Source organism: Bufo gargarizans, chromosome 2 (assembly GCF_014858855.1).
Source record: "Bufo gargarizans isolate SCDJY-AF-19 chromosome 2, ASM1485885v1, whole genome shotgun sequence".
In the NCBI taxonomy this organism is placed as follows: domain Eukaryota; kingdom Metazoa; phylum Chordata; class Amphibia; order Anura; family Bufonidae; genus Bufo; species Bufo gargarizans.
The window spans coordinates 696279093-696351181 of record NC_058081.1 but is presented as its reverse complement, the minus strand read 5'-3'; the positions used below and the strand labels follow the sequence as shown (position 1 = coordinate 696351181).

The 72089-nt window shown below is 44.8% G+C and overlaps 1 protein-coding gene across 1 annotated transcript; it reads left to right on the top strand.

Moving 5' to 3' along the window:
- The first annotated feature begins 40815 nt into the window (after nt 1-40815).
- Nucleotides 40816-57796, top strand: LOC122929006 (serine protease inhibitor swm-1-like). The gene is made up of 4 exons (XM_044282410.1): nt 40816-40877; nt 40962-41037; nt 54697-54732; nt 57154-57796. The coding sequence occupies exons 2-4, from the start codon at nt 40998-41000 to the stop codon at nt 57546-57548; spliced, it is 471 nt and encodes a 156-aa protein (XP_044138345.1). The 5' UTR covers nt 40816-40877; nt 40962-40997; the 3' UTR covers nt 57549-57796.
- The last annotated feature ends 14293 nt before the right edge of the window (nt 57797-72089 follow it).

Below are 72089 nucleotides of genomic sequence, written 5' to 3'. Positions count from 1 at the left end.
AAACCATCTCGATCGGGTTCAGGTCCGGTGACTGTGGAGGCCAGGTCATCTGGCGCAGCACCCCATCACTCTCCTTCATGGTCAAATAGCCCTTACACAGCCTGGAGGTGTGTTTGGGGTCATTGTCCTGCTGGTCCAACTAAACGCAAACCAGATGGAATAGCATGCCGCTGCAAGATGCTGTGGTAGCCATGCTGGTTCAGCATGCCTTCAATTTTGAATAAATCCCCAACAGTGTCACCAGCAAAGCACCCCCACACCATCACACCTCCTCCTCCATGCTTCACGGTGGGAACCAGGCATGTAGAGTCCATCCGTTTACCTTTTCTGCGTCGCACAAAGACACAGTGGTTGGAACCAAAGATCTCAAATTTGGACTCATCAGACCAAAGCACAGATTTCCACTGGTCTAATGTCCATTCCTTGTGTTCTTTAGCCCAAACAAGTCTCGTCTGCTCGTTGCCTGTCCTTAGCAGTGGTTTCCTAGCAGATATTCTACCATGAAGGCCTGATTCACACAGTCTCCTCTTAACAGTTGTTCTAGAGATGTGTCTGCTGCTAGAACTCTGTGTGGCATTGACCTGGTCTCTAATCTGAGCTGCTGTTAACCTGCGATTTCTGAGGCTAGTGACTCGGATGAACTTATCCTCCGCAGCAGAGGTGACTCTTGGTCTTCCTTTCCTGGGGCGGTCTGCATGTGACCCAGTTTCTTTGTAGCGCTTGATGGTTTTTGTGACTGCACTTGGGGACACTTTCAAAGTTTTCCCAATTTTTCGGACTGACTGACATTCATTTCTTAAAGTAATGATGGCCACTCGTTTTTCTTTACTTAGCTGCTTTTTTCTTGCCATAATACAAATTCTAACAGTCTATTCAGTAGGACTATCAGCTGTGTATCCTCCTGACTTCTCCACAACGCAACTGATGGTCCCAACCCCATTTATAAGGCAAGAAATCCCACTTATTAAACCCGACAGGGCACACTCGTAAAGTGAAAACCATTTCAGGTGACTACCTCTTGAAGCTCATCAAGAGAATGCCAAGAGTGTGCAAAGCAGTAATCAAAGCAAAAGGTGGCTACTTTGAAGAACCTAGAATATGACATATTTTCAGTTGTTTCACACTTTTTTATGTATATAATTCCACATGTGTTAATTTTGATGCCTTCAGTGTGAGTCTACAATTTTCATAGTCATGAAAATAAAGAAACTCTTTGAATGAGAAGGTGTGTCCAAACTTTTGGTCTGTACTGTATGTTATACCATGTATTTATCATTTAGAAGGTATTGTAGAAGGTACAGAAACATTGAAATACGTTTATGTTAATTGAATTTCTGAGAAGAGTAAATGTTATTTCCAAACAATAGTTATTCATGGATGTAGATAAGTGAAATGTACAAGTTCTGATGCCAAGCATCAAAGCCGTTATATAAAATTTTCATCAAGTCAACCTATATTTCAAAAAGATAGGAGAAGACAGCCAACTCCAACAAGTCCAGGATATAGGTAATTAAAAGTGTCGGGAAAAGACCTTCCTCAATGATTTATATTAGGAAGGTCAAGCAGGTCATGAGAACGTATTATTAGATATTTAATTTTAATGTTTAAAAGTTGTGATATTCATCTGCAGTACCGCAGTGCCATCTGGAGGCAGATGGACAATATTATATTATTTCATTATTTGTTCTAGACCATATTAGGAGTTGATGTGACATCATGGTGTTATTAGCATGCAAATACCTGATTGGGAATCCCTAATCTAAAGGGGATGATTCTTAGATAAGGGGGGGAATAATTACTAGTGTGCGGAGTAGCAAGAGAGCCATAGAGATCCAGAAAATCCATATAGATCCATATAGATCCATATTGATCCATATTAAGCCATAGATCCATCCATCCATTCATTCAATCAAAAAGAAAAAAAACTTTACCAGAAGAAACTTGGATTATTTTTTTGGGGTTTACTAGGAAAGTTCTTCAGAACTGGTCCCATCTAAACTCTGTCTACCTTTTACCCGTTGACGTATATTTTGTTTACTACTCATGATATTAATAAGATATTTCTCTCGGTATATAGCCAAGAGTTCCCATACCGTGGGAATATATAGTGTTAGGTGCCTTCATAATGCTGATTATTCTCTTAGCAAAGATGCATATTGTTAAAGGAAGATCTGACATTATTTGAAAAGAGGACTAAAACCCTTGGAAAGTTATTTTCCATAGTCTGATTGCCGAGCTGAATATTTTATCATATTAATATCATATATTTTTGATTGGTTATAGAAAAAAAGAATCAAGGGATAACAGTTATTTTCCTGTATATCCGTGTTTTCTTGTTATAGCCTGTTTGATAAACAGAAGATCCTAAGTTTCTCTTGGTATATGAGCCTGTTTGTTAAAAGTATAACACTGGTTGTCATAAATCACTAAATCATACTGTGCTGATCAGATAGGGGTGTGTTAACACCAACGTGTGGTACATTTTGGGTGTTATTTTGTAACTTCATCATTTGTTTTGCAATTGTATTGCATGGTTGAAAGATACCTGACATATATTGATGTGTTGCAAGATAAAAACAAAAAGGACCAACACCTTTTATGCACATTGCCACCTGTTTTGTATGCATTAATGGCGGTCAGTACTCTTTCACAAAAGAGATGTAAATCTGTGCAGGGAGTGGAGATCTATATAGCCCAGCTAGAAGCAGATCTCAGAGTCGCACAAGCCGAGATTAAGGACTTAAAATACAACCTTGATCACAGCCATGATGCATATCAAAGGGCAAAAAGTGACTTAGAGGAGTTACATCTCCGGCATTTCAAAATTCCGCAGACAGGCAAATTAAGCCATACTATAATGGATATTGATCAAGATCCGTCTGATACATAGGGATTTACAGACCCCCCAAATCTTACGCCCCAACATCTAGACATGTCGTCACATGCTCTTTAAGCAGACTCCATTCCAGACCACAAGCCACCAAGAAATGATGGCATGATTACACAGGAGGCATTAACTCAATTAAGTCGGGCATTCCAAACTGTAACCACCTTACTAGGTGCCAGCAACACAGATGCCCCTAGAAGTGTCTCTCCACACATTCCCCTGGAGAGAGATGCAAGGGTTAAATCCCCTGCACATATGTGTATCATGGAAGTGATCAAAGTGCATGTGATTCTGACAGTGATGCGGGAAAATGTGTGTCTTATTCTCTACCACGCAGGCATGAGTTTGCCCATGAGAAAGTTCAGGGTCCCAGGCGCCCAACATATGCTGAAGTGGTTTCTAGGAGGAAAAATCCTCAATATTCAGAAAAGGATCAGAGTTCCTCAAGCATCATTAAGTTTCTGAATGCCACTGTGCCAAAGTTCTCTAAGAAAGGTTCTCCTCAAATAGCAAACCACTTAGAACTGTATGAGTCCACTATGGATTCTTTAAAGTTGTACTCTGATGTTGACAGGATCAGATTCCTACCATGGGCATTTGATGATAGGTAGCGTCATTATTTTACTTCCTATAGGGATAGAGGAATTCAAAATTGGCAAGATGTTTTGCATGAAATTAAACTATAAAGAATTCGGACCTTACCGAACCATTACTGCTGCAAAACGTGAGATATATAAGCTTACATGTAGGCCCAATCAGAGTCCCCGTGAATTCCTCTCTGTCCTTAAAAATCCCTATGGGTTAGCATATAGGTCCCCAAATTGGGACTCTGAGGAGTTTAAACAGCTGTTCTATGATGCAATGCCAACCCAAATCAAACTTAGCCTAGTTAGAGATCTTGATATTGAAGCTCCCTTGGATAGATTGGTGACGGCTGCCACCACACTGTATAATATCAGTAAGTGCCATGCTACAGGTGAGAGGAGGTTCAAAAAGTCCCCAGAGCAAAATGTAGCTGAAGCTAAGGTAAACCCTTGCTTGGGATTTGAAACGCAGCCACGTAAATGCCCTCAATCTACAGGACCTGTCCAACAAACCCAGCGACAACAGGTAGGACCCAAACAGATAAAACCCCAAAACCTCAATGGGTCAGAGGGAGATAATTCTGGGGCTGAGAGGTCTAACTACCGTCCCAATTACAATATGGGTCCCCAGGTATATAGGTCCTTTAACAATAGGGGTTCCCAGGGATACAGGAGCTGGAATAACAGGCCCAGACAACAAAGGGAAGATAGGCAAGAACCCTTAAATTCACCTAGGAGTAGGTCACCCACCAATAACCAGGCCGCCCCACAAAATCAAAATGTACGCAAACCAAACAGGTTTGATCAACTGGCTGAACAAATGACCCAGCTGTATGACATTGTAAGTAAGTTGTCCCAGGGGTCCCAAGGAAAACAGCCTGAACCTTTTTTAGAGCAACTCCAGGTCCCAGCTCAGCCCCATAAAACAAATAGGGCAGGGTCAGAGCCCAGGCCAACGCAAGGTTATCAAGGTGGTTGAGAAAGAATCTAAATTGACTTCTAATCCTATTTTGCCTTGCAGTGCTCCTGACCCTAAAGTTGGGGCCAGGGAGGAGGTGTCTAATATGTTATCTATTTTACAGATTAATCTTGTTGATCCCTACAATCCTGTGTCTGCTCCAACAAGTGATCCTATCGTATCAGCGTCAGGCTGTGAACCGTCTATAAACTGTGACTTAGTCCAGCTTTCCCCTAAGGTGGGGGCTATTACTCCTGTTCCCTGCAGCAGGAATGTGAAGGATTCACCAGAGGTCGCGACACTGCAGAAAGGTCACGCTCTCAGAAAACAGGAAAAGAACACTCACCCTAATTTCCTATGTGATTTATTTCAGGTCAAAGGCCGATACTTCGTGGACTCTTATCTTCAAGATGAGCATATTGGGCCGATCGGGGGTTTAATTGATACAGGATCACAGGCAACTATCTTATCACATAGTTATTTCCAACAGGTTCTGGATTTAACAGCAAAGAGACCGAGATTGAAATTGTTCGATGGCTCTCTGATAAGTATAGGTGGAGACGCTTTGCAGGTAAAAGGTACATCATGGTTGACATTCAAAATTGGCAAGAAGACAATTAAACACCCCAGACTGATTGTGGACCTTCTATATGATCAGCTGATCATAGGAATTGACCTTCTGAAAAGGTTGAGTTCCATAATAGACATCATTAATGAAGCAATTTGGGTTCAGGTAAAGGCACACATTGCCTATGATTATTCTTGCAATGCACAAACCCAACGTAGTTGTCATGTGATTGAAGAGAGGCCTAACTCTGTTGAAGTTCATTTTAGGAACAGTCAAATGCCGGATGTCACGATCCTGAAAAATGGTAAGCCCGAGGAAGCTGTCAACGATGCCGCTCATATCATTACCATCCAGAAGGACAGAATCGAGAAGATAACCCTGGATGAGGATGTATTGACTATTTCCCTTGAAGAGGGAAGTCACGAAGTCGCGGACCTGGCCAAGTATACTCAATCCATGGTACAGATTGAAAAGGTCAATGACAATTTATTGATTCCCATACAGGTGAACAATATAGCCCGGGTGAAATATGCCAAGTTGGATCTGAAATCCGAAGCCAGCTACATAAGCTTAGGACTCTTAAAACAGGTCACCAATCCTAAAATGATAAAAAATTCCTCTCCACAGGAACAATGGGTTCATGATCTGGATGGAGATTCCCAGAGTCATAATGTGGTTGCAAAATGTCTTTTGTCTATCTCCATAGGAAGTAAGACTACAGAACACGTTTTCATCGTGTTGAATGAACCACGGCATCAGATGTATATGGGTAATGACCTTCTGCACCGATTTGCCGTGCAGATTGATCTGGTAAATAATACCCTCTGGTCCAGATTACCGGGAGAACCCAGAGGGATTCCAGGATGTGAAGCAAGCCTTGAGATGGGGACAACAGATGCCCTATGCCGTGAATATCATGGTTGCCGAGGAGGTTAAAATCCCTGAAGGATGTAAACCATTTCTTCTTCCAATTTAAGTGAAGAAGGGACAAACTCTGAAGAACGCAGACGCTTTGATCTGTTTGTCCAACCGGATGCAGCAACTCGGCCTACAGGTAAAACCTACTTCTATAATTAACATCCATCAGGATCCCTTGCATATGAGCATCCATAACATTGCTTCCCATAGCATATCCCTGCAGAAGAACACAGTAATTGGTCTAGCCATGGATTTGGAATACTATACTTTTGGATTCCAGAATGATGTAATTGGACTTATTCCTGATGAATACCTAACAGCAGAACAGGTAGTGGAACAATGTTTTTCCTCGACACCTGAGGGATTATTCAATATCCACTCTGTTTATCCTTTCAGTTCTGAAGAAGGTACATGCCACATCGAAGAGTCATCATTGGTTTTCAACCAGGAGATCGATCAAAAGGAGTACGAGTCATGCCAACAAGGAAAGGATAAGGTATGCTACACCCAAAATGATTTAACTAGTGAGCTTGAAGAAACTTACGAGTTAAGTCAGCCTGAAATCTTTCCAGAATTTCAGGAACGGGTAGAAGAGCAAATATCTATAGCTAACGCGTGCTCCAATGAGTCAGAGCGTCAACAGCTAAAGGAGCTCTTCACAGAATTCCAGGACATGTTTGCCAAGGATTCTTATGATTGTGGGGAAACAGACCTGCATGTCGCAAGAATACAGACAGATTCTGATGCACCCCCAGTCTTTGTCAAACAATACCGACTTCTGCTGGCGGCTTACGAGTCCCTATCGGAAATCGTCAAAAACCTGAAGAGGAGGGGCATCATCCGTCCGATACATAGCTCATTCAACCATCCTATACTTGGAGTCCTCAAACACAACGGTCAATTTCGTCTCTGCTCGGACCTAAGACAATTAAACAAACGTATTTACATGTCCGGATGGCCCGTGCCATACATTGACCAGTGTTTGGCGCAAATTCAAGGATCCAAAATTTGCACCGCCCTTGACTGTGCACAAGGATATTAGACGATTAAAGTGGACGAAAGGGATCAGTACAAACTGGCCTTTAAATTTGGAAAGACACAATATGCATGGACCCGACTGCCCTTCAGGTACATAAATGCGGGCCATGAATTTGCTGTGTTCATGCATAAGGCAATGCCTGATGCCACTGAATGAGGTACCTTATCCTATGTGGATGACATTCTAATCAAAAGCACAACTTTTGAGGAACACATTGTAGAACTGAGATATGTAATAACCCAACTGAGAAAAGCTGGTGTGAAAATCTCTTTGCAGAAGGCTCAATGGTGTCATGCCAAGGTTAATTTCTTAGGTCATGAAATCACTGCTGATGGAATCAAACCTCAGAAGAAGAAGGTGGAACCAGTGATCAACACCAAGTCACCTACAAATCTCAAGGAGTTGAGATCTTTCTTGGGCATGATAAACTATTCCCGTAAGTTTATAGATAATTATTACAAAACCTCTTTTGCAGTTGCTGAAGAAAGGAGTGAAATGGGAATGGAGTGAGCGTCATGAGCAAGCTGTGGATGAACTCAAGGCCAAGCTTATCCAGGCCCCATGCCTTGCATATCCAGAGGGTGCAAAACCTTTCTTCGTGGAAACAGGTTTCACTGACAAAAGCATGAGTGCAGTCCTTTTCCAGAAAAAGGAAAACCTGAACAAGATCATCGGCTATGCCAGCAAATCCTAATCACCGGTTGAGGTAAAATTCAACAGTTGTGAGAAAGCATTACTGTCAACAGTGTGGGCTTTACAATATTTCAGGAGCTTTATTCAAGGGGAAAATATCATTGTGGAAACTGCACATCAACCTCTGCAATATTGGCAAAGTGACAGGATCAAGGATGGAAATCTGTCAAACAGCAGGATAACCGCCTGGACGATGTCCTTAATGGGATGGCCATTGGAGATCAGGTATAAACAAAATAATAAGAACCCAGTTGCTCAAGGATTAGCTGAACTCCCTTACAGGGAGGTAAGTCACCAGAAAATGATTTCTTGGAGGAACAATTATCCCCATATAAATCTTATGAAGAGGAGTATTGCAAATGATTACCATATGTATATGTGGATGGCTGTTCTTTCCATACGGATGTAGGAATTGAGCGTACACTGGTTGCAGGTGTCGGAATTGCATGGAATAATATATTCCCGGACATATCCGTCGGATACAAAATTGGCCCCAAAAGTAGCAAAGTCGCAGAACTCACCGCTGTGTACAAAGCGTACAAATGGCTATCGAATATGATATTAAAGAGTTTTCCATAATCACAAATTCTGATTATATTCGTAATAGCTTTGTGGAGTATTTCCCCGGATGGAAAAGATCCAACATGATGAGAAGCAATAACAAGCCAGTCAAGCATGGTAAGATGTTTTGTAAAATCAATGAAATGGTTATTACCCACAGTCTTACAATTTACTGGAAAAAGGTAAAGGGTCATTCAAAGTATCCAGGTATGGACAAGGAAGGAAATGATCTAGCAGACTCCCTCACTAAACAAGCAGGCATCAATGGAGATGTTTTAGATGTGGATGATCTCATGGGAACTATCCAAGTGGATGCAACAACAAGAAGTCATGCCCAAAAGGGAACTGAAGCCAATGTGTTGCAATGGAGCCAAGATTCCCCTAGTGAGGATCTCATCGTGAGCCAAAAGGGGGATCCAATTATTGGTATTTTTTATAAACACATTGAAGATCCACAGAATTGTCCCCAAAAAAATATGGAAGATTGCTATGGCAAAGAGGAGTTATGGATTTTGATGAAGGGTAAGTCCCAATTCTCATTACAGGATCGATTGTTGATTAGGACCTCGAAGAATGGTATCACGCAATGGGTAGTGCCCGCAACATACCGAGGTTTAATACTACAACACTCCCATGATGCCCCAACAGCTTGTCACCGAGGTAATTAATTGACGTACTAATTGTTACGGGACTACGCTTATTGGCCACATATGTTGCAAGATGTTCGCACGTATTGTCAAGGATGTCTAATCTGTCCTCAATTTCAGCCACAGACACCCACTCATCAAGCACTGCTGATGAAAAGGGGGATGTCCATGCCATGGTCAGACATCCAAATTGACTTCATCGGACCAGTAACAACCTCATAAAAAGGCAACAGATACATGTTAACTGTGACTTGCTTGTTCACAAAATGCGTGGAATGTTTGCCTTGTAAAACATGCAGTTCAAGCGTATGTGCATCTCTTCTCATTAACCACATATTTTCCAGGTTTGGTCTTCCCCAACGCATCGAATCCGATCGCGGAAATAATTTCACTAGTGAGGTGATGACAAAGATGTGGGAAATACTGGGGGTAAAGAGGAAGCTACATATAGCTTATCGGCCAGCCTCTAGTGGTGGAGTGGAACGCTGCAACCAATCCATTGTGAACATTCTAAAAAAGTTTGTCAATGAATCCGGTAAGGAATGGGATGTCAAATTGCCTTTGGTTCTCAGAGCCACCCCAAGCGCAGCAACCAAACTTCCTCCCTTCGAAATGATCACAGGCAGGAGGATGGTGTTACCCCAACATTTGCTATACCGGACGACAGACCACAATTTAATAAATGCTACAACATCTCATCAATATGTGGAAAATCTACGCAAGCACCTTCAGCATGCTTTTGCATTCGCCCAGAAGAATATAGAGAAAGCTGCATTAAGTGCTAAGACATACTACGATCTGAAGACCACACAGAAAGAATTTCAAATTTCCAATCAGGTTTATCTCTATAGCTTCGCTCGGGATCAAGTGAAGGAGAGACAGTTCCTACCTTCCTGGAAAGGACCTTATGTCATCACTGACAAGTTGTCACCTGTGGTCTACAAGATAAAAATCCCTAAGGGGGATGAATTTGTAGAAAAATGGGTGCACATTAACCAGTTACGTGTTTGTCATTCTAGCTCACGACTTCGCGAGATAGAAGCAGTTGGATGAAGAGAGGTGAAGAGATTTTACGGTTCCAGCTAAAGACAGAAACCAGGATTGGTATTGTATTAACAAACATGTGTACTAACCATCCTCATGTGTGTTTCCTCCGTAACTAAACGTCTCTTAACTTACCTCTAAAACTGAGAACTTGCTCTGTTCAAGAAAAGAACCTATGCCAATCAAAGATACATGATAGTATTAACTCTTTTCATGCAGGATAAAAAGTGAAAGATGTATGTACTCATATGTGTCATGCAATTTTATAGGTACAAGATGATCACCATCGTTTATATCATCCTAATCTTGGGGAAGGAGTTCCACGCCGAGCCGATTGCTGTGCCAGGTCCTTCATCTGGGATCATACTGCAGGACACCACAGGATTCATACTGACGAACAAGAGGATTCTATCCAAAAGATCTACATCAGCCTGGATCAACGCGTTTTCGTTAAAAGACAATTCAACGTGTCCGAGATCCTGTTACCGGAAATCCAAGCCTGGTACCAGACGCACATCGGATATTCCCAAGAAAGGATTACGCAAATCCTGGAGCAAGCGGGAAAGACATTGACCAGAGAACAGTGTTCTACAAACCAAAGACTAAAGCGATTCATTTCTGCAATCGTAGCCGCTATAGTTTTGGTACATTTTGGGTGTTATTTTGTGACTTCTTATTTTTTATAATAAACGATTATATATTTTTGCATATACAATTGTCCCTTTGTTTCACTGCTTACACAAATCAAATTAAGATACTTGATAAAAAAGAACTTAGAGGCGTGTTTATGTACGCCTGAAGGATAATATAACTTTAATGTTTTTTTTTTTTAATCCTATCTTTTATATGAAGATTCTTTTTTATAGAAGATATATGACACCGTGTTTGCTAGACCATGTGTCTGTGGTCAGATGTATCTTGGCACCGACACTGTGTGCCAGAGATACATTCACTTGCCGCTGAACGTGGCCATATAGCTCTGGGATGCTCTTCTGGGAGAAATATTTCCTTCCGGGGACATTCCATTGTGGTGTGCCTATGGCCACAAATTCCAAAGGCCTCCGAGTCCACCAGTTGATATGGCAGTAGTTGGCGGGCTAGCAGTTCTGACAAGCCAGCGGTCAGCCATTGGGCAAGAGGGTTATCCGGCGTCATCAACTTTTTACGTTAGAATATTTGGGCCACGGAAGCCTACCTTTTGGCAGATAACCGCGATGATGGCATGGTGGAAGGTGGAGTGGAGGACAAATGGGAGGAGAGAGGAGAAGAGGCAGGATGTGGAGCAACGGGAAAGTGGCTTTGTGGGTTCTGACGGTGTTGCTCCCACTGGGCTCGGTGATGGGAGGCCAGGAGCCTTCTTAAGGCGGTCATCCCTAAGTGAGTGTTGGGTTTACCGCGACTTATGCGTTGACAGCACAGGCTACAAATGGCAACACTATTGTCAGCAGCGGACATGTTAAAAAAAAAGCACAATCTGCCGTGTGTTGGCGTCCTGGGAGTGCCAGATGTGACCGTGCATGGTGGATTGTTCACTTCAGATACATTTGCAGTCTCGAGTGGAGGGGCTATGGTGGTGGTGGTGTCTTTGGGGGTGCACACAGCAGAGAGTGAGGAGGGTGCAGATACAGAGGATAAGAAAGGTGCAAAAGCGGAAAGCTGAGTGAGCCACTCAACCAACTCTGGTGCGTCCTTTGACGTAATCGCACGCACCTTCTCCAACTTCCCACTTAGGCTCCGACTTGGTGCACCTGCCCAACCCCTACCACCTCTGCGGAATGGCCTACATCTTACTCTGCATTTTTAAAATGACCCTGCAACAAAGTTCCTATAGAAGAGCAGTATTTATGGAAGCGGGTATATCAAAGCCCTTAATCAATATTTTATGGAAGCTGTTGTATCACAGACCTAAATCTATATTTGTGGAAGCAGGTATATAAATCCCCTCTATCAGTATTTTGTGGAAACAGGTATACAGAATCCCTTAATGAGTATTTGCTGGAAGCTGGGGGATCACACCTCTCAATCAGTATTTTATGGAAGCAAGTATATCAAACTCCTTAATCAGTATTTTGTGGAAGCAGGTATATCGCACACCTTAATCAGTTTTTTTGGGGGCAACAGATATATCACACCAGTTGCATTTAGTTATTCCAATAGCGTTTGTCCCTCTATCTAGCTGCAGTATCTCATCAGAATCGCACTCAACTGTTGCACAATACAAATGCACTATAATATTATTTCTATGTTAGAAAGTATATTATAAGTATATCACACCCCTCAGTATGTCACACCTATTGATAGCTCACCTATACCAGTCCTTAAAAGGACTTTTGTGGCCCCATTAGCTAGCGTTTGGTGTCCGTAAAAGCCTGTCCCTGCTCCACACAGCAACATCTCCCTACACTGGCAAAACATAGAATGTAAAATAGCTGCCAGATCGGGTTTATTTATAGGCTAGTAGGGAGTGTGTCCATGTGCTGAAATGTCTCAATTGGCTGCCCTGTCCCACCTGATGGATGTGTCATGGGTCAAAGTTCGGCGCAATGCAAAAGAATATGGCGCGCGTGAATATCGCCATATCGTGAATATCGCAATATCGTGAATATTCGCGTGAAACGACTGCCGGGCGAACCGCAAGGCCATCTCTAAATGACAGGCCATGCAATTGCTTACTGTGGGGCCTCAAGTAATTGACAAACTCCTTCAAAGATTTTTCGAGCAGCTACAACTAACGGGAGCTCAGTGAAGGTTTTTTACGGCTTAAATTCAGTTTAATGTTAACTATTTAAATTCCTGTTAACTAAGCTGCCCCAGAGGTGGCAGAAGGCAGCCACTTTTGTGAGAGGGCACAAAGGATTTAAAACACTATTGGGCAGATTTATCAACATATTGCCGGTTATTTAGTGCAAATACACTGAAACATATGGTGTTTGTTACATTGGCAGCTTGTGTCCACTATTTAAAGCAGACACAGCTCAACTCTCTAAATTTTGGAATATCGCAACGGTTAAACCCTCCCTTGGGTCTATGTGCTGCTGCTAGGGTCTTTCCAATTTGCTAATAAAGCTCCTTTATATACTGTGCTGTTTGTCTCATACTATGCCTGAGCAATAGGTTCACTAGTCCTTAACTAGCTCATGATAAGGTGTGCTGTTTCTGATTGTCTCTATTGTACAGACTGCTGCCCAATTCCTGGATTCTGACCCTCCATTTTCTGACCCTACCTGTGCCTTAGAGTTGTGACCCTCCACTGCCCTCCCTGACTTCCGCCTGTTCGCCGCGTTGACCCTCAGCCGCCTGTCCGGACCTTCAGACTATTTCCCTGATTCACCACAAAAAAAAGATCAATGGGACTAATCATAAAATATATAGAAATCTTTATTAATCGAAAATCATAATATTGATCAGCCATTGGAAAGATGGACGACACGATGGCAATTTGATACAGAAAAATACATGGAGCACATTACCAGACAATGTCCATCAGAATCATTATTGTAACATCAATGTGGCTCTAAGAATACACTGTGCTATGAGGGAATATCTCTCAATAAAGTCCTACTATGATATTAATGGGCAGTGCAACAGAACAACAATATGAAAGGCTGTCAAGATTATACATAGATAATAAGCAGGTGTGCCTTGAAAGAGCAAAAATACGCCCAATTAAATAAGTATGTAGCACCGATATATACAGTGGATATAAAAAGTCTACACACCCCTGTTAAAATGTCTGGTTTCTGTGCTGTAAAAAATGTTGCCCCACGTACTGACACCTAGACACGTGTATCTGTCTTATTGTCTAGGTTGTTTCTTGTTTTTGGAATGGATGGGGCGGATGATCTATAACGGTAAAAAGTATGAAGAAGACTATGAGATCCAAAGAAGTAAAAGAACATTAGCGGAAATGTGAAATAGAGAGAATCTTATATTATGGATTGATTTTTATCTGTATCTTGATTATGGGATAATCAACATTGACATCCACAGTGCCCCCATAACAGTGACATCCACAGTGACCCCATAACAGTTAAATCCACAGTGCCCCCATAACAGTGACGTCCACAGTGCCCCCATAACAGTGACATCCACAGTGCCCCCATAACAGTGACATCCACAGTGCCCCCATAACAGTGACCTCCACAGTGCCCCCATAACAGTGTCATCCACATTCCCCATATAACACTGAATGAAAATGCTAGGTTGATATGGAAACCTGTATCAAACCTAATTTATTTAAAATTCTTGTCCAATTGGTAAACAAGTTTATATAACTTTACTATGTATATTGCAGGTACATGACAAATCCATAATATCTAGCAACTATAAAAACAAAGGATTCTGTATACAGAGAACTCCCTGATGCCACAACCACATTAGTCATATAAATACCGAGATGATACCAGTTACAACACATCACATCCACAATAGAACAGATGTCATAACCAGTCCAATGTATTGGCCAATAGTAAATTATTGAGTCTGACAATGATTCCTAGAAGGAGTGAAGACCCATCAATATCAATAGTAATACCTACCCTATAGGAATACGACAGTCACTCATGGTGCAATAATCACAAAAATATGCATCCTTATGCCTCTTGCACATGAATGTATTTTCTTTCCATGTCTGTTCCGTTTTTTTTGCAGACCATATGCGGAACCATTCACTTCTAAGGGTCTGCAAATTAAAATGGAAGTTACTCCGTGTGCATTCCGTTTCCGTGCATCCGTATTTCCCTTCCGCAATAAAATAGAACATGTCCTATTATTGTCCGCATTACGGACAAGGATAGGAATGTTCTATTAGGGACCAGCTGTTCCGTTCCGCAAAATATGGAATGCACATGGATGTCATCTGTATTTTTTGTGGATATGTTTTTTGCAGATCGCAAAATACATACAGTCATGTGCAAGAGGACTTACACATACCCTTAGACATGGTGCAAAATAACAGCGTGGTCAGGAAGCAGCTACCCCAACACGCATTTCACCAACTGGCTTCGTCATGAGCTTTGTTAGGTTTGGTGTTGTTTATGGAAAGGGTTGTTGGGGCATAAGTGGGTTATATTGTAAAACGGTGTGTATGTCAGTGTGGAGAACATTAAAGGGGTTTTCCCATAATAGACAATGAGGGCTTATCGCTAGGATATGCCTCCATTGTCTGATAGGGGCGGATTCTACCTCTGGGACCCACACCAAGAACGGAGAAGGGAAGGTGGAGGAGGGTGCACTGTGCATGCGCAACCGCGCTCCATTCATTTCTATGGGGCCATCAAAAATAGCTGAGCACTGAAATGAATGGGAGCAGTGGCCCCACAAGCAGTGGTGCGTTCCCATTCATTTTTTTGGGGAAAGTGTTTGAAGCGCTGCTGCTATGAACAGTGTTTGGCGCATGAGGCAGAGGCTCGGGGACGCAGGCAGGGTGTGTACGCAGGCGCGATCTAACCACGGCGGGGCGCAGGCGCAGAAGATTACACACGAACGATGCCAGGAGGATTCGATTGCCCATGCGCAGGATCGAGACCTGGAGAGTTGTAGCCGCCGCCCAGCCACGTGAATATTGATGAGCTGGGCGGGGCTTCAGAACGGCAGTTGGGAGCGGCTGGCTGGGCGCATTTTCAGATGAAACGCCGCCCCTTGGGCAGATTGGAGACCGGACAAGCAGGTTATAAAACTTTATATTTCCGTATTTATAAGGTGGGCAGGGGGGATACTTACATGATTCTAATACACTTTATATGACCTGTACTGTGATATATATAACTCAATATGCTAATTGGGCCTGTCAGTGTCCCTTTAAGGACTTCTGTTGGCTAATACGGGTCATGTGATGGGGCCATATTATAATTTTTTATGAATATCTCAAAAACTGTGGGTCCAAGTGACCTGATTTCAGGTCTGAAACATTTCTAAGCAACTGATGTACCTATGTGCTACATTTGGTGCAGATTGGTCCAGTTGTTTGTCTGTCTGTTCCTCATGCACGACCAGACAGACAGAGATCAGAACATTTGCTGCATTATTTAACTGTATAGCCTTTCTGAGGACAGCAACACAATTGTGCGGAGAGCATTACTTTCAGGGCCCTGGGCAAATCATCTAGAGACCCAAGCCCCAGAGGTTTTGGCCTAGTCAGAGGCAGCACACTTGCCAGATTATCAGTCCCACCCCAGCATCCAGTACCCCAGCATCTCAGCCAGGCTATACCCATATCAAAGACTGGGTAGATTATTTCACAAACTGCCCAGTTTATTATAAATGCAGCAGATGGCTGGGATGACATCTATGTCCCGAGGCAGGCTGGTCAGTATCCTCTTCCCACAGAGACCTGCCTTTTCAAAGTTGGACCAACATAATCAATCATCTTGATTCTTGAGCGTCTTGCTGCCTGTAGCTGTACAGTGGGCCACCAGAATGAATTTTACTGGTGGGCTCAAGACACCCAGTCTGATACTACAGAGATCCCATCAACTGCAGTGGATATTTTTACTGTTTGCAATGTTTCTGCTGTGCCACATGTTTGCTGCCACCCTGAAGTAAACAAGGAAGCCTTCAGGCCGTGTGTCTGTACCTCCACCTCTATAAAAGATGATGGCGATCTATTCTTAGCTTGCACCAACGCATGAATGGGTTTCACCCATCCTATTATTATCTGCTGTATTTCTATTCTAGGTCACATGTAGGGCAGCACAAGATCAGGCTTTGCATTTGGATTACCGTACATATTGGTTTATGCAGTGTTATAACTTTTTTTTTCCACAACAAACATGTTGTTTCAATTGGGGGGTACTATGTCTCCTTGGGGTGAGAGCGTCTTAGTCGGCATTAGGAGTCTTGTAGGCCATACATGCTCCTCTGGAATTCTGTGAAAAAAGGGATTCAAATGAGCTCTTAACAAGCTCTGCCCCTGATGCGACCAAATGTAAGGCAGCTTTCCTAAGAGTCAATGTACGACCCTATAAATAGGCGTTGAAACATGACTCAGATATTAAAAAAGCCAGCACCTCATAAGAAGACAGCTGTTTTGTGGTGATTTCCCCTCATCAGTGTAGATCAGGGACATAATGTAACACCGGATTGTGTTTTTAACAGAGATCCCCCAAAAATATAGTTCTGTTATAGGTTTCAGATGTTGCCAATACTGCTACCATCAATGAGAACCGTGGGGGTTATGGACAGCGGCGTAGATAAAGGCTCATGGGCCCTGGTGCGAAAGTTCAGCTTGGGCCCGCCTTCCCTCAGTGGCCAGGGGCATGGAAGCACATACACTTCGTGCTGCCTGAGGCAAAAAATGAAACAGCACCCCCCATGCCAATTTCTTGATCTAACCACTTCCCTCCAGCCAGAGGTGTAGCTTGACCTCCATCCACTTTCTATAATACCAGTGTCTTATGCACCACAAGGCCCCCTCAGGCTCCTAGGCCCGGTAGTGACTGCACCTCTGCATCCCCTATAGTTGCACCCCTGGTTATGGGAACTCACTCAGTATGAAACCTCCATAATAATTTATTGTAGTTGTAAAGCACTAGGAACATGTACAGAGGGTTAATCACTTTAAAGGAGGCCCAACCTGATCCAAAAATATATTAAGATGGGGTGGATTTTTAACCTGACCTTTATGACCTTAAAACTTCAGGTCATATTTTCAGCCACCAAATACTTACTAGACGTGCACTAATATTCCCACAACATGGACAGTGACATACCGGAGGGGGATCAATGCCATTTTTATGCGTCTTAAAAGGAAATTCTCAAAAATTTGCCCTGTTGGAGTCTAGAATTTTTATTTATTTTAGACCACGGAAGTACGGGCCCTAAAAAAATTAGGCAGTCACCTGACATAGAATAAATTGTGATTATGTGGCTCGAGTTACATAATGCAATCAATGGATAAACATTTTACTGTAAGCCACTGGAGTACAGGCCCCAAACATTAGTCATTCACCAGACAGAAAATAAATTGTGATTATGTGGCTGGAGGTACAGTAGGCGGTCCCTGTATAACAATTTTACTGTTGGCCAGTTAGATTACAGGCCCCAAACACTAGGTATTTACCGTACAGAAAAGAACAAGTGATTATGTGGCTGGAGGTACATTAGGTGGTTACCATATAACAATTTTACTGTTGGCCAGTTAGATTAAAGGTCCCAAAAATTATGCAATTATGCATTCACCGTACAGAAAAGATCAAGTGATGATGTGTCTGAAGGTATATTAGACGGTCATTGGATAACAATTTTACTGCAGGCCAGTGGAGTACAGGCCCCAAACATTAGGCATTCACCGGACAGAAAAGGCCTTTTATGCCGCTGTATTTACATAAGACAGGGACCATTCTTTGTTCTGTGTGGTGGCGGATATGTGTGGGCTGGAATGAGGAAATTCTATTACAGATGGTCGTCACAGGTGTTGAATTCCTCCGAGATCCATGCCTCATTCATTTTTAGAATTGTGAGGTAGTCCACACTGTCGTGATCTAGGCGAGTGCGCTTATCGGTCACAATCCCCCCTGCTGCGCTGAACGTCCTTTTCGGACAGGACACTTGATGAGGGGAAAGCCAAGAGTTCCATGGCAAATTGCGCCAGCTCTGGTCACAGATCAAGACTGTACACCCAGTAGTCCAGGGATTCCTCGCTTCTCAGAGTGTCCACATCGGCCGTTAACCCGATGTAGTCGGTCTAGGCGTTCCCTGTGCTAAATCCGGAGGGCAGCTGTCGATGGGTTGTTTGCAAGAATGATCTCATATCCGAAGTCACCAACACATCTTCAAACCGCCCTCTTCTTGCATGCGTGGTAGGATTGGTACCCGCACCTGTTTCTCTGTGGGTGGAAATTCTGCCACCGCCTGCAACAGCAGAATGCAGCATCTCTCGCAGCAAGGCCTGGAAATGCAACATTCTGACAGCCCTCTGTAATGCTGGTAACATGTCCGCTATTTTGTGTTTGTACCAGGTTTCTAAGTACGTTGCCACCCAGTACTAGCCCTTGCCATTTATGCTTTTTATAAGGGGGTCCCTCTTCAAACATTGGAGCATGAAGGCCCCCATTTGCACTAAATTGGAAGCGGTGGAGCACCCTGTCTCCTGCTCATTGCACAGGAGAATTTCATCCTCGTTCTCCTTCCCCCAGCCACGGATAACACCAGGGATCCCCGAAAAGTTTAAAGTCCCACTCAAAGCCTGCTCTTCTTGCTCCTCCTCCACCTCCTCCCCCAGCCACCACCCCCCTCTGACTCCTCTTCAGACTCCTACTGAGTGCTGACTTGTCTCAGATGGAGTAGCCCCCCTTGGGAATTCATCCAGCATTGCGACTTCCTCATCTTCTTGCTCCTGCTCCTCGATGGCTTGATCAATGACACAACGCAATGCATGCTTCAGAAAAAAGGTGTAAGGTACGATTTCACTGATGGTGCCCTGGATGCAACTGACCAGTTTGGTGAGCTCATCAAATGGCAGCATAAGTCTGCATGCGTCGCGGATGAGCAGCCACTGGTGCAGTGAAAAGAAACCAAGCTCCCCAGAACCTGTCCTGCTGCAAAGTTCATACAGGTAGTCATTAATGACACATTTCTGCTGGATCAGCCTATCAAGCATATACAAGGTAGAATTCCAGCGCGTTGGGCTGTCACAGATCAGACATCTGATGGGCATGTGGTGTCGCCGCTGAACGTCAGTAAGGCGAGCCATGGCCGTGTAAGATCTTCTAAAATGGTCAGAGATTTTCCTGCACGACTAATTTCAGGACATGTGCCATGCACGGCACATATGTCATTTTGCCCTGTTTCAGCGTGCTTAGCAGATTGGCACCGTTGTTGCTTACGAACTGTCAAATTGAGCGGGGTTAGCCACTGATTGGCCGGTGACCGCAGAGCTGAAAGCAGTGCAGGACAGGTGTGGCTCTTGGCTTCCAGGCACAACAGCCGCAGCACAGCATGGCAACGTCTCACCTGGCACGGCGCATAGGTTCTGGGGAGATTAGGGGGCAAAGAGGAAGAGGCAATAGCAGAGGAACAGGAGGAGTCAGCCGAGGTGGAGACGAAAGATGGGGTAGGAGGAGGAGAAGAGGAGGCAGGCCTGCATGCAACCAGTGGCGGTAACACCAAATCCACACGGGTGCCACGGGAAACATTCTTCACAGCCGTTAGAAGGTTCACCCAGTGGACAGTAAAAGTTATTTATATTCCCTGCCCGTGTTTGCTATACCACGTGTCTCTGGTCTGATGTATCTTGGCAACGACACTGTGTGCCAGAAATACATTCACTTGCTGCTGAACGTGACCATATTGCTCTGGGATGCTCTTCTGGGAGAAATATTTCCTTCTGGGGATCTTCCTTTGCGGTGTGTCAATGGGCACAAATTTTCCGAAGTCCCCCAAGTCCACATGTTTACATGGCAGTAGTTGGCGGGCTATCAGTTCCGACAAGCCAGCGGTCAACCATTGGGCAAGAGGGTTATCCGGCGTCATAAACTTTTTTTATGTTCGAATATTTGGGCCATGGAAGCCTGCCTTTTGGCAGATCACTGCGATGATGGCACGGTGGAAGGTGGAGTGGAGGACAAATGGGAGGAGAGAGGAGAAGGAGAAGAGGCGTCGGGAAATCGGCTTTGTGGGTTCTGATGGTGTTGCCCCCACGGTGATGGGAGGCCAGGTGCCTTCTTAAGGCGGTCGTCCCAAGGTGAGTGTTGGGCTTACTGCGAGTTATGCGTTGACAGCACAGGCTGCAGATGGCAACATTATTGTCAGCAGCGGACACGTTAAAAAAAAAAGCCCAAACTGCGAAGCCGTGTGCTGACGTCCTGGGAGTGCCAGATGTGACCGTGCATGGTGGATGGCTCGCTCCAGATACAATTGCAGTCTCGAGTGGAGGGGCTATGGTGGTGGTGTCTTTGGGGGTGCACACAGCAGAAAGTAAGGAGGGTGCAGATAGAGAGGATGTGGAAGGTACAGAAGCGAAAGGCTCAGTGAGCCACTCCACCAACTCTGGTAAGTTCTTTGACGTAATCGCACGCACCTTCTCCAACTTCCAACTTATGCTCCAACCTGGTGCACCTGCTCGACCCCTACCACCTCTGCGGAATGACCTACCTCTTACTCTTCCTCTGCATTTTCAAAATGACCCTGTGACAAAGTCCCTATAGAAGAGCAGTATTTGTGGAAGCAGGTATGTGGCGAAACCAACCTCGCCACTGGGTTTTGGAGAGTCCTGTTTAAAAGCCTCTTGCCTCAGGATTATGGCCCATAGTAACTTTAAAGGAGAAGACAGACTGGCCGCACAGCTTAAATCTGTCTGTAGAATTGTATTTTATGTTATTTTGCGTTCGGTTAAATTGTATGTTATGTGAGGGTACCCAGATAGCTAATATTATTGTATTTGTGTATTCTGAGTGCCATTCACCTAATGATATGCACTCAGACTTGAGCTATCTGGGGATATGTTAAATGTCTGTGTTTGCTGTGGGGGTGTGCCATTGTGTGTTTAAATGGTGATTCCTGTCCTGTTGTCTCCACATGTGTATTGGCGATCTCCCTTTGTCCTGAGAGATAATTGGATTGCCCTCGGTTGTCTCCCAGGCAGAGAGGAGGAAATCATGATGCATTGTGGGGATATGTTGTATCTGTTCTGTGTCGCAGTCTCCCTTCTGGTCCTCTAGGGGGCGGGAACGATTGGTTGCTGTACTTGCATTGTGTGTGTTGTAAGGTATTGATTGGTTGGATTTCAAAACCCTGTGGGCAGTACTATGTATGTTTCTTATGAATAAAAGAGGCTGTACTTGAAGTACAGTCAGAGCACTGCTTGACCCTCAACACGGAGCCTTGTCTCGTTATTGGGGGGATTCCCTGTATGCTGTTGGAGACTGATTGCCAGGAGTGTAAGCCGATTGTATGCTTTTCCTGTTCGTCTGCCGGCAGCTATTCGCGAGCTTCCAGTTTGGAATGCTATTTTGTATCCAGTTCGGGAGGTTGGTGTTCTGCAGTAGCTGTGCCTGTCTCTCAGAAAGGGGCATATCGCCTAAACGGATTTTAACCTCTTGTCTGCTGAAACGGTCCGTTACATTGGTGGCAAGCAGCGGGATCATTCCTACAGCCAGAAGGACAGCTACAGGAGACACCATTTCTGTGGATTCTACAATTTAACGGCAACGCATGTCTCAGTACAGCAACCCTAAAAGCACCAGGATGGAACCAGCAGTGGAGTACAGATACTCTGTTGAGGAATTTGACCGTATGATGTGGTTGCGGCTGAACTTCTTCGGACCCAATCCAGCTGAGAAATCCGTGAAGTTTGTGAGGAGTCTAGTGTTCAAGACCCTACTATACCGGGCAGAAGGTGACGGTCAACTGCCACGTTGGGTGGACCTCCATCGGAAGTTACAGTTGCGGGACAGAGGGAGCCCAGTCTCCATTCCCCAGCGGCAGTGTGAAGTGCAGGGAGGGGAGAGCAGCGGCCTCCCTCCCCAGCGGCAGGCTGAGTTACAGGGGGCAGAGGTAGTTGTTCCTGCCCCCCAGCAGCAGCATGATTTTTTGGGAATTGGGAGCCCAGTCTCCATTCCCCAGCGGCAGGCGGAGTTACAGGGGGCAGAGACAGCCGGTCCTGTCCCCCAGCGGCAGAGTGTCCTACAGGGAATAGAGAGCCCAGTCTCCTTTCCCCAGCAGCAGGACACTGTATTGGGAGCGGAGGCGGTCGGTCGCCCTCCCCAGCGGCTGGAAGTATGTATGGGAGAGGAGCTCGTTACCCCCTCTCCCCAGCGGCAGCTTAACGCACCAGGGGGAGACAGTAAGCCCCACAACTGTGCAGATGGGACTGTGGTCTCTGCACTCACAGCACAGGGGGTAGGGACAGTCGGTCCTGTCCCCCAGCAACAGGGCTGTTTAGCCAAAGAGGAGACAGTCGGTCTCCCCCTCAAACAACCAGATCTCCAGCCATCTCCGCAGGGATACCAGGAGGAGGAGGTAAGCGAGCCCTCCCCTTCCCAGCTACTTCCCAACCGAGTTCTGGGGGCAGGGGATGAGCCTGCAATACCCTCTGATCCTTTCCCAGCGGAAGAGCTGGCATCAGGGCAGAGCGCAGTCGGCCTCTGCCCACCAAGTACCTACAGCTCCAAGCTGGAGAACCACAAAGCAAGGAGTAGCAGATGCCCACTCAACAGCTGGGGACATACAGAACAGAGCCAGGCCCTAAGATTCAACAGGTCCAATATGGGGTTGTGGGTGGGCTGCCAGACTAACTCAGGTACCGACAGGCGTGAGGTTAGGTATCTGGTTAGTCTTTCCTGGGGGGGGGGGATATGTGTGGCGAAACCAACCTCGACAATGGGTTTTGGAGAGGGCTGTTTAAAAGCCTCTTGCCTCAGGATTATGGCCCATAGTAACTTTAAAGGAGAAGACAGACCGGCCGCACAGCTTAAATCTGTCTGTAGAATTGTATGTTATGTTATTTTGCGTTCGGTTAAATTGTATGTTATGTGAGGGTACCCAGATAGCTAATATTATTGTATTTGTGTATTCTGAGTGCAATTCACCTAATGATATGCACTCAGACTTGAGCTATCTGGGGATATGTTAAATGTCTGTGTTTGCTGTGGGGATGTGCCATTGTGTGTTTAAATGGTGATTCCTGTCCTGTTGTCTCCACATGTGTATTGGCGATCTCCCTTTGTCCTGAGAGATAATTGGATTGCCCTCGGTTGTCTCCCAGGCAGAGAGGAGGAAATCATGATGCATTGTGGGGATATGTTGTATCTGTTCTGTGTCGCAGTCTCCCTTCTGGTCCTCTAGGGGGCGGGAACGATTGGTTGCTGTACTTGCATTGTGTGTGTTGTAAGGTATTGATTGGTTGGATTTCAAAACCCTGTGGGCAGTACTATGTATTTTTCTTATGAATAAAAGAGGCTGTACTTGAAGTACAGTCAGAGCACTGCTTGACCCTCAACACGGAGCCTTGTCTCGTTATTGGGGGGATTCCCTGTATGCTGTTGGAGACTGATTGCCAGGAGTGTAAGCCGATTGTATGCTTTTCCTGTTCGTCTGCCGGCAGCTATTCGCGAGCTTCCAGTTTGGAGTGCTATTTTGTATCCAGTTCGGGAGGTTGGTGTTCTGCAGTAGCTGTGCCTGTCTCTCAGAAAGGGGCATATCGCCTAAACGGATTTTAACCCCTTGTCTGCTGAAACGGTTCGTTACAAGGTATATAAAACCCCTTAATCAATATTTGGTGGAAGCTGGTGTATCGCAGGCCTCAATCTATATTTGTGGAAGCAGGTATATCAATCCCCTATATCAGTATTTTCTGGAAACAGGTATACAGAACCCCTTAAAGAGTATTTGGTGGAAGCTGGTATATCAAAGCCCTTAATCAATATTTGGTGGAAGCAGGTGTATCGCAGGCCTCAATCTATATTTTGTGGAAGCAGGTATATCAATCCCCTCTATTAGTATTTTGTGGAAACAGGTATATAGAACCCCTTAATGAGTATTTTCTGCAAGCCGGTGTATCACACCTCTCAATCAATATTTTGTGGAAGCAAGTATATCAAACCCCTTAATCAGTATTTTGTGGAAGCAGGTATATCGCACCCCTTAATCAAATTTTTGGGGGGCAACAGGTATATCACACCAGTTGCATTTAGTTATTCCAATAGCGTTTGTCCCTCTATCTAGCTGCGGTATCTCAGCAGAACCGCATTCAACTGCTGCACAATACAAATGCACTATAATATTTCTATGTTAGAAAGTATATTATAAGTATATCACACCCCTCAGTATGTCACACCTATTGATTGCACACCTATACCAGTTCCTAAAAGGACTCATGTGTCCCTATTAGCTAGCGTTTTGTTTCCGTAAAAGCCTGTCACTGCTCCACACAGCAACCTCTTCCTACACTGGCAAAACACAGAATGTAAAATAGCTGCCAGATCGGGTTTATTTATAGGGTAGGGGGTATGTCCATGTTCTGAAATGTCTCAATTGGCTGTCCTGTCCCGCCTGATGGATGTGTCATATGTCAAAGTTCGGCGCAATGCAAAGGATTATGGCGCTCGTAAATATCGCAATATGTTTGCATGTTTGGCGAACAAGCAAAATTCACACGAAACGACCACCAGGAGAACCGCAAGGCCATCTCTAGCTGGCAGGCCATGCAATTGCTTACTGTGGGGCCTCGAGTGAGTGATAAACTCCTTCAAAGAGTTTTCCAGCAGCTACCACTAACGGGACCTCAGTAAAAGTTTTTTACGGCTTAAATTCAGTTTAATGGTAACTATTTAAATTCCAATTAACTAAGCTGCCCCAGAGGTGGCAGAAGGCAGCCACTTTTGTGAGAGGGCACAAAGGATTTAAAACACTATTGGGCAGATTTATCAACATATTGCCGGTTATTTAGTGTAAATACACTGAAACATATGGTGTTTGTTACATTGGCAGCTTGTGCCTGCTATTTAAAGCAGCTCAACTCTCTTAATTTTGGAATATCGCAACGGTTAAACCCTTTCTTGGGTCTATGTGCTGCTGCTAGGGTATTTCCAATTTGCTAATAAAGCTCCTTTATATACTGTGCTGTTTGTCTCATACTCTGCCTGAGCAATAGGTTCACTAACTAGTTCTTAACTAGTTCTTAACTAGTTCATGCTAAGTTGTGCTGTTTCTGATTGTCTCTACTGTACAGACTTCTGCCCAATTTCTGGATTCTGACCCTCCATTTCCTGACCCCACCTGTGCCTTAGAGTTGTGACCCTCCACTGCCCTTTCTGACTTCCGCCTGTTCGCCGTGTTTACCCTCAGCCGCCTGTCCGGACCTTCAGACTATTTCCCTGATTCACCACAAAAATGGATCAATGGGACTAATCATAAAATATATAGAAATCTTTATTAATCGAAAATCATAATATTGATCAGACATTGGAAAGAAGGACGACACAATGTCAATTTAATACAGAAAAATACATGGGGCACATTACCAGACAATGTCCATCAGAATCATTATTGTAACATCAATGTGGCTCTAAGAATACACTGTCCTATGAGGGAATATCTCTCAATAAAGGCCTACTATGATATTAATGGGCAGTGCAACAGACCAACAATATGAAAGGCTGTCAAGATTATACATAGATAATAAGCAGGTGTGCCTTGAAAGAGCAAAAATACGCCCAATTAAATAAGTAATAGCACCTAGATATACAGTGAATATATAAAAGTCTACACACCCCTGTTAAAATGTCTGGTTTCTGTGCTGTAAAAAATGTCGCCCCGCGTACTGACACCTAGACACGTGTTTCTGTCTTATTGTCTAGGTTGTTTCTTGTTTTTGGAATGGATTGGGTGGATGATCTATAACGGTAAAAAGTATGAAGAAGACTATGAGATCCAAAGAAGTAAAAGAACATTAGCGGAAATGTGAAAAAGAGAGAATCATGAAGATTTTGTAATGTTGGGACTAATAGATTAGTTTTATTCCTTATGATAGGTTCTTGTTTTGACGTTTTTTAATCAACTTACGGGATGTACTCCACCCATTAGCTCTCGGTTTCTGATTTCCGATGGGCTGACTCCATCCCCTTCCTTATTGGTGTATTCAACTTCATATATTTATATGAAGTATTTATTAAGTGGTGAATTTATGCACTTGCCCTTTTTGTATACTATATTTGTGTCACATGGGGAGATGTACTTTACCCATCGGTCCTTGCTTTTAGCAATGTCCTATGGCTTTGCTCCATCTCTCATGTGTCACTTGCACATAGGAATTGGTTTGTTTTGTAATACACAATTTTTGGTACACGATTATTAACTTATGAATAAAATGTTATTTATTTTTTTGCACAACTTTGCTTTACATATTTGATACTTACATGACAATTTTCACGTTTGCAAAATTTTTGGGCCTTATGATGTGTGTAGCACTAAATAATCACAACAATTGTAATTTATATCTAAATAATTACCTGTCTATGTTATAAGTGAATTTTCTAAACAGGATTGTGTATTTGTGTTATGAGGTCTTATATTATGGATTGATTTTTATAAGTATCTTGATTATGGGATTTAATTAATTGTGATTATTTGTGCTGTAAGATTTTATATTACATGATCATGCGTTTCATTTATTATTGGTATCACGATCATGGGGTTTAATTAATTATTTGTGATTTGTATTAGCCATGTCTATTGTTTTTTTGACCATGTGGTCATTTTTATAAAATAAGTGTATTTTATTGAAACCATTTTGAAAATATTGATCTTAATCTATAGATACAGTATATGGTTACGTCATGTATTTTTTTAAACTAGGATGTCGCTCATATAAAATCTTTTTGTACAAATACTACCCCCTGTGTAAGATCATATCACATGGTTCTCCTTTTATTATCTGATCACATGATTATTAGTGATGAGCAACAGGGGCTATATTCGAATTTGCGATATTTCACGAATATTTGGGCGAATCTATCACACTACCTAACATCCTGCACTGCAACAGCTACACTATATCAGGATACACTGACTATCTCCCACTAACTATCTGTATTGTATATATGCTATCTAACTATCAAATGTAATGACACAGGAAAGCACAGAGCACAGCAATGACACTGCATTCTCTCTCAGAACTCCATAAAAACTACAGAAAATGGCTGCTGGAGAGGTTCTTATATAGTAAGGGGTAGGCAACTTTCCTATTGGTTGCTAGGGATGTTGCTAAGCTCAGACAAAGACATTGCTGCCTTCTCATTGGCTGTCACGGATGATGTTGCATATTTCTGGAACTTATGAATAAACGTCCGACTGGCTTGATCCCAAACTAAGGAGCATATATGTGAATCCTAAAAAACCCTAAGAGCTCTCCCTGACTGCTATGCCCATGCAAGGGTCTCAATGGTAGACGATTGCATGCCCACGTACCTAAGACACCTGAAAACCCTATAATAGTGAGGGGACACGACCACCGGCTCCCTGCACTTAATACGGACGGAGTCAGGGTCACCTAGAATCAAGCCAGCAAGGAAACACAATACATGAAAAGACTTATCTGAGTAAACAGCAGCAGCCTCCAGCCATGAACACTTCATCCAGGAAATCGCAAATTGTGGCAGTATGGGAGGGAATATAAAGAGAGACGATTAATCCAAATAGGTGACACCTGGGAGAAGGAAAGGAGATGACAAAGTGAAACCAAAACAAAGAACATAATGCAAGAGGTAGAGAAGGACGTCTGCCAGACCTTCTTACAGAACTGGCGGTGACAGTACCCCTCCCTCTACGGGTGGACTCCGGACACTCAGAGCACACCTTCTCAGGATGAGACCTATGGAATGCCCTGATGAGACGAGTGGCCTTAATATACCCCCACAACAGAAACAAACCCTCCTCTGAGAGCTGAATCCTCTACTATCAGAGGCAAGCAAACCCAGCTGCATGGCCTGCTCCTCAGAGGGGATTGAGAGAGACTGAGAGCCCTGCCCACTGAATGAGACAGCCCCACTGTCCTTGGGCTGAATATGACAGGAAGGAGTAGTCTCCCCTCTCTCTTGAAGACACCTGTCAATAGGAACAGCTAGAGACATGGCAGATTCCAACAAGGCTGAAAAGCAAATGCATCTTTCAATCTTTCCGAAAGACCATGGCAAAATTGACTTCGGAGTGCAGCATCATTCCAACCAGTATCAGCTGCCCATCTCTGATATTCAGAACAATATATCTCTGCGGACTGTTTACCCTGGCATAAAAGACGCAGTTTAGATTCAGCCAGAGCAATACAATCCGGTTCATCATATATCTGCCCCAGGGCTACAAAAAATTCATCCACCGATCGGAGGGGCCATGCCCCCACCGGCAGCGAAAAGGCCCAAGACTGAGCGTTATCCCTGAGCAGCGAGATGATGATCCCCACCCTCTGCTCCTCATCACCAGAGGTATGGGGAAGTAGGCGAAATTGAAGTTTGCAAGCCTCTCTAAAGCGAACAAAATTCTTACTAACCCCGGAGAACGTATCCGGAAGTGAGATCTTAGGCTCGGAACAAACTCCATGAACACCAGCAGAACCGGTCACCTGAAACTGAGACACAGTTTTACAGAGATCTGCTACCTCCAGTGAAAGACCTTGCATGCGGTCAATCAACGCTGAAACCGGATCCATGCTTAAGACGGTTACGGCGGTTTATAATGTCACGGATGATGTTGGAGATAGCTGGAACTTATGAATAAACGTCCGACTGGCTTGATCCCAAACTAAGGAGCATATAGGTGAGCCCTATAAAACCCTAAGAGTTCTCCCTGACTGCTATGCCCATGAAAGGGTCTCAATGGTAGACGATTGCATGCCCACATACCTAAGACTATGACAAATATTCGAAATTGCGAAAAAATATATGACTATATTCTAAATATTTGCGAATTCTCGAAGTGCCGATATTCGCAATTAATATTCGTGATTCATAATATTCACGCCTAACACTAATGATTATATCAAAGACGCGTCTCATTGCATCTCATTGCATCTCATTGGGGGTGAAAAGCAGAAGAGAACGACAACCGAATCCCCAAGCGAGAACAGAAGGCCTTCCAGAATCTGGGCGATCTTCCAGTCCAGTGCATTATGACTTTGGATATGTTTTAGACTTATTATGGTCATGTCTATACCTAGGGATGGATATATAAAGATATAAATTGCATATATGCTGCGGATTAGGACTAGGGATGAGCGAACCCGAACTGTATAGTTCGGGTTCGTACCGAATTTTGGGGTGTCCGTGACACGGACCCAAACCCGAACATTTTCGTAAAAGTTCGGGTTCGGTGTTTGTCGCTTTCTTGGCGCTTTTTGAAAGGCTGCAAAGCAGCCAATCAACAAGCGTCATACTACTTGCCCCAAGAGGACGTCACAGCCCTGCCTACTATTGGCATGGCTGTGATTGGCCAGTGCAGCATGTGACCCAGCCTCTATTTAAGCTGGATTCACGTAGCGCCGCACGTCACTCTGCTCTGAACAGTGTAGGGAGAGGTTGCAGCTGCGACTGTTAGGGCAAGATTAGGCAGTGATTAACGCCTCCAAAACACTTAAGTCAGTGATCAATCTACAGCTGTGGATCATTGAACTGCTGCTATTCAATTGCTCACAGTTTTTAGGCTGCCCAGAGCGTTTTTCAGTCACTTTTTTCTGGGGTGATCGGCGGCCATTTTGTGTCTTGTGGTGCGCCAGCACAAGCTGCCACCAAGTGCATTTAACCATCAATAGTGTGTTTTTTTTGGGCTCTATACTACATCAGGGGCAAGCTGTCACCAAGTGCGTTTAACCATCAATAGTGTGGTTATTTTTTGGCTATATCCTACATCAGGGGCAAGCTGTCACCAAGTGCATTTAGCATCAATAGTGTGGTTATTTTTTGGCTATATCCTACATCAGGGGCTTGGCTGTGCTTGCTATTTTATTGAGGGGTGAAAAACAATTGCCAAAATAGCAGTACCCTAAATCAGGTGTTTCAGCTGTGGCCAGCCAATTGTAATACTGTCTGCTGTCTGGCAAAGGATATATTTTTGTTCAGGGTTGAAATACAATTCCCAACTTAGCAATTTCCTAAATGAGTGGTTTCTGCTGTATCAGGGCTACTTTAAATCTATTCATTAAAAGGGTATATTAGATTCAAGGTGCTGATAGGGTCATTCTCAATAACTTCACACACACGCTACTGTGCAATTTCAAGTCTAATTCTGTCTGTAAACTTATACCTGTCACCCAGCGCCTAAATAATAGGCTTCAAATTTATATTCATCTAAATCTGTGGTTATTGCTGAGGCTGGTCAAGTTATTTTGGGTCCGTCAAAGCACAGTTTTTGTTCTGGGTTGAAATACAATTCCCAACTTAGCAATTCTCTAAATTAGTGGTTTCTGCTGTATCAGGCCTACTTTAAATCTATCCCTAAAAGGGTATATTAGATTCAAGGTGCTGATAGGGTCATTCTCAATAACTTCACACACACGCTACTGTGCAATTCCAAGTCTAATTATGTCTGTAAACGTATACCTGTCACCCAGCGCCTAAATAATAGGCCTCAAATGTATATTCATCTAAATCTGTGGTTATTGCTGAGGCTGATCAAGTTATTTTGGTTCCGTCAAAGCACAGTTTTTGTTCTGGGTTGAAATACAATTCCCAGCTTAGCAATTCTCTAAATTAGTGGTTTCTGCTGTATCAGGCCTACTTTAAATCTATCCCTAAAAGGGTATATTAGATTCAAGGTGCTGATAGGGTCATTCTCAATAACTTCACACACACGCTACTGTGCATTTCCAAGTCTAATTCTGTCTGTAAACGTATACCTGTCACCCAGCGCCTAAATAATAGGCCTCAAATTTATATTCAGCTAAATCTGTTGTTACTACTGTGCCTGTATTAGTGTAATACGGTACCTAAATAGATAGCCCAACACAGCTCGGGCCCATCACTGGTGCGTGGCTGGGGGGAAACGCAGGACGATGACGATACGCCTCCCACAGAGGACAGCTTGTCCTTACCTCTGGGCAGCATGGCACACATGAGCGACTACATGCTGCAGTGCCTGCGCAAGGACAGCAGAGTTGCCCACATTTTAAAGTGTGCGGACTACTGGGTTGCCACCCTGCTGGATCCACGGCACAAAGACAATGTGCCCACCTTACTTCCTGCACTGGAGCGTGATAGGAAGATGCGCGAGTACAAGCGCACGTTGGTAGACGCGCTACTGAGAGCATTCCCAAATGTCACAGGGGAACAAGTGGAAGGCCAAGGCAGTGGAGGAGCAAGAGGTCGCCAAGGCAGCTGTGTCACGGCCAGCTCCTCTGAGGGCAGGGTTAGCATGGCAGAGATGTGGAAAAATTTTGTCAACACGCCACAGCTAACTGCACCACCACCTGATACGCAACGTGTTAGCAGGAGGCAACATTTCACTAACATGGTGGAACAGTACGTGTGCACACCCCTTCACGTACTGACTGATGGTTCGGCCCCATTCAACTTCTGGGTCTCTAAATTGTCCACGTGGCCAGAGCTAGCCTTTTATGCCTTGGAGGTGCTGGCCTGCCCGGCGGCCAGCGTTTTGTCTGAACGTGTATTCAGCACGGCAGGGGGCGTCATTACAGACAAACGCAGCCGCCTGTCTACAGCCAATGTGGGCAAGCTGACGTTCATAAAAATAAAGCAGGCATGGATCCCACAGGATCTGTCCGTCCCTTGTCCAGATTAGACATTAACTACCTCCCCTTAACCATATATTATTGTACTCCAGGGCACTTCCTCATTCAATCCTATTTTTATTTTCATTTTACCAATGTATTGCGGGGCAACCCAAAGTTGAAAGAACCTCTCCTCTGTCTGGGTGCCGGGGCCTAAATATATGACAATGGACTGTTCCAATGTTGGGTGACGTGAAGCATGATTCTCTGCTATGACATGCAGACTGATTCTCTGCTGACATGAAGCCAGATTCTCTGTTACAGGACGTCTCTCCTCTGCCTGGGTGCCTGGGCCTAAATATCTTACAATGGACTGTTCCAGTGTTGGGTGACGTGAAGTATGATGCTCTGCTATGACGTGAAGACTGATTCTCTGCTGACATGAAGCCAGATTCTCTGTTACGGGACCTCTCTCCTCTGCCTGGGTGCCTGGGCCTAAATATCTGTCAATGGAGTGTTCCAGTGTTGGGTGACGTGAAGCATGATTCTCTGCTATGAAATGAAGACTTATTCTCTGCTGACATGAAGCCAGATTCTCTCTTACGGGACCTCTCTCCTCTGCCTGGGTGCCTGGGCCTAAATATCTGACAATGGAGTGTTCCAGTGTTGGGTGACGTGAAGCATGATTCTCTGCTATGAAATGAAGACTGATTCTCTGCTGAAATGAAGCCATATTCTTTCTTACGGGACCTCTCTCCTCTGCCTGGGTGCCGGGGCCTAAATATATGACAATGGACTGTTACAGTGGTGGATGACGTGAAGCATGATTCTCTGCTATGACATGAAGACTGATTCTCTGCTGACATGAAGCCAGATTCTCTGTTATAGGACCTCTCTCTTCTGCCTGGGTGCCTGGGCCTAAATATCTGACAATGGACTGTTCCAGTGTTGGGTGAAGTAAAGAATGATTCTCTGCTATGACATGAATACTGATTCTCTGCTGACATGAAGCCAGATTCTCTGTTATGGGACCTCTCTCCTCTGCCTGGGTGCCTGGGCCTAAATATCTGACAATGGACTTTTCCAGTGTTGGGTGACGTAAATCATGATTCTCTGCTATGACATGAAGACTGATTCTCTGCTGACATGAAGCCAGATTCACTGTTATGGGACCTCTCTCCTCTGTCTGGGTGCCTGGGCCTAAATATCTGACAATGGAGTGTTCCAGTGTTGGGTGACGTGAAGCATGATTCTCTGCTATGACATGAAGACTGATTCTCTGCTGACATGATGCCAGATTCTCTGTTACGGGACCTCTCTCCTCTGCCTGGGTGCCTGGGCCTAAATATCTGACAATGGAGTGTTCCAGTGTTGGGTGACAAGAAGTATGATTCTCTGCTATGACATGAAGACTGATTCTCTGCTGACATGGAGCCAGATTCTCTGTTACGGGACCTCTCTCCTCTGCTTGGGTGCCGGTGCCTAAATATCTGACAATGGACTGTTCCAGTGTTGGGTGACGTGAAGCATGATTCTCTGCTATGACATGAAGACTGATTCTCTGCTGACATGAAGCCAGATTCTCTGTTATGGGACCTCTCTCCTCTGCCTGGGTGCCGGGGCCTAAATATATGACAATGGACTGTTACAGTGGTGGGTGAAGTGAAGCATAATTCTCTGCTATGACATGAAGACTGATTCTCTGCTGACATGAAGCCAGATTCTCTGTTATGGGAACTCTCTCCTCTGCCTGGGTGCCGGGGCCTAAATATATGACAATGGACTGTTACAGTGGTGGGTGACGTGAAGCCAGATTCTCTGCTATGACATGAAGACTGATTCTCTGCTGACATGAAGCCAGATTCTCTGTTACGGGACCTCTCTCCTCTGCCTGGGTGCCGGTGCCTAAATATCTGACAATGGACTGTTCCAGTGGTGGGTGACGTGAAGCATGATTCTCTGCTATGGCATTAAGACTGATTCTCTGCTGACATGATGCCAGATTCTCTGTTACGGGACCTCTCTCCTCTGCCTGGGTGCCGGTGCCTAAATATCTGACAATGGACTGTTCCAGTGGTGGGTGACGTGAAGCATGATTCTCTGCTATGACATGAAGACTGATTCTCTGCTGACATGAAGCCAGATTCTCTGTTACGGGACCTCTCTCCTCTGCCTGGGTGCCTGGGCCTAAATATCTGACAATGGACTGTTCCAGTGTTGGGTGACGTGAAGTATGATTCTCTGCTATGACATGAAGACTGATTCTCTGCTGACATGAAGCCAGATTCTCTGTTACGGGACCTCTCTCCTCTGCCTGGGTTGCGGTGCCTAAATATCTGACAATGGACTGTTCCAGTGGTGGGTGACGTGAAGCATGATTCTCTGTTATGACATGAAGACTGATTCTCTGCTGACATGAAGCCAGATTCTCTATTATAGGACCTCTCTCTTCTGCCTGGGTGCCTGGGCCTAAATATCTGACAATGGACTGTTCCAGTGTTGGGTGACGTGAAGCATGATTCTCTGCTATGACATGAAGACTGATTCTCTGCTGACATGATGCCAGATTCTCTGTTACGGGACCTCTCTCCTCTGCCTGGGTGCCTGGGCTTAAATATCTGACAATGGAATGTTCCAGTGTTGGGTGACGTGAAGTATAATTCTCTGCTATGACATGAAGACTGATTCTCTGCTGACATGAAGCCAGATTCTCTGTTATGGGACCTCTCTCCTCTGCCTGGGTGCCGGGGCCTAAATATATGACAATGGACTGTTACAGTGGTGGGTGATATGAAGCATGATTCTCTGCTTTGACATGAAGACTGATTCTCTGCTGACATGAAGCCAGATTCTCTGTTATGGGAACTCTCTCCTCTGCCTGGGTGCCGGGGCCTAAATATATGACAATGGACTGTTACAATGTTGGGTGACGTGAAGCCAGATTCTCTGCTATGGGACCTCTCTCCAATTGATATTGGTTAATTTTTATTTATTTTATTTTTATTTTAATTCATTTCCTTATCCACATTTGTTTGCAGGGGATTTACCTACATGTTGCTGCCTTTTGCAGCCCTCTAGCCCTTTCCTGGGCTGTTTTACAGCCTTTTTAGTGCCGAAAAGTTTGGGTCCCCATTTACTTCAATGGGGTTCGGGACGAAGTTCGGGTCGGGTTCGAATCCTGAACCCGAACATTTCCGGGAAGTTCGGCCGAACTTCTCGAACACGAACATCCAGGTGTTCGCTCAACTCTAATTAGGACTGATGAACATGTGTGCCAATTAATATTATATTTAGTTTATTACACCTGATATATACAGTGTATATAAAAAGTCTACACACCCCTGTTAAAATGAGACAAAGATAAATAATTTCAGAACTTTTTTCACCTTTAATGTGACCTATGAACTGTACCACTCAATTGGAAAATAAACTGAATTCTTTTAGATGGAGGGAAGAAAAAATATAAAAATATAATAATATGGCTGCATAAGTGTGCACACCCTTAACCTCTTAAGGACACAGGGCGTACAGGAACGCCCTGATGTCCTGGTACTTAAGGACACCGCTGCTGGCGGTGATCGGAACAAGGTGCCTGCGCGATCGCAGCAAACTGCAGGTCAATTCAGACCTGCAGTTTGCTGCATTTCCGGGTTATTCGGGTCTCTGGGGACCCTATAACCCGGAACAGGATGGTGATCGGTGGTGTGATAATCAGGGCCGTCTTTAACAAGGGGTAAAAGGGGCAGCTGCCCAGGGCCCAGTTGCTTCTGGGGGGCCCAAGGCAGCTGCCTCTTGCGCCCTGCTAGCCACTGCCTGGGTGTCAGGCTGTCAGCTAGACAGGGGGTGCTGCCATGCGATGCCTGCCGTCACTCCAGGGTGCGTACTGTGAGAGCTGTGATTCTCTAGGACCTTAGATGACATCATCACCATGTGACCAGTAACCTAGCAATATTACTGGTCACATGGCTATGAGGTCATCAAGGTCCTTTCTACCAGGAGTGTTGCTGTAGAAGTTCGCCTTAACTGTAGAGCTTTTTTTTGTGAAGATTACATCAGAAACAGGTGACAAGGGCTGTAATATACTGTAAACTACTGTATAGTGGGGTGCTGTATAGTGTGGGGGCCTGTATACTGTGGAGGCTGTATACGGTATACTGTGGGTGCTGTATATTGTGGAGTGCTATACTGCTGTACTGTATACTGTGGGGGGGCTGTATACTGTGAGGGGCTGTATACTGTGTGTTCCTTATATTGTTGAGTGCTATACTGCTGTACTGTATACTGTGGGGGGCTGTATACTGTGGGTGCTGTATATTGTGGAGTGCTATACTGCTGTACTGTATACTGCGGGGGGGCTGTATACTGTGGATGCTGTATATTGTGGATTGCTATACTGCTCGACTGTATACAGTGGGGGGCTGTATACTGTATACTGTGGGTGCTGTATATTGTGGAGTGCTACACTGCTGTATTGTATACTGTGGGGGCTGTATTGTGTGGGGGGCTGTATACTGTATACTGTGGGTGCTGTATATTGTGGAGTGCTATACTGCTGTACTGCATACTGTGGGGGGCTGTATACTGTATACTGTGGGTGCTGTATATTGTGAAGTGCTATACTTCTGTACTGTATACTGTGGGGGATGTATACTGTATACTGTGAGTGCTGTATATTGTGGAGTGCTATACTGCTATACTGTATAGTGTGGGGGCTGTATAGTGTGGGGTGCTGTGTCGTGTATAGTTTGGGGTGCTGTATACGGTGAGGTGCTATACTACTCTACTGTATACTGTGAGGTGTTGTATACTGTGGGGTGCTGTATACTGTGGGCTGCTATACTGCTCTACTATATACTGTTGGGTACTGTATAGTATGGGGTGCTATACTGCATACTGTGTGGTGCTATATACTATAGGGTGCTATGCTGCATACTGTGGGTTGCTGTATACTATAGGGTGCTATACTGCATACTGTAAGATGCTGAGGTGCACTGTAACGCTAGGGTGAGCCGAGCCCTGGTCTCCCTTCTGCAGAGTGGTGCCCACTTCCAGCCTGAGCCCAGCTGCCCAGAGAACTGATTCTGAGCCGCTGGAGTCTTCAAAACTGAAAGTATTTACAGTCATTCACTGGACTCTACCAGATGTGTGGATTTTTTGTGTGTGTGTGTTGTGGTGGAGGGCGTGATTGCCTGCTAAGGTGTGGGAAGGCGGGATCCAGGGGGCCCAAGTACATTTTTGCCCAGGGTCCAATCAATAGAGATGTCCCAAATAGTTAGCCGGCGAATAGTTCCCGGCGAACATCGCTCGTTCGCGTTCGCCGCGGCGGGCGAACATATGCAATGTTCGGTCCGCACCCTATTCATCATCAATGAGTAAACTTTGACCCTGTACCTCACAGTCAGCAGACACATTTCAGCCAATCAGCAGCAGACCCTCCCTCCCAGACCCTCCCACCTCCTGGACAGCATCCATTTTAGATTCATTCGGAAGCTGCATTCTTAGTGAGAGGAGGGACAGTGTAGCTGCTGCTGATTCAATAGTGAAATTGATAGCTAGGCCAGTGTATTCAGTGTCCACTGCTGTCCTGAAGGACTCATCTGATCTCTGCTATAAGGACAGCACCCCAAAAAGCCCTTTTTAGGGCTAGAACATCAGTCTGCTTTTTTTTTTTCTGTATAATTTAATTGCAGTTGCCTGCCTGCCCGCGTGTGTGTCAGGGTCACAGCGTATACTGTGCCCACTTGCCAAGTGCCACCACTCATATCTGGTGTAACAATAGCTTGCATTTAAAAAATAAACTAGACATTTGACTGTAATAGATTGAATAGCAGTTAGTTGTCTGCAAGCGTGTGTGTCAGGCCTACAGCGTCTACTCTGCCAACTTTTGCCAGTGCACAGTGCCACTCATATCTGGTGTCACAGTAGCTTGCACGCATAGTACAACTAAACTAATCTAAAAAAAAAATGACAGGCATAGGCACGCCACCCCGCAGGGGCCGTCGTGGTCGTGGTGCTGTGTTTTCGTTTGGCCCTAGAATAATGCCCAGTGTTCAGGGGCCACATACCCTGAACTCGAAAAGTTTTGAGGACTTTCATAATTACCTCTAGCTTAACTAAGGCCCCAGGTCCAGCTGAAGAAAAACAGCCCCTTGGCATGATGCTGCCACCACCAGGCTTCACTGTGGGGATGGTGTTCTTTTGGTGATGTGCAGTGTTGTTTTTGGGACAAACATATCTTTTGGAATTATTGCCAAAAAGTTCAACCTTGGTTTCATCAGACCATAACACCTTTTACCACATTCTTTTGGGAGACTTCAGATGTGTTTTTGCAAAATATAACCTGGCTTGGATGTTTTTCTTCGTAAGAAAAAGGCTTTCGTCTTGCCGCTCTACCCCATAGCCCAGACATATGAAGAATACGGGAGATTGTTGTCACATGTACCACACAGCCAGGACTTGACAGATATTCCTTTAATGTTGCTGAAGGCCTCTTGGTTGCCTCCCAGACCAGTTTTCTTCTTGTCTTTTCATCCATTTTTGGAGGGATTAGTTCTTGGTAATGTCACAGTTGTGCCATATTTTCTCCACTTGACGATGACAGTCTTCATTGTGTTCCATGGTAGATCTAACGCCTTGGAAATTCTTTTGTACCCTTCTCCTGACTGATATCTTTTAACAATGAGATCCCTCTGATGCTTTGGAATCTCTCTGTGGACCATGGCTTTTGCTATGGGATGCGACTAAGAAAACAGCTGAACTTTATTTGGGGTTAATCAGAGGCACTTTAAATGATGGCAGGTGTATGCTGACTCCTATGTAACAGGATTCTGAATGTGCTTGCTTAATTCTGAACACAGCTACATCCCCAGTTATAAGAGGGTGTGCACACTTATGCAACCACATTATTTTATTTTTTTTAGTTTTCTTCCCTCCACCTAAAATATTTCAGTTTGTTTTTCAATTGAGTGGTACAGTTTATACTGTAGGTCACATTTAAGGTGGAAAAAGTTCTGAAATGATTTATCTTTGGACCCCCCCCCCCCCCCCCCCGCGCAGTTATTTGAGCAGGCACCTTGTTCCTTAAGTACCAGGACATCAGGGCGTACCTGTACGCCCTGTGTCCTTAAGAGGTTAAGGGCGTGCACACTTATTATATTTTTATATTTTTTCTTCCCTCCACCTAAAAGATTTCTGTTTATTTTCCAATTGAGTGGTACAGTTTATAGGTCACATTAAAGGTGCTAAAAGTTCTGAAATGATTTATCTTTGTCTCATTTTTTACATCACAGAATCCTGACATTTTAAGACTTTTTATATCCACTGTATATAGGTGCTATTACTTATTTAATTGGGCGTATTTTCGCTCTTTCAAGGCACACCTGCTTATTATCTATGTATAATCTTGGCAGCCTTTCATATTGTTGTTCTGTTGCACTGCCCATTAATATCATAGTAGGCCTTTATTGAGAGATATTCCCTCACTGGACAGTGTATTCTTAGAGCCACATTGATGTTACAATAATGATTCTGATGGGCATTGTCTGGTAATGTGCCCCGTGTATTTTTCTGTATCAAATTGCCATTGTGTCGTCCTTCTTTCCAATGTCTGATCAATATTAAGATTATTGATTAATAAAGATCTCTATATATTTTATGATTAGTCCCATTGATCTGTTTTTGTGGTGCAATCGATGGTCTATGATCTATGGGTGTTATTTGAGGATTATGAGGTTGTTGTAGGTGTTTATATTTTCCTGATTCACACAAACTCTCTCTCTGCCATGACCTCGGCCTGTTTTTGACGACAAGTTTTGTCTGATCCTTTGGTGCCCGCTGCTGTCTCTCTGACCTCCATGAGTAAGCAGTCAACCACACCGGGACTACTCCAAGAGGTAAGAGCCTGATGTCTCCCCTACAGCAAAGACCACTGTCTCTAACACAGAACTCCCCAAAAATGGGCTACATGGAGGACAATTTTTTTATTGCAATATTTTTCTGAAATAACATTGGGGGCGTACTTATTTTACTAAGGGGCCCTATGAGATCTGTACACCTCTGCTGAACACAATTTACTTATTATGATAATTTCATTAATTTTCTAAATCACATTCTGCTGGCCTGGATATAAAATCAGGACCCAGTACAGCAATGCCCTGGACCACAATGATGTATACATTACATTGTCGCTGGAGAAGGCATGTAAAAACTGGAAGAGCATGACCCCTAAGAGGATTTTCTGGCTTGGACATGCCCTTTTTCTTAGCAAGGTCTCCTAATTGATACCCGAATATTGTGCAGCTAGAACACCCTGTGTTAATTAGAAATTTGAGGTAAGCAATTATTTAATTTCTCTCCAAACACCACCCCCCACAGGAGAAACAAAGCATTACACGGTTGTGTTTGAAGTCAAAGGTCTGTTCGATACAATGCACAAAGACCTTCAGGCATGACGTGTCTGGTCCTCCAAAGACTATGTAGCTGTTCTTTGTGTTGTCTAATAGATGAGGGTCCTCAGCGTAAACGCTATTTACTCAAAATGCAATAAAGGATATTTGATTTTTTTTCTAAACCAGACATCCCTGTAATCTTCTGAGGCAGCAGTGCACCCTGATGAGATGTCACTCCCTGATATTTATTAAGGATAGTAATTATCATACAAGTTGTAAAACTCAGCAAAATGTTAAGCAATATGCAGATATAACAATAATTAAATTACATAGGTGAATATACGTATGTGTACCCGCCCAACCCGGCTCTTATAAATGTGGCTCCAGGAGTTTGGTTTAGTCCAACAGTCATCACAGGAGCTTTTCCCAGAGCCCGAACAGGTAACGTAGAAGACAAGTGTCCTTTACTTACTTTACCATTGATCTGTGTGATTTTAATGCCTTGTCTGTGTCTTTTGTTATCAGTGACTTGTGGTATCTTCAGCTTTTATCAGAAGAGACATGGGCTTCTTCAAATTATCTGCTGTCTTCTTGCTCTCACGTATGTATTTCAAATTCTCATGCATGTGATTTTATTTTCATTTTTAATTTTCACAAAATTCCATAAGGGAAGCCAAATTGAAGACGCAATGCAGGATGTGTGTGCTTTATGGCTACTGTAAAGAATGAGAGTTCATAGAGAGTAATGTGTCCATGCACATTCTCAAGCAATACAGTCATTTCCTCAGACACCAGAAAATTGCAGAGGAGTTGCATTATCTGTATATACATTGTATAGTGCTACTATCAAGCATTATCCCGGCTTCCAGCAGTACAACCGAACTGTCGTTAGGCCCCTTTCCCTGTAAAGACTATCAGTTGAGACAAGATTAATTCAACTAAATCAGAATTTCACTAGAGATGAGTGAATCAATTTCTTAGAATCTAAATTCGACCCAATTTTTAAAAAAAATTCTGATTCTGATTTGCATATCTATTTTCTCAAAAACCCAAAGGAATATTGCCTGGCCTATAAGAGTTCTCACACCTACAAGTCCCCCTGTCCTCCCAGACCAAGACCTCTCACCTAGCTAGGCTAGATCTCTCTGCTCTGCACTGATGAGGGGCAACCACCCTAAAACAGTTGTGTCCAGATGAGATCCAAGTTTTGCTTCAAGGCCTGTTTAAAAGATGAAATCCTGAGTTTTCCTTTTGGAAGGAAAGCTAATTATCATTTTCCCAGAAACCCAGAGACGCAATACTTAGCCTGTACAACTCCTCATACCAGCTAGATACTCTCTATAAGGAGAATCTCTCTCTCTATCTCATTTCCAAGCCATTAAAAGTACTTTTGATTCTGGGTGAATTGGAATGAAACTAATTTTAAGAAATTTGCTCATCCTTAAATTCGAACTGAAATTCAGGAAGAATTTTGAGTCTATAAGTGATTCAATTTGGATACATTTTTGGAGAAAGAGAAACCAAAATGTGAACTACAAATTGTCCTGGGAGATTTGAGTACAAATTGAAATAGATGGTTGATTCAGTCCAATCAGACCTGAAATGAGTTTACAAAAATTTTCTCTATAACACTAATGGTAATAAGATAGTTGTGCTAACCCTGTCCTCTGTTGATATCAAGATGAGTGTTCTGGCTCTGACCTTTAATGATGAGATTTCTCAGGTGACTCTAATGATAATGGGATGACCATGCTAACCTCACCCTGATAATGATAACCCATGATTGTGCCAACCCCACCCTATAATAATAGGATTACTGTGCTAACCCTACTTTCCAATAAAAATTAGATAACTGTACTGGCCCACAGGTTTAATCAGGGGTATACATAAAAATCATTGGGCCCCATAGTAAGAATCTGAATTTGGCCCACATGTCAAGATGCGCCAGATCCAGCACTACCGTGATTTTCTTTGTGGCGTTCCTATGACAGAGCAGAACAGCAAGTGTCACTAGCTCCAGGGTCGGACTGACCCACCAGAGTACCAGACGTGGGTCCAAGCTCTGAAAATAATGGACCTCTAAGAAAACAGGACCTTTAAAGTGGTTGCCCGGTTTATCCATATTGGTGACCTATCCTCAGTATAGGTCACCAATGTCAGATCGGCGGGGAGCGAACTGCAGGCACTCCCGCTAATCAGCTGGTTGAAGAGACGGCAGCAAACTGTACCAGCGCAGCCTTCCCTTCATTGTTTACCTGCTCACCATTGCAACCGCAACGGTGATCAGTGTAATTACACCTAAGCCATCCCATTCACTTCAATGGGACGGCTCCTTCCTATACACTTGACTAGGAACAAGCCGACCCATAGAAGTGAATGGGATGGCTTACTTCTAATTACACTGGTCACCACTGTGGGTGCAATGGCAAGGAGGTAAATAATGAAGGGAAGGCTATGCTGGCATGGTGCGCAGCCTTCTCTTTAACCAGCTGATCAGCGGGGGTGCGTAAGTCGGCTCCCCGCTGATCTGATTTTGATGACCTACGGTATCTTGAGGATAGGTCACCAATATGAATAAACCGGACAACCCCTTTAAGGTTCTATATACACAGAGGGTGAGCCCTCAGAATCATTTCCACTGGTGGGCTTCCTTGCTGTCTTACATTTAGATAATTTTTTATGCCTAAACCAGGAGTAGAAAATGATGAATGAGATGGTCCAGTCGGCCAATTCCCCTTCCTCGCTCATGCCAGGTCTAAAAAAGGGGGCATGGCATGGGCAGGGAAGGGGACAGGCCGGTAGGCTCCTCTCATTCATCATTTTCTTCATCTGGTTTAGGCATAGAAAATGGTATAATTGTAAGACAGCAAGGAAGACCACCAGAGGAAATGATTCTGAGGGCTCAACCTCTGTGTATATAGGACCTCAAAGGGGGAAGAAGTTGCCAGTCTATAAAACAAAGCTGAAAAGTGACAAGCTATTGTATGTGCTCCAATGACCAGTGCAAGAAAATTTCAGAACACTTTAAATAAATGGTCACCTAAAAAATTCGATAATGTTTATAATAAAAAAAAAAATTCAATAATATTTCATTTTTGGATGACACTTGCCTTTAAGAGATATGTTTTACTTTATCTTTTTGTATATATTTTTTTGTAATCAAGTGTGTCATATAGTGTGGGTGCCTATGGGGGTTTACTGTGTATGTTCCTGGCAAAGAAATGGCCACAAATCCGCTCTATATGAAGGTCTATGTGAGACATGGAACCAACTGAATAAGCTCCACAACCATTGATCGGCTGTGCTTTTTATTTTGGGGTTAACTACCTTCTGATAAGCATGTTTGTGAGCAGGTGATAGAACTTGCTTTAATCTTAAGGGAACCTATCACATCAAGCATGCAGTCCAGGCTGCCCGCAGCATGGCATCCAGCAGGAGGAGCTGAGCCGATTAACATATATGTCATTATTGTTTAAAATTTCTGCCCTTTGACTGGTTCCCTTTACAGTGTCTCAGTCTGTCAGTACCAGAGCCCAGAACTAGAGTTGAGCGAACACCTGGATGTTCGGGTTCGAGAAGTTCGGCCGAACATCCCGGAAATGTTCGGGTTCGGGATCCGAACCCGATCCGAACTTCGTCCCGAACCCGAACCCCATTGAAGTCAATGGGGACCCGAACTTTTCGGCACTAAAAAGGCTGTAAAACAGCCCAGGAAAGAGCTAGAGGGCTGCAAAAGGCAGCAACATGTAGGTAAATCCCCTGCAAACAAATGTGGATAGGGAAATGAATTAAAATAAAAATTAAATAAATAAAAATTAACCAAAATCAATTGGAGAGAGGTTCCATAGCAGAGAATCTGGCTTCCCGTCACCCACCACTGGAACAGTCCATTCTCAGATATTTAGGCCCCGGCACCCAGGCAGAGGAGAGAGGTCCCGTAACAGAGAATCTGTCTTCATGTCAGCAGAGAATTAGTCTGCATGTCATAGCAGAGAATGAGGCTTCACGTCAGCCACCACTGCAACAGTCCATTGGCATATATTTAGGCCCAGCACCCAGGCAGAGGAGGGAGGTCCCGTAACAGAGAATCTGTCTTCATGTCAGCAGAGAATTAGTCTGCATGTCATAGCAGAGAATGAGGCTTCACGTCAGCCACCACTGCAACAGTCCATTGGCATATATTTAGGCCCAGCACACACACAGGCAGAGGAGAGAGGTCCCGTAACAGAGAATCTGGCTTCATGTCAGCAGAGAATCAGTCTGCATGTCATAGCAGAGAATGAGGCTTCACGTCAGCCACCACTGCAACAGTCCATTGGCATATATTTAGGCCCAGCACACACACAGGCAGAGGAGAGAGGTCCCGTAACAGAGAATCTGGCTTCATGTCAGCAGAGAATCAGTCTGCATGTCATAGCAGAGAATGAGGCTTCACGTCAGCCACCACTGCAACTGTCCATTGGCATATATTTAGGCCCAGCACACACACAGGCAGAGGAGAGAGGTCCCGTAACAGAGAATCTGGCTTCATGTCAGCAGAGAATCAGTCTGCATGTCATAGCAGAGAATGAGGCTTCACGTCAGCCACCACTGCAACAGTCCATTGGCATATATTTAGGCCCAGCACACACACAGGCAGAGGAGAGAGGTCCCGTAACAGAGAATCTGTCTTCATGTCAGCAGAGAATTAGTCTGCATGTCATAGCAGAGAATGAGGCTTCACGTCAGCCACCACTGCAACAGTCCATTGGCATATATTTAGGCCCAGCACCCAGGCAGAGGAGGGAGGTCCCGTAACAGAGAATCTGTCTTCATGTCAGCAGAGAATTAGTCTGCATGTCATAGCAGAGAATGAGGCTTCACGTCAGCCACCACTGCAACAGTCCATTGGCATATATTTAGGCCCAGCACACACACAGGCAGAGGAGAGAGGTCCCGTAACAGAGAATCTGGCTTCATGTCAGCAGAGAATCAGTCTGCATGTCATAGCAGAGAATGAGGCTTCACGTCAGCCACCACTGCAACAGTCCATTGGCATATATTTAGGCCCAGCACCCAGGCAGAGGAGGGAGGTCCCGTAACAGAGAATCTGGCTTCATGTCAGCAGAGAATCAGTCTTCATATCATAGCAGAGAATCAGGCTTCACGTCACCCACCACTGTAAGAGTCAATTTTCTTAAATTTAGGCCCAGAACCCAGGCAGAGGAGAAAGGTCCCGTAACAGACAATCTGGCTTCATGTCAGCAGAGAATCAGTCTTCATATCATAGCAGAGAATCAGGCTTCACGTCACCCACCACTGTAAGAGTCAATTTTCATAAATTTAGGCCCAGAACCCAGGCAGAGGAGAAAGGTCCCGTAACAGACAATCTGGCTTCATGTCAGCAGAGAATCAGTCTTCATATCATAGCAGAGAATCAGGCTTCACGTCACCCACCACTGTAAGAGTCAATTTTCATAAATTTAGGCCCAGAACCCAGGCAGAGGAGAAAGGTCCCGTAACAGACAATCTGGCTTCATGTCAGCAGAGAATCAGTCTTCATATCATAGCAGAGAATCAGGCTTCACGTCACCCACCACTGCAACAGTCCATTGGCATATATTTAGGCCTAGCACACAGGCAGAGCAGAGAGGTCCCGTAACAGACAATCTGGCTTCATGACAGCAGAGAATCAGTCTGCATGTCATAGCAGAGAATGAGGCTTCACGTCAGCCACCACTGCAACAGTCCATTGGCATATATTTAGGCCCAGCACCCAGGCAGAGGAGGGAGGTCCCGTAACAGAGAATCTGTCTTCATGTCAGCAGAGAATTAGTCTGCATGTCATAGCAGAGAATGAGGCTTCACGTCAGCCACCACTGCAACAGTCCATTGGCATATATTTAGGCCCAGCACCCAGGCAGAGGAGGGAGGTCCCGTAACAGAGAATCTGTCTTCATGTCAGCAGAGAATTAGTCTGCATGTCATAGCAGAGAATGAGGCTTCACGTCAGCCACCACTGCAACAGTCCATTGGCATATATTTAGGCCCAGCACCCAGGCAGAGGAGGGAGGTCCCGTAACAGAGAATCTGGCTTCATGTCAGCAGAGAATCAGTCTTCATATCATAGCAGAGAATCAGGCTTCACGTCACCCACCACTGTAAGAGTCAATTTTCATAAATTTAGGCCCAGAACCCAGGCAGAGGAGAAAGGTCCCGTAACAGACAATCTGGCTTCATGTCAGCAGAGAATCAGTCTTCATATCATAGCAGAGAATCAGGCTTCACGTCACCCACCACTGTAAGAGTCAATTTTCATAAATTTAGGCCCAGAACCCAGGCAGAGGAGAAAGGTCCCGTAACAGACAATCTGGCTTCATGTCAGCAGAGAATCAGTCTTCATATCATAGCAGAGAATCAGGCTTCACGTCACCCACCACTGTAAGAGTCAATTTTCATAAATTTAGGCCCAGAACCCAGGCAGAGGAGAAAGGTCCCGTAACAGACAATCTGGCTTCATGTCAGCAGAGAATCAGTCTTCATATCATAGCAGAGAATCAGGCTTCACGTCACCCACCACTGCAACAGTCCATTGGCATATATTTAGGCCTAGCACACAGGCAGAGCAGAGAGGTCCCGTAACAGACAATCTGGCTTCATGACAGCAGAGAATCAGTCTGCATGTCATAGCAGAGAATGAGGCTTCACGTCAGCCACCACTGCAACAGTCCATTGGCATATATTTAGGCCCAGCACCCAGGCAGAGGAGGGAGGTCCCGTAACAGAGAATCTGTCTTCATGTCAGCAGAGAATTAGTCTGCATGTCATAGCAGAGAATGAGGCTTCACGTCAGCCACCACTGCAACAGTCCATTGGCATATATTTAGGCCCAGCACCCAGGCAGAGGAGGGAGGTCCCGTAACAGAGAATCTGGCTTCATGTCAGCAGAGAATCAGTCTTCATATCATAGCAGAGAATCAGGCTTCACGTCACCCACCACTGTAAGAGTCAATTTTCAAAAATTTAGGCCCAGAACCCAGGCAGAGGAGAAAGGTCCCGTAACAGACAATCTGGCTTCATGTCAGCAGAGAATCAGTCTTCATATCATAGCAGAGAATCAGGCTTCACGTCACCCACCACTGTAAGAGTCAATTTTCATAAATTTAGGCCCAGAACCCAGGCAGAGGAGAAAGGTCCCGTAACAGACAATCTGGCTTCATGTCAGCAGAGAATCAGTCTTCATATCATAGCAGAGAATCAGGCTTCACGTCACCCACCACTGCAACAGTCCATTGGCATATATTTAGGCCTAGCACACAGGCAGAGCAGAGAGGTCCCGTAACAGACAATCTGGCTTCATGACAGCAGAGAATCAGTCTGCATGTCATAGCAGAGAATGAGGCTTCACGTCAGCCACCACTGCAACAGTCCATTGGCATATATTTAGGCCCAGCACCCAGGCAGAGGAGGGAGGTCCCGTAACAGAGAATCTGTCTTCATGTCAGCAGAGAATTAGTCTGCATGTCATAGCAGAGAATGAGGCTTCACGTCAGCCACCACTGCAACAGTCCATTGGCATATATTTAGGCCCAGCACCCAGGCAGAGGAGGGAGGTCCCGTAACAGAGAATCTGTCTTCATGTCAGCAGAGAATTAGTCTGCATGTCATAGCAGAGAATGAGGCTTCACGTCAGCCACCACTGCAACAGTCCATTGGCATATATTTAGGCCCAGCACCCAGGCAGAGGAGGGAGGTCCCGTAACAGACAATCTGGCTTCATGTCAGCAGAGAATCAGTCTTCATATCATAGCAGAGAATCAGGCTTCACGTCACCCACCACTGCAACAGTCCATTGGCATATATTTAGGCCTAGCACACAGGCAGAGCAGAGAGGTCCCGTAACAGACAATCTGGCTTCATGACAGCAGAGAATCAGTCTTCATATCATAGCAGAGAATCAGGCTTCACGTCACCCACCACTGTAAGAGTCAATTTTCATAAATTTAGGCCCAGAACCCAGGCAGAGGAGAAAGGTCCCGTAACAGACAATCTGGCTTCATGTCAGCAGAGAATTAGTCTGCATGTCATAGCAGAGAATCAGGCTTCATGTCAGCCACCACTGCAACAGTCCATTGGCATATATTTAGGCCTAGCACACAGGCAGAGGAGAGGTTCATTCAACTTTGGGTAGCATCGCAATATAATGGTAAAATGAAAATAAAAATAGGATTGAATGAGGAAGTGCCCTGGAGTCCAATAATATATGGTTATGGGGAGGTAGTTAATGTCTAATCTGGACAAGGGACGGACAGGTCCTGTGGGATCCATGCCTGGTTCATTTTTATGAACGTCAGCTTGTCCACATTGGCTGTAGACAGGCGGCTGCGTTTGTCTGTAATGACGCCCCCTGCCGTGCTGAATACACGTTCAGACAAAACGCTGGCTGCCGGGCAGGCCAGCACCTCCAAGGCATAAAAGGCTAGCTCTGGCCACGTGGACAATTTAGAGACCCAGAAGTTGAATGGGGCCGAACCATCAGTCAGTACGTGGAGGGGTGTGCACACGTACTGTTCCACCATGTTAGTGAAATGTTGCCTCCTGCTAACACGTTGCGTATCAGGTGGTGGTGCAGTTAGCTGTGGCGTGTTGACAAAAGTTTTCCACATCTCTGCCATGCTAACCCTGCCCTCAGAGGAGCTGGCCGTGACACAGCTGCCTTGGCGACCTCTTGCTCCTCCTCTGCCTTGGCCTTGGGCTTCCACTTGTTCCCCTGTGACATTTGGGAATGCTCTCAGTAGCGCGTCTACCAACGTGCGCTTGTACTCGCGCATCTTCCTATCACGCTCCAGTGCAGGAAGTAAGGTGGGCACATTGTCTTTGTAGCGTGGATCCAGCAGGGTGGCAACCCAGTAGTCCGCACAGGTTAAAATGTGGGCAACTCTGCTGTCGTTGCGCAGGCACTGCAGCATGTAGTCGCTCATGTGTGCCAGGCTGCCCAGGGATAAGGACAAGCTGTCCTCTGTGGGAGGCGTATCGTCATCGTCCTGCCTTTCCCCCCAGCCACGCACCAGTGATGGACCCGAGCTGCGTTGGGTGCCACCCCGCTGTGACCATGCTTCATCCTCATCCTCCTCCACCTCCTCCTCATCCTCGTCCTCCTCGTCCTCCAGTAGTGGGCCCTGGCTGGCCACATTTGTACCTGGCCTCTGCTGTTGCAAAAAACCTCCCTCTGAGTCACTTCGAAGAGACTGGCCTGAAAGTGCTAAAAATGACCCCTCTTCCTCATCCTCCTCCTCCTCCTCCTGGGCCACCTCCTGTTCCATCATCGCCCTAAGTGTTTTCTCAAGGAGACATAGAAGTGGTATTGTAACGCTGATAACGGTGTCATCGCCACTGGCCATGTTGGTGGAGTACTCGAAACAGCGCAACAGGGCACACAGGTCTCGCATGGAGGCCCAGTCATTGGTGGTGAAGTGGTGCTGTTCTGTAGTGCGACTGACCCGTGCGTGCTGCAGCTGAAACTCCACTATGGCCTGCTGCTGCTCGCACAGTCTGTCCAGCATGTGCAAGGTGGAGTTCCACCTGGTGGGCACGTCGCATATGAGGCGGTGAGCGGGAAGGCCGAAGTTACGCTGTAGCGCAGACAGGCGAGCAGCGGCAGGATGTGAACGCCGGAAGCGCGAACAGACGGCCCGCACTTTATGCAGCAGCTCTGACATGTCGGGGTAGTTGTGAATGAACTTCTGCACCACCAAATTCAGCACATGCGCCAAGCAAGGGATGTGCGTCAAACCGGCTAGTCCCAGAGCTGCAACGAGATTTCGCCCATTATCACACACCACCAGGCCGGGCTTGAGGCTCACCGGCAGCAACCACTCGTCGGTCTGTTGTTCAATACCCCGCCACAACTCCTGTGCGGTGTGGGGCCTGTCCCCCAAACATATGAGTTTCAGAATGGCCTGCTGACGTTTACCCCGGGCTGTGCTGAAGTTGGTGGTGAAGGTGTGTGGCTGACTGGATGAGCAGGTGGAAGAAGAGGAGGAGGAAGCCGAGAAGGAGGAGGTGGCAACAGGAGGCAAAGAATGTTGCCCTGCGATCCTTGGCGGCGGCAGGACGTGCGCCAAACAGCTCTCCGCCTGGGGCCCAGCTGCCACTACATTTACCCAGTGTGCAGTTAGGGAGATATAGCGTCCCTGGCCGTGCTTACTGGTCCACGTATCTGTGGTTAGGTGGACCTTGCTACAGATGGCGTTGCGCAGTGCACACTTGATTTTATCGGATACTTGGTTGTGCAGGGAAGGCACGGCTCTCTTGGAGAAGTAGTGGCGGCTGGGAACAACATACTGTGGGACAGCAAGCGACATGAGCTGTTTGAAGCTGTCTGTGTCCACCAGCCTAAATGACAGCATTTCATAGGCCAGTAGTTTAGAAATGCTGGCATTCAGGGCCAGGGATCGAGGGTGGCTAGGTGGGAATTTACGCTTTCTATCAAATGTTTGTGAGATGGAGAGCTGAACGCTGGCGTGTGACATGGTTGAGACGCTTGGTGACGGAGGTGGTGGTGGTGGTGTTGGTGGTACATCCCCTGTTTGCTGGGCGGCAGGTGCCAACGTTCCTCCGGAGGCGGAGGAAGAGGCCGAGGCGGCAGCAGCAGAATAGGCCGAGGCGGCAGCAGCAGAAGAGGTAGCAGGGGGAGCCTGAGTGACTTCCTTGGTTTTAAGGTGTTTCCTCCACTGCAGTTCATGCTTTGCATGCAGGTGCCTGGTCATGCAGGTTGTGCTCAGGTTCAGAACGTTAATGCCTCGCTTCAGGCTCTGATGGCACAGCGTGCAAACCACTCGGGTCTTGTCGTCAGCACATTGTTTGAAGAAGTGCCATGCCAGGGAACTCCTTGAAGCTGCCTTTGGGGTGCTCGGTCCCAGATGGCGGCGGTCAGTAGCAGGCGGAGTCTCTTGGCGGCGGGTGTTCTGCTTTTGCCCACTGCTCCCTCTTTTGCTACGCTGTTGGCTCGGTCTCACCACTGCCTCTTCCTCCGAACTGTGAAAGTCAGTGGCACGACCTTCATTCCATGTGGGGTCTAGGACCTCATCGTCCCCTGCATCGTCTTCCACCCAGTCTTGATCCCTGACCTCCTGTTCAGTCTGCACACTGCAGAAAGACGCAGCAGTTGGCACCTGTGTTTCGTCATCATCAGAGACATGCTGAGGTGGTATTCCCATGTCCTCATCATCAGGAAACATAAGTGGTTGTGCGTCAGTGCATTCTATGTCTTTCACCGCTGGGGAAGGGCTAGGTGGATGCCCTTGGGAAACCCTGCCAGCGGAGTCTTCAAACAGCATAAGAGACTGCTGCATAACTTGAGGCTGAGACAGTTTCCCTGGTATGCATGGGGGTGATGTGACAGACTGATGGGGTTGGTTTTTAGGCGCCATCTGTGCGCTTTCTGCAGAAGACTGGGTGGGAGATAATGTGAACGTGCTGGATCCACTGTCGGCCACCCAATTGACTAATGCCTGTACCTGCTCAGGCCTTACCATCCTTAGAACGGCATTGGGCCCCACCATATATCGCTGTAAATTCTGGCGGCTACTGGGACCTGAGGTAGTTGGTACACTAGGACGTGTGGATGTGGCAGAACGGCCACGTCCTCTCCCAGCACCAGAGGGTCCACTAACACCACCACGACCATGTCCACGTCCGCGTCCCTTACTAGATGTTTTTCTCATTGTTATGGTTCACCACAACAACAAATATATTATTTGGCCCAATGTATTGTATTCAAATTCAGCGGGATATAAATTTGAGGCCTAGTATTTAGGCGCTGGGTGACCGGTATGGATTTAGTGACAGAATTAGACTTGGAAATGCACAGAAGCGTGTGTGTGAAGTTATTCTGAATGACCCAATGTGCACCTTGAATATTATATACCCTTTTTGGGATAGATTTCAAATAGCTCTGATATAGCAGAAACCACTAAATTATGAAATTGCTAAATTGGGAATTGTACTTCAACCCAGAACAAAAAATGTGCTTTGACGGGCACTAAATAACTTTCCCAGCTACAACAGGACAACGGTAACGAGAGATTTAGAGGGATTTAAATTTGAGGCCTAGTATTTAGGCGCTGGGTGACAGGTATGGGTTTAGTGACAGAATTAGACTTGGAAATACACAGTAGCGGGTGTGTGTGAAGTTATTCTGAATGACCCTATGTGCACCTTCAATATTATATACCCTTTTAGGGATAGATTTCAAATAGCTCTGATATAGCAGAAACCACTAAATTATGAAATTGCTAAATTGGGAATTGTACTTCAACCCAGAACAAAAAATGTGCTTTGACGGGCACTAAATAACTTTCCCAGCTACAACAGGACAACGGTAACGAGAGATTTAGAGGGATTTAAATTTGAGGCCTAGTATTTAGGCGCTGGGTGACAGGTATGGGTTTAGTGACAGAATTAGACTTGGAAATACACAGTAGCGGGTGTGTGTGAAGTTATTCTGAATGACCCTATGTGCACCTTCAATATTATATACCCTTTTAGGGATAGATTTCAAATAGCTCTGATATAGCAGAAACCACTAAATTATGAAATTGCTAAATTGGGAATTGTACTTCAACCCAGAACAAAAAATGTGCTTTGACGGGCACTAAATAACTTTCCCAGCTACAACAGGACAACGGTAACGAGAGATTTAGAGGGATTTAAATTTGAGGCCTAGTATTTAGGCGCTGGGTGACAGGTATGGGTTTAGTGACAGAATTAGACTTGGAAATACACAGTAGCGGGTGTGTGTGAAGTTATTCTGAATGACCCTATGTGCACCTTCAATATTATATACCCTTTTTGGGATAGATTTCAAATAGCTCTGATATAGCAGGAACCACTAAATTATGAAATTGCTAAATTGGGAATTGTATTTCAACCCAGAACAAGAAATGTGCTTGAACGGACACTAAATAACTCGCCCAGCTACAGCACTAGGGACAGATTTAGCTGGATATAAATTTGAGGCCTAGTATTTAGGCGCTGGGTGACCGGTATGGATTTAGTGACAGAATTAGACTGGGATATGGCCAAAAAATGAACAGACTATTGCTGGTTAAATGCACTTGGTGTGACAGCTTCACCCTGATGTAGGCTTTAGCCAAAAAACAACCACACCATTGAGGGTTAAATGCACTTGGTGACAGGCGCAGCTTGCCCCTGATTTTGTATATGGCCAAAAAATGAACAGACTATTGCTGGTTAAATGCACTTGGTGTGACAGCTTCACCCTGATGTAGGCTTTAGCCAAAAAACAACCACACCATTGAGGGTTAAATGCACTTGGTGACAGGCGCAGCTTGCCCCTGATTTTGTATATGGCCAAAAAATGAACAGACTATTGCTGGTTAAATGCACTTGGTGTGACAGCTTCACCCTGATGTAGGCTTTAGCCAAAAAACAACCACACCATTGAGGGTTAAATGCACTTGGTGACAGGCGCAGCTTGCCCCTGATTTTGTATATGGCCAAAAAATGAACAGACTATTGCTGGTTAAATGCACTTGGTGTGACAGCTTCACCCTGATGTAGGCTTTAGCCAAAAAACAACCACACCATTGAGGGTTAAATGCACTTGGTCGCAGCTTGTGCTGGCGCACCACAAGACACAAAATGGCCGCCGATCACCCCAGAAAAATGAGACTGACAAACGGTCTGTGCAGCCTAAAAACAGTGAGCAATTGAGGATCAGCAGCTCAATGATCCACAGCTGCAGATCGATCAGTTAATCAAGTCCTTTGGAGGAGTTAATCTGCCTAATCTCGCCCTACTGTCGCAGCCGCAACCTCTCCCTACGCTAATCAGAGCAGAGTGACGGGCGGCGCTATGTGACTCCAGCTTAAATAGAGGCTGGGTCACATGGTGCTCTGGCCAATCACAGCCATGCCAATAGTAGGCATGGCTGTGATGGCCTCTTGGGGCAAGTAGTATGACGCTTGTTGATTGGCTGCTTTGCAGCCTTTCAAAAAGCGCCAAGAAAGCGTCACAAAAGCGCGAAGAAAGCGACGAACACCGAACCCGAACCCGGACTTTTACGAAAATGTCCGGGTTCGGGTCCGTGTCACGGACACCCCAAAATTCGGTACGAACCCGAACTATACAGTTCGAGTTCGCTCATCCCTACCCAGAACCCTTTCCCATTTGGTTCCAGCTCATGTATGTAGCAAATAGAAAAAAATCTATAGAAACATAGCAAAATTGTAACATTTGTATTATTCTGTTTCCATAGTCTTGCTGTGGGAGGTGCACAGTCGCAGCGAGCCAAGTAAGTAGAACAGGACATATATTGTTAAGTGTGTGAATTTAAAAGACAAATGTAAGAAAGTATTAAGACTAATATGCTGACAGGTCCACGCCTCATTCATTTTTCACAAATGCAATGTTTTGGACACGAGGGGAAAAAGAATTATCTGCTGGGGTAGGACAATGCCGACTGCCTTGCTGAATAACCTCTCTGACAGTACTCTCGACAGTTCAACAATAGTAAACTCGGACAATTTCGGCCCAGGTACTACCTTGATTCTGCCCTGATTCTGTTGGGGATGGAAGGATGTCCATCGAGGAGGACACGGAGCATGTGGATAAGTGTCTGTTTAAGAAACCAGACTGACAGAAATGTGCAATGGTCCATAAGGCCTGGCCTAGTTGCTGTCCATATCCATGTGTCAGTGATGGCGTCCACCTCGCCACGCAGTGACAATTCCAAGAAGAGGCCCACATACTCAGCCATACGAAAGTACAGTGCAGGGATGTTTTGGAAGACAAGACAATTTTTTACATTTTTTGTAGACAAGAAAACTATTTAATTTGTAATTACACTTTTTGCAAAATTCTAAATGAATTTGGTTCGATTAGACGTGAATCGGTCATCTCTGATTGGTTGTTGATATTATCATTATTTTTTATATTATTATAAGTTTTTTCTTATTATTAATATTACTAAATATGCAGCGACCGGGCTGCAGGGCAGTATATGAGCTACGGTGGGCCGACGGGGGTAGTAGTAGTTTTACTCACTGTTCTGTAGCTCCCGGGGCAGGCGTGAAGTGTAGGGAAGGTTGGCATCAATTCCTTCGGGGCACACTCTGCTGTACAGGGACTACCGCCAGATGGTGGTTGAGGTGCCCTTGGTGGAATGGTTTAAGGTGAAGTGGAGGCAGGAACCCTGGTGTTCGTGACGCCAGCACCGTAAGGTGCAATGAGAGACAGTGCCGAATAAGTAGAGAGTCAGGAGATACATTTTACTTGAATAATTGCCTTGAAGTAGTTATCATCCCCACCAATAATACCTTGGCTCATAAGATAATGCTGAGCTGCAACTCCAGACAACAGGCTCGGTGGGGCAGTTTTAGACAGGTTCCAACTTGGCTTGAGTGAGAGAGTGATACTTTTCTTGGTTCTGGTCTCGCTCTGATAACCCAGCCTTTCGGTACTTGGATCTTTGACTAGAATTTGGCAACCAACAGGGCGGTCTCCCTAGCGGCAGGCATCAGACATCTGCTCCATTATCTGCATAGGTTGCTTCAATACAATAAGTCCACTTGGTCTCTAGCTTCTGGACAGTGGCACTTCACAAAGAGGTTCAGTAACCCTTGGGCTTGGTTTCCTATATATCTTGCCCTAGTGGAGAGTGCCCATGGGCCCACAGCAGAAGCTACATGCTCTCCTCTCCTTCACTAAGCTCTCAGCTCCCACTTTCTGTGACTGACCTGTTCTATATATGTGATGTTATAGCACCACCTAGTGGTGACTACATGTAATGCAGTTACCAGCCTGTTGTGAGGAAGTTGTAGCTTAAAGGGATTCCGTCACCAGGATTAACGATATAGCGATATTTCTATGTGCCCATTAGTCTCCATGCAGTGTTTACAATGATCCCTCTTTTTATGCTCTGTGTGTGTTAGATTCTTATAAAAAGCAATCTTATTGATATGTAAATCACCTCCGTCAGGAGCCCAAGGGGTTGTCCCACGATGTGTTGGAGCCCAGCCGCGTCCATCAATCCGTAGCCCAGCACCGCCTACCACTTAATTTATTCACTCCACTATCCCTGACGTCAGTTCTTCTCAGTGCCGTAATCTCGCGCAGAGGGAGCCGGCGCATGCGCAGTTGACTCGTCAAAGCCAGTGCCAGTAGTTTGCACGGGCGCAGACTACAGTGTCCACTGTGCCTGCGCGAGATTACGGCGCTAAGAAGAACTGATGTCAGGGATAGTGGAGTGAATAAATTAAGTGGTAGGCGGTGCTGGGCTACGGATTGATGGACGCGGCTGGGCTCCAACACATCGTGGGACAACCCCTTGGGCTCCTGACGGAGGTGATTTACATATCAATAAGATTGCTTTATATAAGAATCTAACACACACAGAGCATAAACAGTGGGATCATTGTAAACACTGCATGGAGACTAATGGGCACATAGAAATATCGCTATATCGTTAATCCTGGTGACGGAATCCCTTTAATACATAGGAAATAGACAATGGCATAATATGACATGCATAAGGTTTAGGAGCCCACTTCCAGCATGGAGTGGGACGCTGCACATACTAATAGTATCATTATTATTATTATTATTATTATTATTATTATTATCTTGCAATTTTCTTTTAATTTGTTTTGTTTTTTCAATAAGCTCATGATAAGATAAAACCTGTTAACTCCCAGTTCATTTCCCTCTCGTCCAGAATTGAAATGTCCTCGGCACAGCTCCGCTGAATACACTTCACCGTGTGACAGGACCTGCGCCAACTTACTTGATCCTCCTGGACGTCCTTGTCCTGAGAAGGAACAATACACCTGTAAGTGTGATAAAGGACTCCTGGCTCAGACCGGGACTTCTAAGGAATCTGTAAAGTGTGTCAAACAAAAGGAATGCAAAATCACCTGTGGTCTCAACCAGCACTATGAGGACTGCGGATCCGCCTGCCCAGCAACATGTGAAAAACCAAAGGGCCCTGAAGCCTGTGCCGCAATGTGTTCTCCAAAATGTGTCTGTGATAAGGGATATGTTCTTTCTGGAAAAAAATGTGTAAAAGAAAGTGATTGTAAAATACCGCACAATCATCCGTATCATGTCTGATCATGCTGCAGATTGTATAATGTTCTGAAAAAGCAATGACATTATATGTTTGAATGTATAAAGCAGATGAAGCAGAGCTGAATGTGTTATTAATCTGTTTCTTTTATCCACTCTGATGATACAGCAAATTTTGTATCATCAGCCGTTAGCAAGTTGAGCTCTGCTAGATTTCCAAATGTTCATCCTCCAGTTTATTGCTGATTTGCTTCTGTAAACCCCTTAAGAAATAATAAATCTGTGCAATAATACAGCGTTGAGTTATCTTTAGAGATGAGCAAATTTCGCAAAAAAATTTAATTCAGCCGGTTCGCCAAAATTCCCAAACCGATTTGATTTGATCCAAATTCATTCATGACGAATCACGTTAAAAAACTATTTCCTGGCTGCAGAGAGCCTGTGTAGCGGTGTGGAACACTGTGCCTGTGTAGCGGTGTGGAACACTGTGCCTGTATAGGGGTGTGGAACACTGTGCCTGTGTAGCGGTGTGGAACACTGTGCCTGTATAGGGGTGTGGAACACTGTGCCTCGCAGTAACACACATAGGGAGTCTGCTGTGGTAGTGATACAATACTGTGAGTCAGTATGACATGCAGATGACAGGTGTCGCTCTTAGAACCACTGCACACTGCACTTATTTGGGCAGTCAGGGGGCTAAAACTGACCAAATAACTCAAGTCTGAACTCAGCCTTACAGGTCCACGTTAGTGTCAAGAAGAAGCGCACGCCTTTTACACCGTCGTCAGCTGATTCCACATAGATGTCTACAGAACCTGTTCTATTAAACGCTTATACAAGTAGCGCCCCCCGACAGAGTGGAGAGGGTGTCAGCAGTTTGTGTTGACGTCACAGATTATTTTGCCCTTCCTCTGATCCATCAGAACAATAACCATCAAAAAACGGATCCTGTCTGTGGAGCATCCGCCTTCACTCGGTCAGCATTTGCTCAGTAATCCGTCAGTATTGCTAATGCCCCAAAAAAAACAGGAGTGGATCCAAAACAGAGATGACACGTGAATGGAATATTTGCATGTCTTATGTCAGGGGAGTAGCTAGACGTGACTTGGCCCCACAGCAAATGTTTGTATCCCCCCCCCCCCCCCCCAGAAAACTACTGATCATTACACAAAAAACAAGCCCTCACAGAGAACGAAATATAGAAGAGTAATTAATTTTAAGTAATTAAACCAAATACATTTTTTACCAGTTTAGTATTGTATTGAGCCGCAGAATAAAGACGTCATTTTTAGTAAACGCCGTGATGTCAAAACCTCAAAAACCTTGGTGGAATTGTGTATTTTTAATACAAGACATGGTAAATTAAGTGGCGGCATTTAAAAAATGCACCTTGTCCCACACAAAATAAGCCCTCATATGACTATGTGAACAGAAAAATAAAAAGGTTAAGGGTTATGTAAAAATTAAAATGGGCCCGGTCTTTAAGGGGTTAAAAGGTATCAAAGTACAATGTTTTATATTGCTTGCTTTTTTTGAGAGCATCAGGGTTTTTGCACATTTTACACACACAGCACTGCTACACACACAGCTCTGGGTGGCACATTATATATTACTGTGTTGCACATTTTACATACACAGCTCTGCTGTGCGCATTACACATTCCTCTGTCGCATACAGCTCTGCTACATACACGACACACACTGCTGTGCTATATTAACACTATACACCTATCTTTGCTGCATTATACACATGAAGCACCCTCAGCTCTGCTGCATGCACCCCACACACAGCAGCTCTGGGCACACAGACACACACAGCTAAGCTACACGCTGTACATCTTGTTTGAAGATTTGACTAAATCTGCAATGTGTGAATGAGGCCATAGAGTCCTCTACACATCCCGGCATTAACCCCTAAGGACCCGGAATTCTATGTCCTAGGGTGCTGACCTAATATGTTCAAGCCAAAGTCAGGAGCGGATGAAGATCATAAAGGTGCTACCAGCCCACAGCCTGGCTCCTCCCACCCATATGACTGGTCACATGGTCATGACATCATTAAAGGTCCTGTAGCTTAGGAGGATTTAGCATCTACTCTGAGCGGCAGAGCACGGAGCCCCTATGTCCGGTATACTGGGAGGGGGGCCCAGGTGTTCCCTAGGGGGGTGCGGAGCTGAGGGACCCCCATATGTTGCCTGTGAATGTTGTGTAGCTCTGCAGTGATAGACAGGGCGCCATGCTGCCAGGCCCCGAAGCAGCCGCTTCCCCGGTAGTCACGCCACTGTCTTCTGTGTTTTGTACACACTCCTGCTTTTGGCTTCCAAATCATGATCCAATCCTGATGCAAAAAGGGGATACAGGCCTTATGGCTGCTCCAAAAACAGGATCCGTTGTGTTTCTCATTTTTCCTCCCTACTGACGGATCAGAAGAAAGGTCAAATAAATGGTTATGTCAACAAGGCCAAACAGGCAGAGAGTGGGGAGGTGGCAACTGCATGGGGAGTCAATATAATGGCCCAGTCACAGAGTGGTGAACTGGGGGCAAAAGCAATGACAGTAACAGTACAAGATGGTGGGTGGCAGTAGGAGCACATGGCAGCAGGTATGTGGCATCAGGCGGGTGGCAAAATCCGAATAGCAGCTAAAGCAGGTGGCCAGAAGAAATACGTCTCTTTTCAAAAGGTTTTGGTGTGGCACCCAGAATGATCTAGTCTGATGCATCAGGCACTGGCATGTGTGCAGCCAGCCAGTCGCAGGGGGAACACGTGAGGTTCACGGTGGACTGATGAGGGGCCAAATAATATAACACACAGTTCATCAGTTTTCTCACGGTTAGCAGAAAGCCTCCCTAGGCTGGCAGCACAGTGTTGAGGTGGACAGCACAAAATCCTCCGGGGCACGCTCTGTCGTAGGAAGCATCAGCCAAGATGGTGGTTGAGGTGCCCTTGATGTTAATGGTGCTTATGGCGGCTGAGTCCTTTGATGGTTTTTGTTGTGACGCCAGTACCGTTAATGGTGGTACAACCATAGGTAGTAATAATGAGGTAGACAGTGGTAAGATGCAACTCACAACTTTTACTTTGGATGTCTTTCAGTTGCAGTAGTACAATTATGCAGTCTTTAGATGGTACAGAGGTAATTCTGCAAATCCACTGTTTAAGGCTTGTCAGGTTTTTTGGGTGGGTTTTGTAGCAGTGGTTTAGGTGTACCTGGTTCCTTTAGATGCCTTGGATCCTATTCCTTGACTTTCCCTACAAGCTGAATATGTGTAGACAGGAAAACTCAACTGTCCCTTAGAAGGTTGGTGTGGCTACCTGAAGCTATAAAACCTCCACCATGCAAAGGTGTCTGTGGCCCTAAATAATGGCTCTTATCGCCAATGAATTCCTAGGATTGCTTGTTTCTTTTCCAGGGAGGCAAACTCTTCTCCTACTGGTCAGGGATAGAAGTCTATAGTCCAGCTACAGAAGGAAAACGCTCTTCTGCGCCTAAACATCTGAGTAAACACCTTCTAGCGAAGTTGGCTCCACTCACTAATCTGTGTTGCAAAGTCTTCACTCTATCTTTCCTCCCACTAACTTGATCTGACTACCTCAGATCTGCTCACTTCTGAACTACATTTTCCTAGCTATCTTGCTCCTCATCTCCCCTGGTCTCAACTGACTAACTAGGCCTGACCTAGGTATATATAAAAGACCTAAGCTCTATCCCCATCTAGTGGTGGGATGTGCAAATTGCACCTAATAGGCCTGTTAACAGGGATTTTGCAGTTACACAAATGCAAAATTATACATGACAACCTAGTGCTTATAATAAAGTAAAAAGTGCTTTTAAGCAGTGCCCACACACACGTAGTGGGACGCTGCATGTGGAAATCTTGGCTGATCCACGCCTGATTCATCTTCACAAAGGTCAGTCTCTTCACATTTTGGGTGGAAAGACGAGTTCTGCCACACTACTGGCCAGGTAGGAAAGCTTGTCCAGGGCAAACTCAGCCAGTTGCGGCGACAAATCAAGTTTGGATGACCAGTAGTCCAGGGTATCTTCCATGTGGGATGGCAGGGTACAGTTAAAGTTTGCCAAGACCTGCTGGTTCAGGTTCTGCTCCATCTCTTGCTGCTGGTGGATGGTTTCTTCACTAGGCGGGTGCTCATCAGAAACTCTAGACCGACTCCTTGCTGGGGGTGTCTGATGTCAAATCAACCATATAAGCACCGCTGGGTTGCTGGTCAAGACACGACCGCTATTAGCTTCTCCATTCACACCTGACGAACTCCTACAAGCTATTAAAAATTCTCCGAAAGGGAAAAGCCCCGGCCCGGATGGATTCCCAATACCCTACTACATCGCCTTCCATGAAGTTCTAATCCCGCACCTTATCCCAATTTACAACAATGCACTACAAGGTAATCCACTTTCAACGGATATGACCAGAGCTCACATAACTTTGATTCCCAAGGAGGGTAAAGATCATTCTTTGTGTCCTAACTACAGACCCATTTCTCTTCTCAATATTGATCTAAAACTGTTGGCAAAGATGCTTGCGAATAGGTTATCACAATATCTCCCTGCTTTGATACATAGAGACCAAGTGGGTTTCGTGAAAAATAGAGAAGGGAAAGATAACACGGCCCGTGTTATAAACATTATACATTACGTTAAGAGGAAAGGCCTCCCTCTGGTCCTTCTCAGCACAGATGCTGAGAAGGCATTTGATCGAGTTAACTGGCCCTTCATGTATGCGGCGATGCAGTCCCGTAATATCCCCCTCCCTTTTATAGCAGCAATTAAAGCAATGTACCAGCATGCCTCGGCCTCCATTAGGGTCAACGATACCTTATCTGAGTCTTTTAGACTCAGTAATGGAACCAGACAGGGCTGCCCCTTATCCCCCCTCTTGTTTGTCCTCGCTTTAGAACCCCTCCTACAGATCATTCGATTAGACTCCGACATCCTGGGAATTAAGTTGGGAGACCAACAACATAAAATAGCCGCTTTCGCGGACGATCTGCTACTGATAATAGCTAATCCTGCAACAGCCCTCCCCAAAATCTATAGTCATTTGGAGACGTATGGTTCACTCTCTAACTTCAAAATGAATCATAGTAAATCTCTTATTATCGCTACGGGACTTGGAAACTCCTTGAAGTCACGTTTGGAAGCGGATTCGCCATTCAACTGGTCCTCCCCTGTCTTGACTTATTTAGGTATAAAAATGAATATGGATCCCAGTCAACTCTTTAATCTTAACTATATCCCTCTTCAAAATAAACTAGCAGAAGATATAGCGTCCCTTGATACTCCCACACTCTCATGGTTTGGAAGGAAAAACTTATTAATGTCACTTATTATCCCTAAACTTACTTACCTCCAACAAACTTTACCAATCCCCGTCCCTTCCACATATTACTCCAAACTTAAATCCATGTTCCGGTCTTTTATATGGTGTAAGAAGAAGGCCAGAATGTCTTATAAATCCCTTTCCTACCCGAGAGAGAGGGGAGGAATAGCGTTACCAGACCCCGAAATTTATGGTAGAGCTATCCTACTCACTAGAGTGGTTGACTGGTTGACTACCCCCAAACATAAATCGTGGGTCCCTATGGAGGCTGCAATCCTGGGACTCCCGTTTAGAGCGGCTCTTCTGGGACGCATGTCACCACTGCCCCCCCATCCGGATATCACACAGATTATGAGAGCCTCATTGAACGCTTGGTATACCTTGCAGAAATCACCTTTGTGCTCCCCACTCCCTTCCCCGGTACTTACAATAGAGGACATTTTTCATCTAGCAGCACAGGCCCTGCAGAATATCATACCCACTGACATCGTTCGGTCAAAGGTGAAACTGACGGACCTCTTTAAAGATGGTGAATTACTTACCATAAATGAAATGGGGGATCTTCTACACAGCTCACGTCATAGTTTTTCCGGGCTTCACTTCTTAAGGGCATATATGTCTCAAAACATACCATTACACACATTATTGCGTCCTATCTCATGGTTGGAACATATCATCAGTCGAGAGGCCCTAAAACCAGCTTTCATAGGGCTTTGGGAAAAAGACTTAAACAAGACTCTCTCTCCAGAGGACATTGGCATTATCTATAACTCATCGCACAAATCCTCACGATGTGTCAAGATCCAGGAGAACAACTATAAAATCATCTCAAGATGGTATAAAACCCCTGACAAGACATGCTTATACTCAGCTACGGCCTCAGACACCTGTTGGAGATGCTCCAAGGACAGAGGCACTTTCTTCCACATCTGGTGGTCTTGCCCTATTTTAATCAAGTGGTGGGAGAAGGTTTTCCAAATCTGTAACAAGATATGCAACTCCAAAGTTACCCCGTCCCCAGAAGTTGCTCTCCTAAATCTCTACCCTCGTGACCCCCTTCCCCCCAACTCGGTACTTCTCAGACACTTGGTGAATGCCGCAAAATTGCTGATCCCATTACTTTGGCTGTCAACCGAGACTCCCTCTATGGACCAATGGTATCAGAGAATAGACCAAATATACAGATTAGAAGAGTTGTCCTCATGGGAACTGAGATCTCACCATAAATTCACAAAGGTCTGGAACCAATGGATCTCCTTTCGAGGCTATCAGAGGGAGGGTTGTTCACACACCACTATACCCAGTGCCACACCATTGGGGCCCACTTCAGCAAACTCCCCACCTACTCCTCCCCCGCCCCCTTCGCGCATACTCTGAGGATGAGTTACTCAGATGGTAAGATTGCCCTGGCTTTTGGCCGTCAAGGATGGATGGCAGTTCGTGGATTGGAATACGATGATTTAAAGTGCTTAACGGTTATTTTCTTCGCAATAGCTGCTACTTGTATATGGAAAATGCTAATATTTTGTAGACCTTGTATTGGTATAATAGCAGCTGATTAATTTGTGAGACTCTGTAATAGCTCGCTTGGTGTATGATTATTACCTGACAGACCTGTACTTTGTTTTTCTTGTGTTTAAGAGCGAAGAAGGTTCTTCTCCTCTTCTGCTCTAATTATGTATTCTATTGATTTATTCAATAAAAAAAATAAAATAAAAAAAAATAAAATAAAAAAAAGACACGACCGCTAGATCGGGAGATCAGGCCTCTTTCTGCGACTCCTGCCTGATCTAGAAACATTTTGGCCACTGTCCGTTTCCTTTGAAGGGCCTGTCATATGTCTGTCCGACATAATGTGAATTCAAAGAAACTGCAAGGGTAAAAGCAATACTATCAGACTGCAATTTCACAACTGTAGCAAGGGCGAGTGGACATACTTACATTTGCTATTAATACCTCCCCCCAAACTGTCTGTAACGCAATGTAATTTCACAGCAGAACGGCAAATAGACATACTTGTATTTGCTATTAACCCCTTCTACCCCGGGCAGTGGCACACCTACAGGGGGGGTTCAGCGGCTCTGGACCCCTCTAGAACAACTAGACAATATATTATTTTTTTGATCCTTCAGGGCCGCACCGCCGATCACCACAGGCGGCGCGGCCCTGGATGTAATTGCGGAAGCGGTGGGGGGGCCGGGGGGGCAGTAGGACATGAGCGCTTCCATTGTGGAAGCGCTCATCTCCATATCCATCTGTATCGCCGTCCTCAGGACAGCGATACAGATGGCTGTGCTGCGGCAGGAGAGTGAGAGGCGTATCCCTCCCCTGTTCTTCTGATAGGCCGCAGGCACTAATGCCTGCAGCCTATCAGAGGCCGGTTCAGGCGGCGCGATGACGTCATCATCGCGCTGCCTGAGCCGGGCAGCACACAGCAGGGACACAGGCCGGAAGAGGCCTGCTTCACATCCTGCTGATGGAGGTAAGTATCAGTGTTTTCTTTTTTTTTTTTTTTTTTTTTGGAGGGGGGTTTGCTGGCACTATGGGGGCATCTGACAATTCTTACAGCCCAATTTTTTTGGGGGGTGGCACTTCTTACTGGCATATTATGGGGGGGGCACCATGGGGGAGAGGAGCACTAAAGGGGCTTTTTTTTTTACACATTATGGGGGGCACTATAGGGGAGAACGGCACTATGGGGCATCTGGTGGCACTATAGGGGCATTATTTGGGGGGCACCATGGGGGAGAGGAGCACTATGGGGGCTCTAAAGTGGCTTTTTTTTACACATTATGTGGGGCACTATAGGGGAGAACTGCACTATGGGGCATCTGGTGGCACTATAGGGGCATTATTTGGGGGCACTATGGGGAAGTGGGGGTTCTAAAGGGGCCTTTTTTTCTTATTTGCACATGGGGGCATAATGGCATCTTGTGGCACTAAGGGGGCATTTTTTACTGGCACATTATGGGAGGCACTATAGGGGAGAGCGGCACTATGGAGGAGTGGAGCACTATTGGGGCATATGGTGGCACTTCGAAGGGGCATTTTTTTACTGGCACATTATGGGGAGCACCATGGGGAAAAGGAGCACTATGGGGGCATCTGGGGGGTCTAAAGTTTTTTTTTTTTTATTGAGACATTATGGAGGGCACTATAGGGGAGAATGGCACTATGGGGCATCTGGTGGCACTATAGGGGCATTATTTGGGGGCAATATGGGGAAGTGGGGGCTCTAAAGGGGCCTTTATTATTATTGGCACATTATGGGGGGCATTATGGCATCTGGTGGCACTAAGGGGGCATTTTTTACTGGCACATTATGGGAGGCACTATAGGAGAGAGCGGCACTATGGGGCATTATTTGGGGGCACTATGAGGGAGAGGAGCACTATTGGGGCATATAGTGGCACTTAGAAGGGGCATTTTTTACTGGCATATTATGGGGGACACTATGGGGAAGGGGGAGAGGAGCACTGTGAGGGCATTTACTGGGGCACTATTTAGGGGTATTTTATACTGGCATACATTATGGGGACGTTAGCTCAACAGCGGACACTAAGCGGGGTATTAAATGTACTGTCATATTGTAGGGAGAATTATTAGTACTAGGAGGTATTATGCGGAGCTTTGCTACTACTGGGAGGCTATGAGGAACATGATTACTAGTATGGGCACTATAGGGGCATTATTACTACTAAGTGTGCTCTGGCAGAGAATTATTTCTATTTTGGGGAGCACTGTTACTTTGGGGGGCACCCTGCCACAGTATCAGCTTAGCACAATAATTTGTGGGTGATGCTGGATGTTACTATACAGGGCCGAGACATCTAATGTCACCCATAATAACCCTGGTTCCCACACAATATTCTAGAAGAGTAAAATCAGGTGGCTGGAGCCTCTCAGGTATGATGGTAGATGTTTTACATACCTCTATAAGGTATGATCTATGTAAGCAGATAGATTTGGCGTTAGTGAATCGATCCCAGAAATAATTGGATGGCCAGGGGGATTGGTATGGCTTTTATGAATTTTTGGTAAGAAATAAAAGTATGGAATAGATGGAAATGAAAGACGCCAGGTGGGAGGTGCCAAGCACTGCCTCGCGCATCGCATGCACACATCCAGGGGAAGAAAAGACCAGCCAGGGAGAGCGTTGCTCCCTCTACCGGCTATACTTTATACAGTGGGATGCGAAAGTTTGGGCAACCTTGTTAATCGTCATGATTTTCCTGTATAAATCGTTGGTTGTTACGATAAAAAATGTCAGTTAAATATATCATATAGGAGACACACACAGTGATATTTGAGAAGTGAAATTAAGTTTATTGGATTTACAGAAAGTGTGCTATACACTCACCTAAAGAATTATTAGGAAAACTATACTAATACGGTGTTGGACCCCCTTTTGCCTTCAGAACTGCCTTAATTCTACATGGCATTGATTCAACAAGGAGCTGATAGCATTCTTTAGAAATATTGGCCTATATTGATAGGATAGCATCTTGCAGTTGATGGAGATTTGAGGGATGCACATCCAGGGCACGAAGCTCCCGTTCCACCACATCCCAAAGATGCTCTATTGGGTTGAGATCTGGTGACTGTGGGGGCCATTTTAGTACAGTGAACTCATTGTCATGTTCAAAAAACCAATTTGAAATGATTCGAGCTTTGTGACATGGTGCATTATCCTGCTTAAAGTCGCTGGATGGGTACATGGAGGATGGGTACATGGTAGTCATGAAGGGATGGACATGGTCAGAAACAATGCTCAGGTAGCCTGTGGCATTTAAACGATGGCCAATTGGCACTAAGGGGCCTAAAGTGTGCCCAGAAAACATCCCCCACACCATTACACCACCACCACCAGCCTGCACAGTGGTAACAAGGCATGATGGATACATGTTCTCATTCTGTTTACGCCAATTTCGGACTCTACCATTTGAATATCTCAACAGAAATCGAGACTCATCAGACCAGGCAACATTTTTCCAGTCTTCAACAGTCCAATTTTGGTGAGCTCGTGCAAATTGTAGCCTCTTTTTCCTATTTGTAGTGGAGATGAGTTGTACCCGGTGGGGTCTTCTGCTGTTATAGCCCACCTTTTTTTTCCCATTCTGACATTCAGTTTGGAGTTCAGGAAATTGTCTTGACCAGGACCACAACCCTACATGCATTGAAGCAACTGCCATGTGATTGGTTGACTAGATAATCACATTAATGAGAAATAGAACAGGTGTTCCTAATAATTCTTTAGGTGAGTGTAATTGTTTAATCAAAATTAGGAAGGTGCATAAATTTGGGCACCACAAAAAAGAAATGAAATCAGTATTTAGTAGATCCTCCTTTTGCAGAAATTACAGCCTCTAAACGCTTCCTGTAGGTTCCAATGAGAGTCTAGATTCTGGTTGAAGGTATTTTGGACCATTCCTCTTTACAAAACATCTTTAGTTCATTCAGGCTTGATGGCTTCTTTAAGTCACACCACAGATTTTTAATTATATTCAATCTGGGGACTGAGATGGCCTTTCCAGAACGTTGTACTTGTTTCTCTGCATAAATGCCTTAGTGGATTTTGAGCAGTGTTTAGGGTCGTTGTCTTGTTGAAAGATCCAGCCCCGGCGCAGCTTCAGCTTTGTCACTGATTCCTGGACATTGGTCTCCAGAATCTGCTGATACTGAGTGGAATCCATGCGTCCCTCAACTTTGACAAGATTCCCAGTCCCTGCACTGGTCACACAGCCCCACAGCATGATGGAACCACCACCATATTTTACTGTAGGTAAAAGGTGTTTTTCTTGGAATGCTGTGTTATTTTTCCTCCATGCATAATGCCCCTTGTTATGGCCAAATAACTCAATTTTAGTTTCATCAGTCCACAGCACCTTATTCCAAAATGAAGCTGGTTTGTTCAAATGTGCTTTAGCCCACCTCAAGCGGCACTTTTTGTGCTGTCGGCGGAGAAAGGGCTTCCTCTGCATCACTCTTGCATACAGCATCTCCTTGTGTAAAGTGCGCCGAAAGGTTGATCGATGCACAGTGACTCCATCTGCAGCAAGATGATGTTGTAGGTCTTTGGTGCTGGTCTGTGGGTTAACTCTGACTGTTCTCACCATTCGTCGCTTCTGTCTATCCGAGATTTTTCTTGGTCTGCCACTTCGAGCCTTAACTTGAACTGAGCCTGTGGTCTTCCATTTCCTCAATATGTTCCTAACTGTGGAAACAGACAGCTGGAATCTCTGAGACAGCTTTCTGTATCCTTCCCCTAAACCATGATGGTGAACAATCTTTATCTTCAGGTCATTTGAGAGTTGTTTTGAGACCCCCATGTTGCTACTCTTCAGAGAAAAGAGGAGGGAAACTTACAATTGACCTCCTTAAATACTTTCTCATAATTGGATTCACCTGTGTATGTAGGTCAGGGGTCACTGAGCTTACCAAGCCAATTTGAGTTCCAATAATTAGTTCTAAAGGTTTTGGAATCAATAAAATGACAACAGTGCCCAAATGTATGCACCTGCCTAATTTTGTTTAAACAATTATAGCACACTTTCTGTAAATCCAATAAACTTCATTTCACTGTGTGTCTCCTATATGATATATTTAACTGACATTTTTTATCATAACAACCAACGATTTATATAGGAAAATCATGACGATTAACAAGGTTGCCCAAACTTTTGCATCCCACTGTACATCCCGTGAAATAACAGTGTATATGGTACTTGTATACATCCTCATTAAACATGGTACATGGTAAGGTGATAAATCAGCATGTTCTAAGGAACATAAATTATTGGCGATTACATACTTTATGCATTCCAAATACTATTAATACAAATTATATAAATATATAATAAGATAAATATAAAAATACATAGGTGATTATAATTTATAATGCATACTAATCTCATCTTAACAAAACCCTTTATAAAACATGATGTGAAAATATATTAAATGCATGATGAGGAGTAATAAGAACACATCACCCGTAAAGAAATATATAAACTATATATACCAACTAAGTGCAAAGTAAAAAAAAAACAGATAAAAAACTAGATGAATAAATACATTGTGAATAATTCATAATGAGTGTAAATTTCCAACTAACAAGGCATAATGTAAAACTAGAAAAAATATATATGAGTGCATAATAGTGAATTGTGGGGTAACAAAACCATGGGGGAATATGCAAAATATACAGACGTGGACAAAATTGTTGGTACCCTTTGGTCAATGAAAGAAAAAGTCACAATGGTCACAGAAATAACTTTAATCTGACAAAAGTAATAATAAATTAAAATTCTATAAATGTTAACCAATGAAAGTCAGACATTGTTTTTCAACCATGCTTCAACAGAATTATGTAAAAAAATAAACTCATGAAACAGGCATGGACAAAAATGATGGTACCCCTAGAAAACACAGAACATAATGTGACCAAAGGGACATGTTAATTCAAGGTGTGTCCACTAATTAGCATCACAGGTGTCTACAACCTTGTAATCAGCCATTGGGCCTATATATATGGCTCCAGGTAATCACTGTGTTGTTTGGTGATATGGTGTGTACCACACTCGACATGGACCAGAGGAAGCAAAGGAAAGAGCTGTCTCAAGAGATCAGAAAGAAAATTATAGACAAGCATGTTAAAGGTAAAGGCTATAAGACCATCTCCAAGCAACTAGATGTTCCTGTGAGTACAGTTGCACATATTATTCATAAGTTTAAGATCCATGGGACTGTAGCCAACCTCCCTGGACGTGGCCGCAGGAGGAAAATTGATGACAAATCTAAGAGACGGATAATCCGAATGGTAACAAAAGAGCCTAGAAAGACTTCTAAAGAGATTCAAGGTGAACTTCATGCTCAAGGAACATCAGTGTCAGATCGCACCATCCGTCTTTGTTTGAGCCAAAGTGGACTACATGGGAGACGACCAAGGAGGACACCATTGTTGAAAACGAATCATAAAAAAGCAAGACTGGAATATGCCAAACTACATGTTGACAAGCCACAAAGCTTCTGGGAGAATGTCCTGTGGACAGATGAGACAAAAATCGAAGTTTTTGCCAAGGCACATCAGCTGTATGTTCACAGACGAAAAAATGAAGCATATCAAGAAAAGAACACTGTCCCTACTGTGAAACATGGAGGAGGCTCTGTTATGTTCTGGGGCTGCTTTGCTGCGTCTGGCACAGGGTGTCTTGAATCTGTGCAGGGTACAATGAAATCTCAAGACTATCAAGGAATTCTAGAGAGAAATGTACTAGCCAGTGTCAGAAAGCTTGGTCTCAGTCGCAGGTCATGGGTCTTGCAACAGGACAATGACCCAAAACACACCGCTAAAAACACCCAAGAATGGCTAAGAGGAAAAAATTGGACTATTCTAAAGTGGCCTTCTATGAGCCCTGACCTCAATCCTATTGAGCATCTTTGGAAGGAGCTGAAACATGCAGTCTGGAAAAGGCACCCTTCAAACCGGACACAACTGGAGCAGTTTGCTCATGAGGAGTGGGCCAAAATACCTGCTGAGAGGTGCAGATGTCTCATTGACAGTTACAGGAAGCGTTTGATTGCAGTGATTGCCTCAAAAGGTTGCGCAACAAAATATTAAGTTAGGGGTACCATCATTTTTGTCCATGCCTGTTTCATGAGTTTATTTTTTTACATAATTCTGTTGAAGCATGGTTGAAAAACAATGTCTGACTTTCATTGGTTAACATTTATAGAATTTTAATTTATTATTACTTTTGTCAGATTAAAGTTATTTCTGTGACCATTGTGACTTTTTCTTTCATTGACCAAAGGGTACCAACAATTTTGTCCACGTCTGTATATGCTAACTAAGTGCAATATATGCCCTAATGTTAACCAAAGTTATTAGGACTGAAACCTAAAGGTGTGTTGTGTAATGCCTAATGTGAAGCACCAACATTAATGTATGTACGTTGTGTGAGTGGAGAGATGGATGACATGAGTGAAAAAGGGGGTGAAAAAAAGTGTGAAAGAAAGTGTTGTTTGATGGGGATGGTGGAAGAAGACTGTGTTCCCAACCCCAACTAAGTGTTATGTGCCGCAAAACCAACTAAGGCGGCATATAAAATGTGCAATGCCATGAGTGGAAAATCGTGACATGGTGTCACGGAAGGTGTACAGGAAACTAGAAGACACAAAATGAAGATCCGACTGACTGGATCCAAAACTAAGGAACAAAAGGGAGAGCCCTGCATCAGACCTGGCTCT

What these genes read in the sequence shown, in the direction of transcription:
- LOC122929006 (XM_044282410.1), top strand. Translation starts at nt 40,998, where the DNA reads ATGGGCTTCTTCAAATTATCTGCTGTCTTCTTGCTCTCAC. An exon ending in TGCTGTCTTCTTGCTCTCAC is followed by an intron (nt 41,038 to 54,696) that starts GTATGTATTTCA and finishes CTGTTTCCATAG; the next exon opens with TCTTGCTGTGGGAGGTGCAC. An exon ending in GCACAGTCGCAGCGAGCCAA is followed by an intron (nt 54,733 to 57,153) that starts GTAAGTAGAACA and finishes CCTCTCGTCCAG; the next exon opens with AATTGAAATGTCCTCGGCAC.